This window comes from Lissotriton vulgaris, chromosome 11 (genome assembly GCF_964263255.1).
Source record: "Lissotriton vulgaris chromosome 11, aLisVul1.2, whole genome shotgun sequence".
Taxonomy (NCBI): Eukaryota; Metazoa; Chordata; class Amphibia; order Caudata; family Salamandridae; genus Lissotriton; species Lissotriton vulgaris.
The window spans coordinates 816859381-816931469 of record NC_141699.1 but is presented as its reverse complement, the minus strand read 5'-3'; positions in this window follow the sequence as shown (position 1 = coordinate 816931469).

The following is a 72089-nucleotide window of genomic DNA, read 5'->3' as shown; positions in this document are numbered from 1 at the left end:
TCCTCCAATTTCGACATTACAGTTGTCTCATTATTATCAAAGATGTTATAATACCAATTAATCAGTAACAATGGTTCAGGAAACAAATTGACCAACATTAGCACTTGAAACCATGGAGTGCCAACTATCTTAGAGGTTGCAAGTTTGCGTAGTTTTAACGAAATTGCTGTCATTAGACCACCTTTTGCCCTACCCGCTTGTGAAGGTACCGCAAGGGTGTTAAATGCTTGGAAACCCTCGATGTTCTGAGTGGACCGACTCCATGTTTCCTGGAGGCACAGAATGTCACAGACACCCACAAAGTCTAACCATGCCTCATCCTCCAATCTTGAGGCAAGCCCAGCAATGTTCCAGGAAATTAGGCACATCCTTAGTTCACTTTGGTTCTTTCTGGCAGGTTCAGGTAACACTTCCAAATTTTGCTTTAAGATAATTGGACTTAGTTCGCTTTCCTTAGTATGGCCAGCCTCTGGGGCTTGGGGGTTGGAAGTACGATCGTCACCAATGGAAACATTCTCCCGTAAGTTATCGTTACTACTTTCTCCCTTCTCCCTCTGGCTGGACTCTCCTGTTATCAAAGCATTACCAGGAGAATTTTGTGATGGTCAATCTAACTCTTCCATGCCCACAAGTGGATCAAAGCGGTTTCTTAAGGGGATGTTACTTGGAAACCATCCTAGGTAGTCTTCTCCCTGGAATCTTGGTCTTAGGTCGTTGTACCAAGTTTGCAAAGAATTGTTATTGTTATAAATTGGTCCCCTAAAGAAGCCATCGCCCTGTTGCAAAGGACCCCAGTTGTTTTGGTTTGGCCATATGGCCCTATTTCTCCGGGCCCACCCAGGGTATGTTTCCCTGTTAAATGTCTGCCCAGTGTTCCTGTGAATCGCGGTCGGGGGAACAAAATTCAAATTTGGATAGAAATATTCTAAACCTATACATTGAATATCCCCAACTCTAGCAAATCTTGGTTTACAACAGATAATATCTTTTACCCAAGTATCACTGAAATTAATCAGGATACAGTCCCCCTCTAGGTCCTTCTCACTTGGGCCCACCCAGGGAACTCTACGCACACTAAGAATTTTTGTCTTGGAATCAGGAGGAAGTGGTCTGTTATTATTGAGCCAGTATGTTACTTTGTTTTTTAACTCCTGATTTGCTTCCGTTTTGTTGGGCAAGACTGGGGGTACTCCTGTGAGAATTACCATAAAAGGGACTGAGTCTGGGGGAAAATTTACAGGTGGTAATTTCCTTTTGTGTGCTCTCTCATTGTCTGCTGCAGGCCCCTGTGAAGGTGTTGGTTTGGGCCCATGGGTAGTTCCCTGTTTAGAGGTAGTTACTTCAGGTGTTGGTGCTATACTGGCCATATTTTGACTAGAGGGCCCCACAGAGACTGCCATTGCAGGTTTAGTGCGAGCTAGTGGTACAGGTTTTGTTCGTACTAGAGGAACCGGTGCTGCCTTAGGGTCACCAGATATAAGTGTTTTAGGTGTTGTACTGACATTTTTATTCTCTCCCCCTTTTTTTGGATTACTATTTTTGGCGGTACTGTTTTTGTTATTGTTAGTACCCCCCACCTCAGATGATTTACTCTTATTTGCTAGAGTTTCAAGGGAATTGGTGTTAAGTGAGATGAGATGTTCCAATTGGTCTAATTTTAGATTAACAATTTGAATTTTCTCTAGGAGGGGCAGCAAAAGCATCTGAACCAATTTCTCAATTTCCCCCAAAAGTTGGTCATTATTATTGGTGTTAAATGAGAAGATTTTCTGACCCGCATCAGCTAGGTGGGCGCCCTTTTGTTTAGTAGCAATTGCCAAGACTTTGGGTGGAGCTGGCTTCGCTGACTTGGATCTAGTTCCTTTTCTATGGTTTCCCCCTCTTTTCCGTTTATTCGGATTGTTAGGTTCCCGCTCACAAACTACTACATGATCTTGTGTGGGGATGGGCCCGTTGTTGCTCAAGTTGCTCAAATTGCCGTCTGGGGCGCTATCCCCCATGATACCTGATGGAATGGGTATAGGAGTGAGTGTGAGTGCTTCATCTTGGGAGTCCCCTGGATCTGCTACCGTGATTGTCTGGGAATCAGTGATTACCACTAAATGTGGACTAGCCTCTAGGTTACTATCTGCACTCTGCTCAGGGATAGGTGCCTTATTGGGGGTAATTTTAGAGCCAATGCCTCCCAAGGATGAGCATTTTCCTGTTATTAGATCTAAGGACAAACGCTTTTCGGTAAGGGCAATTTCTTTTTCTAAAATCCCAGTTGCCCGAGTTATAAAATCGTCTAAAGTTCCAGTGGCTTTCCCATTGTTCGTTTTTACGGTAACCTGTCTACCCTTCCCTGAACGCAAGGACATCATGTGGGTTTTTAAAAAACAACTATGTATATAGTTGTATATCTTACAACCAATCAATTTAATAAGAGAGATCTGAGATCACTGATGAAAGAGAGTAGTCCCGACCCGACCTTGATCGTCCTTGGACGGCCTTAGACGGTCCCGCCCTTGTTCCGGGCTTCTCCCGGCGAGCTCCCGCGTGCTCCCGCGCAGCGGTATTCGCACTTTATTTTATGGCTGTGGCGATGATGATGGGAGGATTGTTGGGGGCGGGGCGGAGAGGGAGAGCAGCCCAGGTGGAGCGGGCGCGGTTTCCTGGGACTCCTGGGAAATGGAGTCCCAGCCCTTAGCTCGCAGCCCTCGGCCCCTGTTTAACCCCAGCAGCAGCTTCCAAGCCCAAAGAAGATCGCCCCTCTGTGATGCGGGACCCGCGCAGCGGGTTCTGCGAGGCGTGGAGGTGGGAAGCGCAGATTTTCCTCGCCAAGTCCAAGAAGTCAGTAACAGGTTTCAATGTGATCCCACGAAGTGAAGGGCAAGCCGGTATTTGTCTCACCGATCTATTGGGGGCGGGGCGGGGAGGGAGAGCAGCCCAGGTGGAGCGGGCGCGGTTTCCTGGGGCTCCTGGGAAATGGAGTCCCAGCCCTTAGCTCGCAGCCCTCGGCCCCTGTTTAACCCCAGCAGCAGCTTCCAAGCCCAAAGAAGATCGCCCCTCTGCGATGCGGGACCCGCGCAGCGGGTTCCGCGAGGCGTGGAGGTGGGAAGCGCAGATTTTCCTCGCCAAGTCCAAGAAGGCAGTAACAGGTTTCAATGTGATCCCACGAAGTGAAGGGCAAGCCGGTATTTGTCTCACCGATCTGTTGGGGGCGGGGCGGGGAGGGAGAGCAGCCCAGGTGGAGCGGGCGCGGTTTCCTGGGACTCCCGGGAAATGGAGTCCCAGCCCTTAGCTCGCAGCCCTCGGCCCCTGTTTAACCCCAGCAGCAGCTTCCAAGCCCAAAGAAGATCGCCCCTCTGCGATGCGGGACCCACGCAGCGGGTTCCGCGAGGCGTGGAGGTGGGAAGCGCAGATTTTCCTCGCCAAGTCCAAGAAGGCGGTAACAGGTTTCAATGTGATCCCACGAAGTGAAGGGCAAGCCGGTATTTGTCTCACCGATCTGTTGGGGGCGGGACGGGGAGGGAGAGCAGCCCAGGTGGAGCGGGCGCGGTTTCCTGGGACTCCTGGGAAATAGAGTCCCAGCCCTTAGCTCGCAGCCCTCGGCCCCTGTTTAACCCCAGCAGCAGCTTCCAAGCCCAAAGAAGATCGCCCCTCTGCGATGCGGGACCCGCGCAGCGGGTTCCGCGAGGCGTGGAGGTGGGAAGCGCAGATTTTCCTCGCCAAGTCCAAGAAGGCAGTAACAGGTTTCAATGTGATCCCCAGGACCAGTCAGATAAGTGCTTAGCAGAGGCAAGACGGGACGCCGAGGGAGTACCTGTTGTGTCGCGGGAGGGTTGCATAATGGCATTGAAGTCGCCTCCGATGACCGTCAGACCTTGTGGAAAGTCTCAGCCAGCGGCAAGGGAAAGTGAAGCCCCTTACGAAGCAGTATAGCAAACCCCCAGGAGCCCTGTGCGAAATCGGGGAGCCAGACCCTGTCGAACCCACACAGGGCAAGGAAGGTGCAGTGTGTACCCAGAAGTTGTGTTTTCTGTAGAAAAAGGATATCAGGTGGATGTCGCTGGGCGCTGCGAAGAACAGCAGTACATTTTATGCGGTCTAATAGGCCGTTGACGTTCCACGACAGAATGTGGAGGGGTCTATTTAAGGTGGGTGTCATCCGGATGGACAGTGTGTGGAAAGAACAGCACAAGCACAAGCAGACCCGGGTCCCAGGGGAGGCAACAGCTCGTGGCCGGGGCCTTTAGGTGAAAATCATGCAGTCTGGTAAGTCTCATGTCGTCGTCTATGGCAAGCGTGCATAGATAGCTACCAAGAGAAACAAAGAACGGCAGTCCGTAGGTGGCCAAAAGCAATAAACAATTGGGAGACAATGGTCTTCCCACCTCACATGCCCCCCAACACCCCCCACCCTACATTTCCAAAGATGAAGCATCTGTCGCCCTGGGAAGAAAAACATCTTAAAACAACAACACACAAATGAGTCTGAGTGCTAAGCTAAAGCGGCTAGCAGAACATGGATGTGGCAGAGATGGCCACCCCTCCCTGGAGTCGGATAAAAAAATATTAACAGCTGTAACTACATTTAGAACAAATAAACAATAAGGAGTACACATAAGTCTAGGAGCTGAGATAAGAAACAGTTTGCAGAATGTGGTCCCAATGAACATGGACCGCTCCTGCTGTACGGATATGGTAGCAATCTCAGCTAATGCATAGATCCCAGTCCGCTGAGTCCAGTAGGTCAGACCTCGTCGTCTTCCCCAGAGCCCCGGAGAGCAGGGCTCCTGGACAAGTCTGAATCAGTTATGGCGGGCCGCAGTGTTTCAGAAGGGTCTAGGATCCGGCTAAGGTCAAACAAGGATCCAGTCAAGCTGTGCGTTCCAGATGTCCGAGGCTGAGCAGAGGTGTTGGGTGGTTGGGACATGCCTCCGGCAACAGTGAGGCCCTACTGGGTACGGCACCCCTGCAGCCTTGGAGGGGTTGGTTAAGGCTGCCTGGGCTCACGCCTCTCAGGGGAAGAGTCAGGACAAGTCCGGAGAGGGCGCTCCTCCGTAAGCCAGGTCCAGGCCGCCTGAGGGGTATCAAAGAAAATTGCCTTATCCTGAAAAACAACTCTGAGCCGGGACCCAGGTTCTTATGTAGTCATTAAATTGAGCATGAGTTGAGCAGTGAAAGGCTTCCCAAGGAGAGGTAAAGAGTCAGTTTAAGCATAAACACACAGCTCTCCAGCAATCCCAGTAAAGCAAGCCCATCCTAATACTGAGTTTTATGGAAAAACAAGCATTTATTACACACTGCATTTCAAATAGGGGAGAGGTTGCAGCCTAACAGCTAGGGCGGATGACCTCAAATCTGGGGAACCGGGTTTGAGTCCTGGCAATAACGCTCAATATCCTATGATTCTATGCAAATCACTTTCAGGCACATGCATCAATGTTGGCCTTTGCAATGACTTAATTGGATTTTTAAGGAATCGCAATTAAGGAATAGCAAAAGCCTATGCATGTAGAAAGCACTTAAAAAATAGCAATTTCTAAACATTCCTGAATTGCGTCTCGCAAATTGTGAGTTGCAATTAAGGAATACCTCCCCATTCATTCCTATGGGCCTAGAGGCCCATAGGAATGAATGGGAAGACATTCTCAATTTGCGATTCTCAATTAGAGAATAGCAAATTGAGAATGCTATTTGAAGGCTGCCAGGGTGTCACAAGGACACCCTGTTGCACCCCTGAAATTCATCTGTGCACATATGTTGGGCACACACATGCCCTAAGGGCATGTGTGCTTGCAACATGAAACTTTGAAAAATGCAAAAAAAAATTCATTTTTCAACATTTTTGCACATTACCATGAAGTTCAACTTCATGGTAATTTCCTCCCCCTATTAGCGAAATCGCTGATTTTTGTACTTTAATGCTTTGCATTTAAGGAATCGCAAAATGCGATTCTTTAAATGCAATCGCAATTTGAGAACTCGCAATTAATTGCGAATTCTCAAATTGCGAGGGCCTTGACCATTGATGCATCGCAAAAGCTAATTTTGCAATCGCAAACGGACGATTGTTGCGAATCGCACCATTTGCGATCGCAAAAGGCTTTGATGCATGTGCCTGTAAATCTCCCCATGTCTAACAAAAATGAATGTGTCCTTGTGTAACGCAACTGGTGCTCATGTAAAGTGCTCTAATACATTCGGGTCAAGTTCGCGCTATAGAAAACTTCAGAAATAAAACAAAAACATCTGTGAAATAAAATAATCAACACAATCCCTAACAGAAGTAATTTCAATGCCAAGGTTATTCAGCTAGTTTGTGAGGGACTACACATCAGACAGAACTTCCATACTACAATCCTCCAAACTCAGCAAGTTTGGCTGAGAAGTACAACGGTACTCTCAAACTGAAATTGGCAAAGATTCAGGAGACAACAGGGTTGCAGTGGTCAGATGCTTTACCATTAGCCCTTTTGCCCATAAGAACAATAGCGCACTCTAGGACAGGATTGTCACCTTACAAGGTCCTGTTCAGATGCCCGTCGAATGTCTGGGGCGTTCCTCGACCGGGTATGTTTTTAGAAATTGAGTATCCTTTGCTGACAGATTACCTGTGTGAGTTAACTAAAAGTCTGCGTTCTGTTCACCAACAGATACACAAGTCCCTACCACCTGCACCCGAGGTGCACCTGGACATGATATTCGGCCCGGCGATTTTGTCCTGGTGAAGAACGTCCAGTGGAAAAAGAGTTTGCAGCCCCGCCGGAAGGGACTTTTCCAGGTCCTCCTTGCTACCAGCACAGTCATAAAAGTCACCAGCCGAAAGAACTGGATTCATTTGAATCACTGCCGCAGGATACCCCTGCCCTTGCCCTATGAGCAGTGGGTAAGGGAGGGCATTGGGTATACGGAGAATGAAAAGGGGCCCCAGTTCATCCCGTTCAGTAATGCGATTCTAACATGGACCCAAACGGATGCCAAAAATAACGAGGTGCTAAATGTGGCAGTGCCTCCAGAGATCAGAGCCATTCAGGAGCCCCTTTCCAATGACCCCTCTGTGCCTGAGCCCCTTTTCCTTGACCCATTTGTGCCTGGAGTCATCAGGTACAGCTTGCACCCTCAGGTGAAGGACAGTGCTCCAAAGGAGAAGTCAGATTAGTTAGGGATGGACTGTGCAAGTCAGAGTGTACTTTGCCAATAGTACCAACAGTGTTAGTCTAGGGCAAAGGTCTTCAAACTTTTAGATGCCAAGACCCCCCTGTCAACATTTTGAGGTGTAAGGACCCCCTTCTGACAAAAATGTCTAACCCTGTAGGCAGAACTATTAGAATTATGAGGCAGGTGAGGACCAAATTACACGACAGGCTTGACTAAATTATGTGGGAAGAAAATGTAAGTAATGTTATGTGATGCCCCGTATTTTAGGATAGCATTGCTTCTTTATTTTGACATTTTTTACACACAGTTACACTGAGGAAAGATTTCACCCCATCAGTACCCGTTTATAACCAAAATACAGCAATTAATATCAGAAAGATTTCTAGTCAACCTTTGAGAAGGGTCTTCCACTCCGCAGGAATACGTGCTGCCACATTAGACGCTCACCTGGCCCTGGCCAGGAGAAGCAGGGGTCCCTTAAAAACCTGACGTTTTTGTGCAGAGTTAAACAGTTTACCCATGCAGCTTTCCTCTCACCCCCTCTCTTCCCTCTCCTAACCCCAGATCCCTCTCTCACTTTGCAGGCCATTTTCTTTCACCCCTTTTTACACTTTCTGAACTCTCACAGTTATGGAACTGGCATCCTCCTTTGCTTCGCTCCACCTAGAATCTATTATCCTTTTTTTTGTGTGTCCTCATTTCACCTTAAGCATTTGCAATTTCGCACAGGAAAAATCCTCTTCCAAACTGGGTGCCCTGGGTCCATGCTCTTGCATTCACTTTTAGGCTGACCAGGCCAGCTTCATTTGTGCGAGGCTTGGTGTAATCATTGGACCACGGGTACTTAGACTAGCATCATTTCTGTGCCCCAGGTGATTAACGGTTCCCAGATACTCCCTTCCCCTTGGTCCAGTCTCGCCATACTCAATACTGCTCTCAACCATGTCTCATATTGCGGTGGCTCAGGGTCTTTCCACAGGCTACAGATCTCTCTACGGGCTGCTAATATCAAGCAGAGAAATAAACCAGTTGATTAGTTTGGTAATTGGTTTATAGAATTGTTCTCAATACTAAAAACAACTAGTGACAGATTAAGATTAATCTTAACTTTAAAAACTCCCTCCAAAGACCTCTCCACATTTCTCCAGAAAATTCTTAGGGATCCACAATCAAAAAACAGGTAGATCATCAGCCTCTACTAAGCCACACCTAGGACATTTCGGAACTAAGTTTAAAACAAACCTAGCAATTATTTTTGGGCTGTAGTACAGTCTATTTACCACAAAGAAATGATTTTTCTTTAGAGAAGCTGATTTGACATACTTATATAAATTATGAAGAGAGAGAAAAAACAAATCAACAGAAACATCTTCCAAAGATGATAAACTCCACACCCTGTGGGGAGGAGGAAGATCAGTATCCTCTGCATCAATTAACGCCCTGTACCATATCCCTACCTCCTTTTTGGGGGGGTTTACATTTTGGAGTGTATTCTCGATCTCCCAATTTCCACCAATAAGGTCTTTCTCAGCAGCGAAACAAGAACATAATTGCAAATACTTGAAGCGTGCGAAAGAGTTCCCTATTTTAGCCTTTAACACCTCCCATGAATAAACTCCGTCCTGTGATATTAAATCAGACCAGATGACGATTCCTGCCCTCCTGATAGAAATAGCCAAGATATCATTTAGGCAGGCGGGGAGCCCTGGAGAATCCCAAATAGGGGACAAAATCGGAATAATATCTTATTCCCCACTTCATTTTCAAGTTTTGCCACACTCTGAGAGCTGACCTCATTACGTTTAACTGTTCCTTTTTGAAAAATCTGGGAGCGCCAAATTTATATAAAAACCCAGTACTACCTCCCTCAAAATGAACCATGGCATCCAGAATCATCCCCCAATTAGAACCAGGAGGGCTAGAGAGTAGACAGCGAATATTTTTAAACAAAAAAGCAAAAGAATATAAAGAAACATCTGGGAGAGCAAGGCCACCTTTGATCAGCCTCCGTTTTAGCTTCTTCCAAGATAGCCTGGAGTTCTTGTTAGCCCATATAAAGCTCCCTATCTTGCTTTGAATGTTTCCCAGTAGCTTCCCAGGGAACTCGAGTGGTATAGCCCCAAACAAATATATCAGCTTTGGCAGGATAACCATTTTGACCAGGTTTACTCTCCCATAGATAGTAAGGGGAAGATTCGGCCATTTCAGGAAAAGATGATCAATTTATTTAAGCACTTTCTTCAAATTTGTCGTTGGGATATCCTCTATATTATGGGTTAAAATAATCCCCTAATACCTAAATTCCCCACAATGCCTCCCACCGTAATTCTCAACTCCCCAGCACATAACCTCGGTCTTGGAGGAATTGACTGAGTATCCAGAGAGTGGACCAAACTCTTTCAAAATGTTTTCAACGCTGGGTAACACCTCTACTGGGTTACTGGTATACACCAGCAGGTCATCCGTATAGAGGGCTAGCTTACACTTATACTCGGAGACCTGAAATGGGGTTATCTCTCGTCGAGTCTCAAAGCTTGAGCCAAAGGTTCAATATAGATATCAAACAACAGGGGCAAAATAGGACACCCCTGTCGTGTACCCCTTTGTATACTAAAGTTTGGTGTCAATATTCTGTTAAGAAGGATAGCAGCAGAGGCCCCTTTATAGCATCTTGTTAGTACATTAATAAACGGAAGGCCAAACCCCATTATTTTTAAAGTCTCCCAGAGATACACCCACCTCACACGATCAAACACCTTGGTGGCATCATAAGAAGCTACCGCCAGGGGTTCCAACTGTGCCACCGCCAGGTCGATGCATCCTATTAGATGTAGAGTTTGTTCCTGAATGTATCTTCCCGGCAGGAAACCCTTTTGGTCCTCCCCAAGCTCCCTGCCAGAATGCTAGTTAAGATCTTATAGTCTGCGTTCAGGAGGCAGATTGGTCTATATGAATCAGGTCTGAGGGGGTCTTTACCAGGCTTCGAAATCAAAACAATTATTGCTTCCTTCCATGAGGGGGGAATTCACCCCTCAGGGCTAAAGATAAAATTAAACAGCTCCCTGAGTCTAGGCACAATAACTTCTTCCAAGATTTGATATACCTCCTCCGGGAGCACACCTGTCCCTGCCGCTTTAATATTTTTGATCTTCTTTAAACTGCTTCTTATTTCATCATCAGAGATTGGGCGTTCTAACAAATCCGGGCCCTCTCTCGACAAGCTGGGTAAGACTTTGCTTTTCAACCAATCTTGAATTGAGGTAGTAGAAGGAGCCCTGTCTTCTTTATAAAGAGTGGAAAACCAAGACAGGAGACATCTCTGCATGTCTTCCTGGTGACAGGATATCGTCCCACTCTCATCTACCATTAGCTTAATAATATTGTTCCTAGCTCTGTCACTTTTGATCTTCCGAGTTAGGGTAGCCCCGCCTTTTCCCCAAATTCAAAGTTTTCCATATTGTAGCCCGCCCATTGGGCTTTAAGCTTTTGATCTAACTTATCTCTATAAGTAAAGTGAAGACCCTCCAAGTCCTTAAGGACTTGTGGCAGATTGTCTGAGGGACAGTTAGATCTAACTCTTTCTAATCTAGAAATCTCCTCCTCCACCTTTTTAAGCTCTAATCTTTCTTCCCTATTTTTGGAACTTATCCAACTGTATATTACCCCAAGGGCATGGGCCTTAAACGCATCCCAAACATACTCCAATGAGGTTGAACCCAGATTATCGGTAAAATACTCCTCAGTTGATGATTTAATTGCTCTTATTAACTCTTCGTTAGTCAACATTGCCCTTTTTGATGTCCATCTAGGAGCAATAATTGAATTCCCTTTACAATAAAGGAAGATTATTGGAGCATGATCAGACAAGATAGATGGAAGGATAGAGATATCTACCAAATGCTCCAAACATGATCTATCTGTGAGAATATAGTCTAATCTGGAAGAATGGCCATATTTTTTACTAAAGAAAGTAAAACCCGGTTCACCCTCTTTCTTTACGCTCCATAAATCCACTAATCCGAGCTCATGCATCATATTAATCATTGTCCGATGCATGCGGTGGGCTGTCACAGAGCGACTGAGATTAGACCTATCTTTGGAGGGATTAAGGACATTGAAATCGCCACCCATTATTATTGGCACCGTGACTTCAGCCAATATGGCCTGCACTTTAAGGAGACAGGCCGGGTCGTCAACATTAGGACCCTAATAGGACACTATGGCCAATCCCCCCCCCCGTCACCACCTGCACCACAATCCACCTCCCTGATTGATCAGTAGATGTATCCTTAATGGAGCAATCTGAGTTAGATCTAAATAAATTGGCTTCTAACTTTATTATGGACCGTTTGCTCTGATCAATAGAAACTCTCCACCCATTTATATTTACTGAACATGGATCTTGCTTCAAGATAACCTAAATGAGTTTCTTGTAAAAGAATAACCTGAGCGGAGGATTGCTCCAAATATTTCATTTTTATTCTCTGTCTACTGGGGCAACGGAGACCATTAATGTTCCATGACAGGAGCTTTATTTTATTCAATATCATACTATATCAGGTTTCCCTACCACTTTAAACAGGCTAAAATATATTTCCACAGGCAACTATGGTGAAAAAAAGGACTTTTTAAAAAATGTTCTCCCACTGCAACCCCACCCGTGCTCCCCCCGATACCCTCCCTGACAGTCACCCTCTCTCCCACCCGTGACCCCCTCTGACCCTCTACTCCCATGGGGAACCCTCCCTTTCTTTTGGGTGATGCCCTTAGACAGAGAACCCCTTCCCCCTCAATGTGTGGCATAACCTACTTCCATTAGTTAACTAAATACTCAACTGTACATTATAAACATCTATCCTTTTCAGAACCAAAGAGTGCTACAATATCAAATCTTTAGCTGAATAATCTTACTAATGATATCTTACTAACACTGACTGACACTTCCACCCCACCATGGCTCTTGCCCCCGCTCTCCTCTCTGATTTTCTCATTTAGGGAATCGCCCTCTTCTATCTGACGAATATTGTACATGTGGGTATTCCACATTATGCGAAGCGATGCAGCAAATCTCAGTTGGGTCTTAACCCCCGGTGCGTTCAAAATCGACATTCTCTTTCCTAGTTCCCATTGCTTGGTGACCGTAATATGAGAGACATCTGATTGGATAGAAACAGAAAATGCAGTGGAGAAAGAACTTCATTTTAGGTGACCAGCTTTCAGGGCAAGAGACAGGATCCTCTCATTCATGGTATACGTAAGAAAGTTCACCAGAATTTTCCTGGGGCGTTCTCCTCCTTGAACCCTTCTAAATGGGTCTTGGTGCACCCTCTGAATATCCAAAGACAAGTCCACCCCTACTTCCTCTGAGTCTTTCAGGATGGTATCCTTCAAGAGGGAAACAACAAAGTTCTTTAAATCGGACCCTTCTAAATCTTTCGGCACATTTAGGATTTTCAAGTTATTCTTCCTTGAATGATTTTCTAACCGCTCTATATCATCTTTCAACTCCTGATTTTGTTTAACCATTTTACTCATCGGAGCAGAAGATACAGTCAGGGCTTCCTTTATTTTTGGTAGTTCTGCCTCAAGAGCATCCGTTCTTTGAGAGACTTCTACTTTCTGAGCAAGAGCTTCACAAGAGGCCTGAATAGCTGCCTGATTGGTCTCAGAGGTAGTAAACCTCCTACTGATGTCCTCCTTCAGGCTTAACAGAATATCAGCCAGCTACCCAGGAGACGTGGGCATGTCCGAAGAGCCAGATACAGAATGAGCAGACTGGGTAGAAGGTAAGGGTGACAATGAAAAGAAAATTGATTTGGTATCTCAGGGGTTACGTGCTTCTGCTGTTCAAAGTGGGACTCACCCTCTTTCCCTAAAGTTATTGGGGCATCGGCCTTCCCAATTTGCTGAATCTCTAATGCCAAAAAACTATTTGATAGTTCTATTGATGGATGGACAGATACTATATGGTCCTGCACGGGCGGACCCTCCACATTATCAAGGGGTTTATTGGAGGGTTGGGCGCTTAGCTCACTCGCCGCCGAGTTCGTGGTAGTATCAGAAGCTTTAGTTGTAGATATTAGAGTTGTGGCTCAGTTGGACGCAGAGGCCGTGCTTGAGGCCGTCGCCTTATCTCTATTCTTACCCCTATCCTTATCGTTTGAGCTATTATCTGTGCGATTGCTCTGTCCAGATACTACCGTACTAGTAGAAATAACTTTATAGAAAGACTTCAATGAAGGCGTGATTTTGACTTTGGCGCTTCCGCTAGGTTTTTTCTTACGGCCTTTTCCCTTGCCTGGGGACATTCCCTCCGCAGCAGAGGCTCCTTTAGAAGCACCTACTGCCTGCCTAGTGGTAGCCCTAACTAGCACTATAGGAGGTGAAACAACTTTCGGTTTCGTGATTACAGCTAGGCTGCTGGGGGGGCCTGTTACGTAGCGTGTACCAACAAACCCCAGGTTGACTAGAAGTTATTTCTTTAACAGGACTCTCTTTGCTATCACGGCTTCTGCCTGCACCCTTCTCCATACGATAGAGTAGTTAAGATACAGAGTTTTTTGAGGATTGATATGCGTCTCCCCGGGGTGGTGGAAGGGAATATATGTTATTTAAAATCTCCTTAACCTGCTCCTTCACACATCCTTCATCCCTCTCATCTCCTACCTCTCCTTGCGTTGGTTTGGTATCCTGTGGATTATGCAGATTGCGTGTGACATGTAGGTCTTGTATGTCTTGTAGATCCTATAACCCAGCTGTTTCAAAGGTGACTCATATCAGACGCCTCAGCACTCTCTCCTCATGGGATTCAAGAGCAATAGCCTCTTCCAGACGCCACAGATCTCGGGGTTGTGGGAGCTCTCTGTCACGGCTGTTAGCTTCCGGACACCATGTTCCCAAGAATCTATTATCCTTTAGGAAGATATAAAAACCTTTCTCTATGCTCTGTAGGTTACCCCATTTGGCTGGTTCTCCTTCTCCTTCTGTGTTTCTCATTTGCCTACAGGCAGCAGATGGTTATTAGCCCCAGGAGATCTTTTAATAACAGTAGCGCACTACAAATGTAAATAACAATAACAGCCAGAAGCAGGGGAGTCACTAGATCACAAATTCAGAGGGGACTAACACTCCCAGCCAGGGCTGGTCCTAACACTTGTCGCACACGGTGCAACAGTCTTTTTTGGTGCCCCACCCCCGTTTCCTCCTTCTCCATGAATTCCTTCACTGCCACTCACCAACAATGCACCTCATCTTTCTATAGCACCTTTCTGACAAACATTTCATTTTTTATAGCCCTACTCAGTTTACTCACACTCAGTTCTGTGATCTGCATGGTACATTTTCTTTGTAGCAGGCACATTAACCCTCTGAACATTGTGTGGGTGACAAGAGTGCCAATGTGAGTGCACGGTGAGCGATGCAACAGTGCGAGAGTAGGGTAAGAGGAGTGACTGCAGGATGAGCGAGGTGGCGTATGAATTTATGAATTTAGGTGTGAATGCAAGTTCAGAACAGGACAAATTAATGTATGATTACTGATGGGCTTGTTTGAGTGAGTTGCATATTGAGCAGTGAGGGGGACAGGTGAGTGAAGTGTCAGAGGAGTGCAGGATGAGTAATGTACTCGTGTGATCTCCCCTATATTTTCCTCTTGTGAACACATATGCCTTGACGTCAACAGTGAGGGCAATCCAGTATGATCTCTACATGTCATTACCACCCACCATGATCACAACGAACTTGGGTCGACAAAATAAACAAATATTTCTTGGTGATTTCAATCTTCACTGGAATGATCACAATGACTCGGAGGTTAACAGTCTCAAAAATGTCCTCAACACCTTAGACCTCACCCAAATCTGCAAAAGCCCCACTCACGATAAAGGCTCTATCCTGGACCTCATCATTTCCAGAGGTGATGCCACACAACTAGACTCAATCCAACCCTGTGACTGGTCTGACCACCACATTATCACATTCTTCATCAATGAATATTTGAAACTTTGTCCAGCCCAATCCACCAAACCCAAGACCTGGAAAAGAGACCTGAAGAAACTCAATTCCAACTCCTCACCATCTCCCAGCTACAACCTTCTCCTACCCCCCACCGGAAACAACGATGTTCAGGCGCTCACCGATCATTACCTCAAATCAATGACCACAATAGTCAACGAAGTTGCACCCCTTCAGTTAAAGAGAGTCTCCTCCAAAATCTCTAAACCATGGTACGACTGTCTGCTTAACGATGACAGATGAGCTATGAGACTAGCTGAACGTAAGTGGTGATCTACCCCATCTGCTTTTCACCTCAATACACTAAAGAAAAAGAGAAATGCTTTCTTCAGGAAAATCAAACGATCGAAAGCCAACTTCTTTAGCCTTCAACTTCACCAAGCAAAAAACGACCAAAAAAACTCTTTGAACTAATCAAATCGCAATCCAAGGACGAACCACAGCGATTACTGAACACATCCAGCAACCTATTTTCCTGTGAACAATTCTCTACCTTCTTCAATCTAAAAACAACCAACATCAAGAATGATCTCCTCATTGATCTAAACCTATACTCTAGCCCCCTCAGCAAAACACCCATTAAACTAAAAAACAATGCTTCCTGGTCATCCTTTGATACCTACACGGAAGATTCCATAGGCAAGATCCATGGCACCTTGAAGCCCTTCAATCACCTCTCGGACCCTCTACCTGCAAACGCTGTTAAGGATCTTATCCCATGGCTTCTACTGCTCTGGACCAAAATCATTAACAGCTCTCTCCAACCATGATGCATCCCAGACTCCCTCAAAGCGAGATAAGTATCGCCCAAACTCAAGAAACCCACAGCTGACCCTACTGACCATAATAACTTTCGCTCTATCTCCAATATCCCTACCTTAGCCAAACTGTTAGAAAAATGTGTTCACCTCCAACTGACAAAACACATCAATCACTTTGACCTCCTCAACCGACACCAATCCGGCTTCCGTGCAGGCCACAGCACAGAATCAGCCATGACACACATAATGGATGACGCGCTTCAAATTCTTGACTAAAACGGTACCTGCCTCCTCATCCTTCTCGACCTTTCTTCAGCATTCGACACGGTCAAACACAAGAACTTACTCGATCTGCTGAATGCCTGAATGGGTCTTTCTGGGACAGTACTCAAATGGTTCACCTCCTTCCTACATAAACGGACTCAGAAATTCAAAATGAACGACACTTTTTCCAGCCCTGTCCCAGTAACACTAGGTTTTCCAGTCTTATCCCTACACTGTTCAATCTAGTCATGGAGCACTCACCACACTCCTTCATGCCTCTAATGTGCAATTCCACATGTATGCTGACGACACCCAACTCTACCTCAAACTACAATCCCCGGATGACATCAACCTTCTCAACTCATCGCTTAAGGACACACAGACGTCGCTGGCAGAGAACCATCTCAAACTTAATGCTCTAAAAATGGAGTTCTTACTAATAGCTCCCCCCACCAAAATCCACATCGCTCAGGATTGGCTTAAACACCACAATACATTCAACGTCCAACCTATCATTGTAGACTCAGAAAAATCTTTAGGTATAACCCTCGACTCCAATCTCAATATGCAACGACATATCAGCAATGCAAAAAAGGGAGCTAATTTCCAAATCAACACCTTGAGGAAGCTGAAACCCTTCCTCCCAACCAACGACTTCCGAACTGCGGTCCAAGCGCTAGTTATCCCTTGGATTGATTATGGAAGTAACGCCCTCTGCAGCCCCCCTATCTACAACCGCACCATTAAGAGCCTCTATCAATGCTGCAGCAAGACTCATCACTGGATCAAAAAAACGCTCACACATCTCTCCCAACTTCAAATCTATGAACTGGCTAACCTACGAAGCCAGAATACACCTAAAAATCGCGTGCATTACTCATAAGACCTTTGTAGAAATCAAAAATCCACTTCTCAGGGGTTCCACTGATACTTAGTCCTTTTAAACTCACAAAGAACTTGACACAGAAGCTGGAATATAAAAGTACATTTTTATTAACCTCAAATGAGTGAGACTATGTCACACAGAAGCCTTAGCAACTGAATGAGGCAGTCTGTTAGAATGGTCTTACTTCACGTGTTATATACTCTTTATCCTGCCCCAGGCATGTAAGGGAGTTGTACCAATTAAATTCCTAAACAAAATGGAAATCTGGAGGGTCAGCAGGTGAGTAGCCTTTGGAGTTTTAGCAGGATATTGGCAAAACATTATTAGTACATAGTTCACAAAGGTTAATCTGATTTAGATGGCACTGCAGGGCATGGCATGATTATATGTACAGCATCCCAACCCAAAAGTTAATCATTAAGAATGTCCCATTTCAACCTCCAAAAGCTGGACAAACCTATAATTGAAAGCATAACCCATGTAATGAAGAAACATAAAAAGAAACAGTAATAGATGATGAACAAGATAAGGCAATCTCAGACAAAGATCGATCAGGGAAATTGGATTTGCGAGGTCAGTTTCAGGTGAAGAGGTCAGTTTCTTACAGTTCATTTCAGAGTCAAAAAGAAACCTTAGTTAATATATACATGAACTAAGAAGGCCAGGCCACTTTATTCGCCAGGCTACCTTCACAGGCCTACGTGAGGGCAACACAAAATGGTGGCACAGAACAAAATGGAGTCAGACTCGAGAATTACAGAACCTCAGATCCTCCTTTTGCCATTACGTAGGCAATAACCTAAGACTCATGTTAATCTGAATCTAGGTCTATATCAATATTCATTAGGTCATCAAAGTGTTGCTGTAACATCATCTTATTATTCTCTACTTCTCTCGGGACAGGTGTCCGAACACACATAGTTTCACAAAGACTCACTTCTGGTGGACCATTTTTGGATGCTAGAGGCGGAGCCACTTCCTCTTCCATGGCAATTCAGTCAAATGAGAACTTAATTAACATTTACTTTATACAATTGCACTGGAATCGCGTGTGCAACTGTGCCCAAAGTCTGTTCAAAGCCTCTCTGGCAGGCTTCTATCATCCATCAAATCTGCTTCCATTGTCTTCTTCCGCATTGGGCCTCTCGATTCAGGCCTCTTCATGAAAATAGTTCTGCTTAGTTGGAGTGCCCTCCTGGCAAACACTCACAGCTCCCTCGAAAGTCTCAATGTCTCAAGGCAGTGCACCAGTGTCTCTCCTCTGCGGAAGACACTACAAATAATGTGCTCTTCATTGGTCATGGGCACAGATCATCTCATGCAGACCCAGGTCTACATTCTCAGGCTCCATCACTCATTATTCAGTGTCAGAGGACGCTCAGGCTGCTCTTTCATGGGCACCATAATGTAGTGCCATTTGTCAATCTTGGATCCTCCGGTGCACTGCCCTTCCGTTGGAGCAAAGAAAAAGTGGAATGGCCAAAACTCAGGCCAAGGGGCTCAAGGGACCACACTGTCAGAGGTTACCAGCACATGACAGGTACAAACCTCAAGCATCAGACTAACCCTGCCATCAATAAAAGGGATCCTTCTGTTTCGCTCTTTTGCACTGAACCACCTCTTCCTTCTTTTCTGATGTTCAACGTCTTCTGATGAAGCAAGCACAATACTTTGGAGATACCATTGATGGCGAAACGCGATCGCTGTCCAGACTTGCTACTTTCTGGGTGCTGGCACTGTAGGGCCAAGACGTCTGCCATTCATCTGTACCTGTCACTGATGGGAATTACGCTTAAATCAGTGTTCTGCAGGTCATGACTCGATCCCGCAGAACCTAGTGACGTAGGAAATGTGACACAGTTGTTAGTTTCCTTCAATTCAGTACAAAAACAGTTCATTGTATTTAAGAAGGGGACTGCAAGCAGGTGGCCTGCAATCTTCAAAGGAGTGGCCATTCGCCATGGGACTATTGTGATCTAAAATACACTGTCATTCTCATAGAATACAAAGACAAAGGCAGTAGGCAAAACAGTGCTTCTAGCCTCTTCAATTGGGTTTCCATATGAGAGCATATCCTCTACCATCTAAGGGTAGACAACTATATGGGAATTCTATATGAATGGATGTCCTCATACACAGTGACATCGTCTAATGGGATAAACATTTTTCATCAATGATAAAGTCTAAGTGTTCCTAAATTCGCTATCTAGAACACCTCAAAAGAGAAATCACATAATACAGATTGTCAGGGACATATAGATACCTCCCTTTTAATAATTGTGCATCAGGCGCACTATGCAATACAAAGGCTAATGATCAAAATGTGGAAACAAAAAGACAAGAACTAGAGAGTCCTGGTATTTCCATGATTAGAACACATCTGATCCCTCCAAAAATTAAAGCAGCAGGAACAAAAGGGTAAAAAAAAAACCCAAGTAAAATAGACATTAAAAATTTGTCATGTTCAAAAAATAAACGTAAGATATCTCCTATTGAGGTGGAAAACTTGTCTTACTATAGTATTGAGTCAGTTAACCAGTCCATCACCATCCTGCCAGTCAGACTATAAAAAAAAACATCCAAGTGAGCATGAAGTAAAATTCTTGAAAAACCCATCTGGTCATACAAAAGGGAATTATAAATAATATGGGGGTCCCTGGTACATCACTGCAGTCTGGAAGTGTGAACCTGAACAATACACCAACAATAATAAATGGGCTAACTGGTGAAAGGAATACGGAAAAGGGAAATGGGACTAGGACACAACTAAAATCCCCAATAAGTAGGCACAATGCAACATCAGTCAAGGGGAGAAGCGGCAAAGTAAAAATCTATAGGAAGAACAAGAAATTACTTGGGTGATAGTCAAGTTTGTGACATAATACCAAGAGTATGAGTGATACACAAAAATCAAAATAGTTCTGAAATGTTAGCTCTACCGCTGACCGCTACACCATATACGGTAATCTCAGCTAATGTTCCAGTTCCTTTTTCAAGGAAAAATGAAACGTTTAGGTCACCTTTAGCAAGAGCCACAAAAAAATTATAGTTGTTCCACATCTCAGACCCCATTCCTCCCTCACTAATCAAAAAAATGAAGCTCACCTTAGCACCTATCTGGGGCAAAATCATAAACAGCTCCCTACAAAGCGGAGTGGTCCCCGACTGTCTAAAAACGGGACAAGTCACCCCTTTGCTGAAAAAACCCGGTCTTGACTCTACTGACTTGAACAATTTCAGACCGATATCTAACCTCCCTCTACTCGCCAAAACACTGGAACGATGCGTTCTCCTGCAATTGACTCATCATCTGGATAACATCAATCTCCTAGACCCCCTCCAATCCGGCTTCAGACAAGGCCGCAGCACAGAAACCGCGATGCTGAACATCATAGATGACATTCACGGTTCCCTTGACGCTGACAAATGCTGCCTCCTCATACTCCTTGATTTATCCGCAGCTTTCGACACGGTGGACCATAAGCTCCTCATCAAGACTCTGCAAGTAAGAGCTGGCCTCGGCGAGGTAGTTCTCGATTGGTTTTCCTCCTTTCTACACAACCGCTCGCAAATAATAAAAATGAAGAACTTCACCTCCGAATCCCAGCAAGTCAACAGGGGTGTCCCCCAGGGATCAGTACTTTCTCCTCAGCTCTTCAACATCTATATGGAACCGCTCACCAAACTACTCAGGAATGCCAATATCCACTTCCACCTCTACGCGGATGACACACAGATCTACCTGGAAACCTCTTCACTTAACGACATCCACAGACTAAATGCCGTCTTAAATGATGTTCAAGATTGGCTGACAAAGAATCACCTGAAACTCAATCCCGACAAGACCGAAACTCTTCTCATCTCAAACAAAGAAGACAACCCTCAAATCATCGAGTGGCTGAAGTCGATCGATGCTCTTAAAGGTTCTCTCACACTAGCTGATTCCGTAAAATCTCTGGGCTTCACCTTAGACCCCAAACTAACCTTGACAAACCACATTAAGAACTCGGCAAAAAGCGCATTCTTTAACCTCAGACTTCTGAACAAAATCAAACCTTTCATTCCCAACAAGGACCTCAAACTAGCCACGCAATCTCTAGTTCTATCTAGACTGGACTATGGGAACTCAATCCTAATAGGCATCCCCAAATCACACCTGGCTCCATTAAAAACAACATTGCATGCGGCAGCAAGAATGATCACAGGATGCAAAAAATCCGACCACATCTCCCCTGCACTCAAAGAACTTGAATGGCTCCCGGTGGATATGCGTAGCACCTTCAGAACGGCCTGCCTAACCCACAAGGCCCTCCACACCGGAAAACCAGAATACCTGGCAAACAAACTCACAAAAGCTGGCCAAAGTAGAATCTTGAGAAGCTCTAACTCCCTGCTGCTCATCCTACCAAAAACCAGAAAGAAGAAAACTGCGGACTGCTCCTTTTCAGGAAATACCCCCAAAATATGGAACTCTATCCCCCCGCATATCAGAACCATACCGACCTATGCGGAATTCAAGAGCCAACTCAAATCCTTGCTCCTCATCCGTTCCCTAGGTCCAGGGTAACTAGGATCAACATCCATCCCCAGAACTATGTGATAACTCTGTATCCTATTACCAAGAAGTCCTACTGTACGAACTTCTCCTCTCCCCTAATTGTCATTTGATGATCACCTTTATTTGTTACGTGTCTTTTTGTCCACCTTTTCATTCCTTTTACTGTAAAGCGCTCTGCTACCTTCGGGTCTTGTTAGCGCTATAGAAAACTTCTAAATTAAATAAATAAACATTTGATCACGGGCTGCCTGTCCCTAAGGGAAAGGGCAGTCATAGCTAACTGCAGGTGACACACTTTGATCCTGTATATCTCTTTTTATTTTACTTCAATACCATTATAGCCAAATAGACATGATGCACTGGTGAAGTGTTGCCTGTCTTGTTCACAGCATGAAAATATCATATCTGTGAAATTTAGTAACAGAGCAGGTTCAACCAACTGTTGCTCAAAGATGTACATCGTCATGACATCCCCTCACAACACAGGAAAACTTGTAATAGTATCAGAAGCAACAACATAAAACAAAAACATACATAAAATTAAAAAAACACACATGTCAAGCCATCAGATATACGTGCTGCATACCAAGCACAAAAAGCATAGACAAATTAAAATAGCACATGTAAATAAGCGGTGACACACAACACCATTGCATGCACTTTATGCACTGTGAACCTGCAGCCCAAAACCCAATATTCTGGCCTGCTTAATGTGTCAGGCTTAACATCGAAATTACACTAAAATTACTTTCATTTACTTTCCTCACCCTCCTTTTGACAACTGGTCACCAGTTAGTGGTGATCAGCTGTCAAATACAACTTACTGTGTCGCTTCTGACACACAGGACTAGCAAGAACAATTCATAGAAGGACAAAATGCAAAAACGTGAAAAACAAACGAACATTTTTTCTTCAAAGAAGTTATACAAAAACTCATCTTGTTTCAACATACTGCTAACCCCACCTTACTGACCTCAAGGTCAAAATCTGCCTCTCCTCAGCCCTCTCTCTCTTCACCCTGAAGCTGCCAAAGACAAAAAGCCTTCCTAACTCTTTCTAACTTGCAATAACCAACCCTATTCAAAACCACTTACCATATATATTATTCCCTTTAGGGGCCACAATCCACTCCTATTCCCAGACTCAAAAACATCTACTGTGAATAATTCACAGAACACAACAACACAACATACCAACTTTTAAAACAAATGCTTGTTACCACCCTATGCAATGGTACTCATTTCATCAACCTTAAATGGATGAACGTCACAGTAGGTCCAGCTAGAGTTAAAACCATCAACCCTGATATTAAACTCAAACCTCTGCACCGGGCACATTGGCTCACTGAGCCACTAAAAGCAACCCCAAATGAGAACAACCTGCAGATTTGTATTATACCTAAATGTATGCATGTACTGAAGCCTAAGGCACTTTAAAAGCTACTCTAAATGAAAACAAATGCTGCCTAAATAGTGCCCTCACCCAATTTCGACTTTGCCACCTGGGGGACTTAAAAAAGATATCCTATAATTGTGCTACATATTAATCATCCTCAGAATGTTCTTTACAGATTGTAGAGATTGGACATTAGACATATCTCATGTAATTCCTTAGAAAAATGAGTTTTTACGCCTGCGCCAAGTGAAATTCCACATACAAATGTCCTCATTATGCAGTAAAACACGACTTAAATTAAATTTTAATGCTAGGAGGTCATAGTATGAGTATTAAGCTTTATAAATATTAAAAAACGAATTTAGAAGCACTTATCTTTAATAATAATTTTTCATAATTAATAATTTTTTTTAATAAACCCAATCATTTTTGATAATTCCACATATAAAAGCAAGCTGCATCTCTTGCCTATCATTTTTAGACGCATTCATTTATGAGCCTAAGCACAGAAGCCTAACTTAAAACATGACAGATTTTCGCGCCACTTTTGTTTTAAAAGGACAATTATTATTTAGCAACAGAACCAAGAATATGCTTACAAAAAATGCTTAAAGAGAGGAAAACCGCAATTGAAATGTCTTCCTGTGATACAAAATAATGAACCTTATTTTGTAACCTTTTAAACACTATTCTGAAATGCAAAGTTCCAACCGTGATTAACTAACGGCGAAGTCCCGGCTAAATAAACATTCCTATGTTATTCGTGGCCTTCAAAAAAACAACATCTGCTTCCTTAATGGCAGTAGGTGCCCTTCACTGTGTTGAAACCTGAGCACGGTGGCAGTCTTACTTAAAACAGACATTTCAAGTTTTAAAATGTGTGTGCAATAATATGCGTTTGAATTTAGCAAAAATTCACTTTAGCTGAAGAGTTTGCCTGTTTACATGTAATACAATGTATGTAAGTAAAAAAATGCTATAAGTTTGTTTTTCTACAAAACACACAATTTGTTTTTGAGGCCTTTTATATTCCTAGTGAATGTGAATTTTAATTTTATCTTTTTTTAAGCATTTAACAGTTTGTACATATGCGTTTTTACTTAGTCTATAAATTAAAAAGCAACTTATAGCTATTTTAGCATATCACATGGTAAATTGCTGGATTTTTATTTAATTTCTACTTAATAATAATTAATCTGACATTTTACTTAACAAACTGAAAACATTAAAAAAACACACAAACACACATTGAGCTCATTTCAGACATAAACAGAAAGGGTTCAAACACTCAGGACACACAATACAGTGCTTTAGCCATTTGTTTCATAAATCGCTATTTACTTACAGAAGTTACACTAATGGGAAAAACCACATAGACATTCAAACACACATTTAACCCACAGATCAACACATAGGACTGAAACAAAGGACAGCCCACAGACTGTACTTAAACCAAACCATTTGTAAATACTAGTTGTAAGTCACATTTGCAAGAAACGCTTCTCAATAGTGTTCCAAAAGACTGCAAAAACAGTTCAACAGACTGCTGTATGTCCAAGAAGCCAAGATACACTCAATTCACTACTTTTGACTGGCAGAACACCAAAAAATCACTCTGCATATCTCCATTCATAAAATTGCACAGAACAAAGGTTCCTTGTTTGTATTTTGTCATATTTTAATTCCCTGGGGATACAGAATCACCAAGGAAGAAATATGGTTTTAAACCTAAACCTATTTAGGTATTCCCTCTAGGGGAGCCGGCTAATTTACTTCACATCACACTATGGTACCTCCAAGAAAAAGCAACACATTCTTCAATGTGAGCTTTGAAAACAGGCATGCCAAAAATACTGCAGAATATGCAATATTATAATCAAAGTAGTGCTTAAGGTACTATTCGTACGTTGCACCGCTCAATAAAACCAAATAGAGAAAAATCTCCTCATTACCTGCCTACACAAATTGCAATTCGCATACACAAACCTATACAAATCCAAAGTTGGCCAACACAAATTCCAAAATTCCAAAGTTATACCAAACAAATGGTTGTCCATATTCTAACTGCCAAGTTCTAAATGACCTAACGGTCTTTTTTTTAAAATACTCACGCCAAAAAGGTTCTCAGTCCGGAGTGACATCATGTGGAGGATTAAAATCAGGAAGATCAGAAATATACTGGGCTGCGGAGACAAAGAATCCCCAGAATCTCTGTGCACAGAGTATCTCCTTAGTAGAATCCAGCCTTGTCCTCCTCAGTATATTTCCGTCTTCTGACAAGATCACTCCCTCAGATAGCCACTTCTCTGATGTGGCCCGCGTTGGCCGCGCCATTTGTAGAAATCAAAAATCCACTTCTCAGGGGTTCCACTGATACTTAGTCCTTTTAAACTCACAAAGACCTTGACACAGAAGCTGGAATATAAAAGTACATTTTTATTAACCTCAAATGAGTGAGACTACGTCACACAGAAGCCTTAGCAACTGAATGAGGCAGTCTGTTAGAATGGTCTTACTTCACGTGTTATATATCAATAACTGCTATTGGGTTAATAATTGTATTGGGGATATCCGGGTTTGTGGAAGAGAAGTATCCTGTGCATTCCTTGGTCCTTGGTTGGTACAACACCAGTTTCCTCTGAACACATGTTGTTACTTTGGTCCCTCACAAAGGAGAGCACCGAAAGTCTTATAAAGATAATGTATTTATACAAATGTTGCATCATGCTCATGAGATGTTGAATACAACTAATTGTTGGGATTGTGGATTACTTCCCTCAGTGCCTCATAAAAGTGATAACCTGTTGTCCATGCCACTATCATACATCATTAGTTGCGAGGGGTGGTTTGCATTGCTCAGCATGGGGTGCCCCCATCCCAAATTCTATACTCTGGATAGGACACTCCTTCCTGATTCGCGCACTGTGGTACAGAATGTACATTTCCAGTGCAGGGCTCCTCCCTGCGGTCCGACAGGCAAAGAGGCTTTCGGTAAATTGTTTTTAAGGTCCTGTATGAACGCATACAAAAGTGTAAAGAACGGGACATGGTCTTAAATAGAAATGGCTGATTTCATGGCTTTAACACTTCAGAGTATTTCCAGTCTTTCTAGGCTTGTAATGTTACTGAGGACCAGCCAAAACCAATATCAGTGGTCAACACAACAGCTAGTTTCTGTGTCCAGGGGCAGCGAGGATAAAAGTGGGGGAGAGCCGATGTAATTCCAACTATAGGTTAAGAACAACCGATAGTCCACCCTAAATATCACCCCCATATGTCTATTTTGTCTCTAGATCCAAAGCTTATGTCTGGCTCCAGGGGGGATGGTCAGCAGATGTTATATCTCTTTTCTCCTTCCCCCTGTATAAATAGCTCTGTCCAATTACCATAAAGATCATCGGCTGCAGCGTAGGAGTGTATACTTGCCCCGAGTCAGAAGGGTTATTGACACAGAAGATATAGATCAGACAGATACAGCTTTGCAACAGTTTGAAGATGCCATGAAGTGCATCATACCCTTTTAGGGCCCTATGTCTAATAGCCTTAACAATCGTAGGTTAAGGAGGGTTGCTGAAGGGGTTATTAACACAACAACTGGTATACTGACAAATATTACTGCTGAGCTTCAGGCTACGTGGTTAGTTACACTACAAAATAGGATGGTGTTAGACGTCATATTTGCAGACAGGGGTGGGCCCTGTTGCATTATTGGCAGTAGCTGTAGCGTGCACATACCAGATCACTCCCCCAGTGTGTATGCTGCTTTACAGAAATTGAATAGACTCTCATTTGATATACATCAAGAGAATGGTACTTGGACTCTCAGGATGGTTCTGGAGTATGTTCATATCTTGGGGTTGGAATATCCTTATCTTTCTAGCTGTGATTTCTGAGATTCTCTTCACATGTTGTCTTTGCATACATTGTCTCCCGACCAGCTGCACTTACTATGTAAGCGCTCTCTCACTCCTAAACAGTAAAAGACAGCTCCACTAGTACTGCCATCATGTTGCAAAAGGATATTGCCGACATGATGCAGATTGATGAGGGCATTTTTGGCTCTACATCATCCCTTGCAATGTCGATTTCTGATACTGAATATATGAATAATTCTGAGTGTTGATGTCTTTTGTTTCTCTGCATATTACATTTTTTTCGTTCCCAATTCTGAAATTGTTTAGCAAATGCTAACAGGAGGGTCTGTTAGTTTAAAACTGGTTTAGCTCAGCTGTATTGTTTATACAGTGCACGTCTTAAGTTAGCATTTGCGGCACCATTTTATATTTAGCCGCCATTTCAAGATATGATTGAATCTAACTTCTGCATCAATGCCCCAGCTGAAAGCAGCTGCAATGGTTTTTGTTTCTCCAAGGTTGAGCTTTATTATGTTAATGAATACACTGTTCTTGTTAGTGCATACCTTTCCCACTAGATAGGCCTGCTCCCACCCTTAGAGCGGCGGGCACAGGCAGAGTGACCTTGGCGCTGGGCTAGCATGTACCTGGTCTCAGGATCGAGACTCATCCTGCTGTATTCCCTTTGTTTGTTAGCTACCAACTGGAAATTTCCAGTCAGGGCGTGTCTTTATTGGTTCAGAATTGTACATAATGTATTGCCATTCTTGCTGAAGTCAGTCCCTCTGCAGCAATCTAAGGAGGCTGGTCAGACCGGACTCCGCTCAAGTGCACCCTAAATAAAATATTCTTAGTTTGTATTCTCTACTGTCTGACCAACTCTTCATTTGTATGGGAGGCTGAGAGGTGGTCGTGAGTGACCCGGGTGAACCTAATTGGGTCACTTCCTACACGCCTTAGGTCCCAAGTCTTAATAATCCTCTAATCAAGGTGTCCTACCAATGCAGTAACAGCAATGTAACACTCCCCTGTCCTGGCATTTGGTGGGTACCTTCGGCAATGAGTAACCTTCTCTGTTGGTGGAGGACCCCCTTCAATTGACTCCTGCTGAAGGGGGACCTCCACCACAAGGAGTTAACAGTTTAGTGGGAGCCTCCCAATCTCGCAAAATCCTCAACTGGCAGGTCTGGCAGCCGACGGCAGGTAAGCAGCTCCCGGGTTCTTTGAGCTGGGTGGTGCACACTCTGGGTCATGTATGGTGTCAAAGTTCAGTAGCCCCCCTATCTTGGCAGATAGGGGAGGATGTCCCCCATGAGTTTACTTGGTTCCTTGAGCAATGGCCACGGCAAAGCTCTTGGGTGCCTTGCTGGTCATCCAATGGCAATGGTCCCCATACAATGCTAATGGGCACTGGCCTCAACTATGCCCCTGGGCGACAGCCCACAACACACAGGCAAACTACCCTTGGTGCACTGTGGTTGTCCTGTAGCTTAGTTAGTCCCTATGGACCCTCCGCCTCACACTTCGCTCACCAGGATCCTTATCTGCGAATCCCAGCTGGGCCCCTCTACTGCCAGGCTCCCACCTACTCACCGGGCTCAATTGTCTTTGCAGGCTGGATGGCATTCTTGGCTCAGTGCTAGTGTTCTTGGTGTCCTGATCAGTGTCACACTATACAGCTGGAAGACCAGCAGGCCTCAATCCCTAATCCTGGTTGCAGTACCTCAAGACATGACGATCTTGTCACAGTGCTGAACAAATGGGTTTTCATCTTCCACTTTTATACCGTCTCTCCAGATATAAATCTGATTTAGTACCTGACCCATTGAAATTCGTGTTGTATAGTGCCTGCTTCTTGGTTTTGTTCTCGGCCCAGTGGCTTGTCTGCCCAAACAGGAGTGGCAGCAGAGCTGATGGACCTACAACATTGGTCATGGATGCAGCAAAGGGTTACAACAGGGGGGTCAGCCACCAGTGACATATGCATCTAAAGGGTTCAAAGAATTAAACCTCTCATCTTTTATGATTATGTGTTCCTTAAATATTGTGCTCTTGCCACCCTACCCAGCACCCTTTCTGAATCATAATCTGCCCTTGATGTGCACAAGTGATGCTCTGCTCCCCTTCCATTGTAGTACTTCCAGGAGCCCCAGGAAAGTCAGCCATAAACATCACCTGCCTGTGTCTGATTCCAAATCTCCATTGTAGGATTTCTTAGGCACTGGAAAATAATTAGTAACTGAACAGTTGACATTGGAAAAAGCTATGGAGATTACAAAACTGTTTGAGTGCATCCCAGAACATTTCAAACCATTTGAAAGAAATGAAATGGAATAATGTAATGTGGAAGAAGTTAGACCTAATAATGTAATCTTCAGTTCTAGTGGAGACGTGGCATACAGGGGGTTTCCTAGGTGTAAAAGTAAAGAAAAAACTTAGAAAGGATAGTGTGTCTTTCAAGAGTGGTTATACTGGGCATTTAGCATCTGACAAATGTTGTCCAGCAAGCAGACAAATCTGTTGGAAGTGCAATCAAAAAAGACATTATGCATGTATATGTAAAAGAACAACCATCGAAGGGCAGTGAAGCAGAGGAAGATGACCAACAAGATGAAGAATTTGTTCTCCTGATTTGTGGGATGGGGTGGAATAGGGTGCCCCATTTTGTGAAATCGCCATAAATATAAACCTATTTGGGTAATAGCAAATTCAGGGGCAGGGTATACTTGATAAGAGAAGTAATGGTACAAGTGTATCAAGATGACAAGTTAAATATATCAAACAAATGGTCTACTGCAGGAAGCAAATCAAAATCTGAGAATGTTATGAAGCAAAAATTAGCTTAAGAGGAGGGATTCACAATCTAAAATTATTGTAGTCACCGGCTGATGGGTGCTTAATATGATGGTGTGAACAACAAAGTACTGAGCTGTTCCTAATAAGGTGAGTGTCAGGGTCAAACAGTTATTTTGAAGCCGTAGGGTCTCAGTGGAGTCCTACAGTTGGGCATCCATTTGGTTGGATATAATGGCCTCACACACCCTTGCAGGTGTCATGCTTCATCATAGGCAATGCTCCTCGTTGGGTCCACGGTGCAATACCCAATGGGCAACACCTCAAAGAGGGGCTCTTTGGCGGAGATCTTCAATCCAACTGCCGAATGGGTGAAGTGCGGGTGTGGGGCCAGGAAGGTGTAGATGCTTAATATGATGGCCTCAGCTACAAAATGTAGGCATAACTCTGGATCCCAGCCATCCTGACCGGGTATTGAGCATTGAAGTGGACAAGAGAGGAGAATTGTACCATAAGTGGTAAAAACCCAGAAGTGTTCAGGGATGAGCTTGGACTGTTAAAGGGACACATGCTGAAGGTTCACACAATTGGGCCACAGGCTTTGGCATTAAAAGCAGAGTTAGAAGGCCTCTGTAAAGAAGGTGCATTTGTTGGTCTGAAGAAGGAAGTTTGTTAAGTACTTTTTCTCAAACCATTGGCTATGTGTTGCTAATCAACACTCGTGGCAGGTGGCAGTGATTATGCAGGTGATAGATGGAAAAAATGTAATAGTATCCTATACGTCCAAGGCATTGAAAAATGCTGAATTCAAGTACTCAGTGGTGGAAACAGAAGCCCATTGCTGGATGGTGGGGTGTCAATCATTTCAGCTAACATGCCTGAGGACAGATTTTGTCTGGTGATTCATAGGCCACTGATAGGTCTATTTTCCACAAAAGGAGCGGGCAAGGTAATAACTCCACATTGCCATATGGTTATTCTGGCTGCAAGTATTCACTTTCGTAGTTGAGTATGTTCTTGGATTCAAGGATGTGGCATGTGGTTGTTTGTCACATCTACCAGAGGAAGATGATGATGATGAGCTTGTGGTCACAGAGTTGTGGGAAGTAAAACAAAGATGTATTTCTTGTGTGGAATGGATGAAGGAAGGAGAAGATGATGACACTCGGAAGTAGATTTCTTTATTCAATGTCTTTTCTTTTTTTAGAAAAAAATGTATTCTTTTATTTTGATGTTGGCTACATCAAAATAAAAGACCAATTTTAGGTCTCGTGGAGTACTGCGCACATGCGCATTCGAGCTCGCGAGATTTTATGTTCTTGAGTGGCTTTGATTAGCGAGCTTTAAACCCCGCCCCTCTTACCTATTGACCGGCGTCACCGTTTAGGCTAAACGGTGGCCGGCCATTGGGAAAGAGTACTTTGTGACGTACTCTTTTCTCTTTGTAGTCCGTCCCATTCGGACTGCCTACCCCAACTTACTGCTGGCGTAAAAGGTTTCTTATCTTCTTTATGGGTCCAAACAGATGGCCCCATAAAGATGATAATAAACTTTTTATGCCAGCAGGAAGTCAGTCCGACTTTCCATTCATTCTCCAGAGACCGGCGGGTAAGTATTACTGCTCCGCGGGCCGGGTGTGCAGTTACAGGTAAGGAGTAGGCGGGAGGGCATTTCGGTGGGCTTTAATAGGGATATTGTTTAATTTTCACACACAGTTTCATTTTGTAAACATACAGCAAGAATGTGTGTTTGTAGACAGGATCATGTGATCTCACTCTCACGCCAGAAGCTTGACAAGTTAGGGAAATCTACTGTGTTAGATTCGAACAATCGGGAGTAATTCAAGGAGGATTAGGTAATCCAGTGGAACATGCAAACTATAGTATGTGAATGAAAGGGGGCATTGCGGTGGCCTATTTGTTTATTATGTAGTAATTGAGGAATTATGTATAGTGTTACATAAGCGCCTTGCATTTCTGTGGAGCAATTAGATGACGGCAGAAATTTCAAGAGATGGTTCTGAGTACTCGGAATCAAACCGATTGTGAGACTAATCCTTTAACTTATATTCTTTCTTCTGATGGTTTTCTCTTTGAGGTAGGCTTTTAGTCACAGAAAAACGTGATCATTTACTTTTTCGTGATTTGTCTATGCATGAAAGCTACTGCGCCTTTATCTCTTAAATAAAACAGTCCATGAGCAGCATTTAAAGCCGGCTTGTCAATCACCCCTTAAAACATCCTTCAAAGTCATTCTCGTAGCCTCTGTTCGCCATTTAGCAGCTTCCACAAACACTCACTATTCTCTACTACTTACTCTCTTCTACACTCTCTACTACGCACTATACTACACACTCACTACTCTCTACTATACACTCTCTACTATACACTCTCTACTATCCACTCTCTACTATACATTCTCTACTACACACACTCTACTACACATTCTCTACTACACACTCTCTACTACACACTCTCTACTACACACTCTCTACTACACACTCAATACTCTCTACTACACACTCTCTTTTACACTCTACTACACATTCTCTACTAATCTCTACTATTCTCTACTACTCACTCTTTATTACACACTCTCTACTACAATCTCTACTACACTCTCTACTACACTCTCTACCACACTTTCTACTACACCCTCTACTACACACTCTATCACTCACTCTACCACTCACTCTTCTACTCACTCTCTACTACTCTCAACTACTCTCTACTACACACTCTACTACACACTCTACAATGCACTCTACTACTCACTCTACTACACACTCTACGACACACTCTTCTACATACTCTTCTACACTCTCTACTAAATACTCTACTACACACTCACTACTACCCACTCACTACTACCCACTCACGACTCTCTGCTATTCTCTACTACTCACTCTCTACTACACACTCAATATTCTCTACTTTCCTCTACTGCTCACTCTCTCTCTACTACACTCTCTACTACACACTATCTACTACACACTATACTACACATTCACTACTCTCTACTGTACACTCTCTACTATACACTGTCTACTACACACTCTACTACACACTCTCTACTACACACTCTACTACTCTACTACTCACTGTACTATACACTCACAACTACCCACTCACTATTCTCTACTATTCTCTACTACTCACTCTCTACTACACACTCCCTATTCTCTACTATTCTCTACTGCTCACTCTCTACTACACTCTCTACGACACACTCTCTAATACACACTCACTACTCTCTACTACACTCTCTCTACTACACACACTCTACTACACACACCACTACACACTCTCTACTACACACTCTACTGCACACACTCTACTATACACTCTACTACACACTCCACTACACTCTCTACTATACTCTACTACACTCTCTACTACACTCTCTACTACACACACTCCACTACACACACTCTACTACTCACTCTACTACATACTCTACTACACACTCTACTACTCACTTTACTATTTACTCTACTACACACTCATTACTCTCTACTATTCTCTACCACTCACTCTCTAACACACACTCTCTACTACACACTCACTATTCTCTACTATTCTCTACTACTCACTCTCTACTACACTCTCTAATACAACCTATACTACACACTCACTACTCTCTACTACACACTCTCTACTACACACTACTAGACTACTACTCTCTACTACACACTACTACACACGCTCTACTACACACTCTACTACACACTCTCTACTACTCACTCTCTACTACTAAATCTCTACTACACACTTTGTACTACACACTCTACTACTCTAATACTCACTCTCTACTACACACTCTCTACTGCACACTCTCTACTACTACCTCTACTACTCACTCTCTACTACTCACTCTCTACTACCTACTCTCTAATACACATTCTGTACTACACTCTCACTACTCTCTACTACACACTCTACTACGCATGCTTTACTACTCTACTACTCACTCTACTGCTCTCCACTACACACTCACTATTACACACTTACTACTCTTTACTATTCTCTTTACTACTCACTCTCTACTACTAACTCTCTACTACACACTCTCTACTACACACTCTCTGCTACACATTCTGTACTACACTCTCTGCTACTCACACTACTACTCTCTCTACTACTCACTCTCTGCTACACACTCTCTACTACTCACTCTCTATCTACTACTCACTCTCTACTACACCTCTTTACTACTCTCTCTCTCTACTACTCACTCTATACTACTCTCTAGTACTCTCTACTCACTCTTTACTACTCACTCTCTACTACTACTCACTACTGCTCTCTGCTACTCATGCTTTTCTCCTCTCTACTCACTCTCTACTACTCTCTACAACTCTCTAATCACGCTCTACTACTCACTCTAATCACTCTCTACTACTCACTCTCTACTACTCACTTTCTACTATTCACTCTACTACTCACTCTACTACCTACGACTCACTCTACTACTCTCTCTACTATCTACTACTCACTCTCTACTACTCTACTACTCTCTACTACACTCCAGTACTCGCTAGTACTCACTGACTACTACTCTCTAGTCCACAGCTTTCCAAACTATGTGTCGCGACACATTACTGTGTCGCGACCCATATGTAGGTGTGTCGCATCAGCAGTCGAGCTGCAGGGGTTATTAGAAGGGGCGAAGCAACAACAAAGCCCCATTAACATGCACAAGGTCTTTAACGACCTGTGAAGTGGTCGGGTGCGGCTATGAGCGGTCCCCGGCTGCCACACACTCCGGGGGAGGGGAGGAGGGGGTCCTGCTGACAGAGCGGGAAGTTTGTGAAAAAGGCAGGAGGCTCCTGATTTAAGGGACTCGTGCGCTGGCCTCGCATCGCTGCCTGCTGCTCGAACCGGCTTGCCAGCGCTATGCCTGTAATTATGGCTTCTTCCCGAGGCAAATTGAATTCTTGCCGAGCCTGGGAGGGTGGCAGTCACAGAGTCAGTGACTGACCCTCTTGTTCAGCGTCCGCTAGTATGCACTATGTTCGTGTCCTGATTAGAATGGGCAGCCTGAATTTAGGGTGGCACACCGAAATGATTGCCGCCCGTGGGGGTCAGTGGCTCGTGACCTGAAGAGCCTGGCTACTGCCTTGCAGGCGATCGGCTGCGATGTGGAGGCAGAAGGTAAAAGGCAGCACATGCAGCAGTAACCGCCAGTTTAGCCCCATTGCCACTTTTACCTGCTTTCAGTTCCCCAGTTTCCCCGTGTGGGTTAAGAGATGGATAAAGTGGTTCTGGGAGGGCGGAAGGTTCACAGTCCTAACAGCACCGCACCTTAGCCTGCAAAATATATTTTACCAAACAACTTCACGCCTCCCCCTCCCCTTGGCCTCCGCACAACACTGCATCTGAAGGTAATGGCCCTTAAGCTGGTTGGTCACTGTAACGTGCGCTGATTTTGAGGTCAAGGATAGTTGGTTCCAGAAGCTCAGGTGGTGCCCGGAAAACTGGTGGCCCCAGGGTGGACACAGGCTTACCCATTAGATCGGACGCCGGCAGACACAGACTAGAGCAGGACGTTTACCAGCATGGGGGAGAGAAATCATATGGCTCTCTCCACTTACTACACCCGATCCCCAGCCTCTCCCCAGATTACACCGGTCAGATTAATTTGCTGACAAGAACATCAATATTTTACTCGTCTCAGCACATGTGCAGCCTGTGTGTGTGGAGGGGGGGAGGTGTTCCAGGTGTTTTTGATTTCCCCTCATAGCCAAGCACCTAGCACTGTTTCTTTTACACAGAGCTGATGATGAGAATTGGGTTCCAGAGTCTGCAGCTGTGGTGCACCTCTTCGCAATCTGTTTTTCTTAAACTGGCAATTTGGCATCCATTTATCACAACGAGGACCTCCTGCAAAGTTAATGCACTTGCATTTCTGGTGTTTTGCAGCAGTTTTAAGATGTTCTTAAAGACTTTCTCAGTCCTCAAATTGATGTAAGTTCTGACATATATATGTTTCCTTTGTCTTCATTACTTGATTTTGCTTGCGAGAAAGTGTCACTCATGGTTGCTGAATGTCACTCATAAGTACAATGACATTTTGAACATGTCACACATAAGCAATCTGAAACCTTGGCAGCTATGTAGAAGCTTTCACATTTACATCATTCTGCACGCTGCAGCTTGTAACCTGAAAACAAAAACCATTCAGTTCAATGGAGAATGCCCGTGTGAGCCATGGGCATGGAGGAGTGCGGGGGAGGGAGTGGGGAGGGGCGCTGCGCACCTGGGCACCACCAATACAGGAAAATATTAAAACGATTTAAGAATGAAAGCAACATATTTTCCTCTTTGTCACACACCCTTATGGAACCCACAGAATATGTTGGTCGGGAGAGAGGGAGGTCGTGAGACAGAGAGGGAGGGAGTGAGACAGAGAGGGAGTGAGACAGAGAGAGAGTGTGAGACAGAGGGAGATGAAGGGAGAGAGAGAGAGTGAGACGGAGGGAGACAGTCAGAGGGAAAGGGAGTGAGACAGAGAGGGAGTGACACAGAGAGGGAGGGAGACAGAGGGAGGGAGTGAGACAGAGGGAGACAGACAGGGAGTGAGACAGAGAGGGAGGGAGTGAGACAGAGAGGGAGGGAGTGAGACAGAGAGGGAGGAAGACAGAGAGAGAGAGTGTAATACAGTGGGAGACAGACAGGGAGGGACACAGAGAGAGTGAGACAGAGGGAGACGGAGGGAGAGAGAGAGTGAGACGGAGGGAGACAGAGGGAGACAGTCAGAGGGAATGGGAGTGAGACAGAGAGGGAGGGAGACAGAGAGGGAGGGAGTGAGACAGAGAGGGAGGGAGTGAGACAGAGAGGGAGGAAGACAGAGAGAGAGTGTGAGACAGAGGGAGACAGACAGGGAGGGAGACAGAGAGAGTGAGACAGAGGGAGAGAGAGAGAGTGAGACAGAGGGAGACAGTCAGAGGGAAAGGGAGTGAGACAGAGAGGGAGTGAGACAAAGAGGGAGGGAGACAGAGGGAGGGAGTGAGACAGAGGGAGACAGACAGGGAGGGAGACAGAGGGAGGGAGTGAGACAGAGGGAGACAGACAGGAAGGGAGACAAAGTGAAACAGAGAGAGTGAGACAGAGGGAGAGAGAGAGGGAGACGGAGGGAGAGAGAGAGTGAGACGGAGGGAGACAGAGGGAGACAGTCAGAGGGAGAGGGAGTGAGGCAGAGAGGGAGTGAGACAGAGAGGGAGGGAGACAGAGAAGGAGTGAGACAGAGAGGGATTGAGACAGAGAGGGAGGGAGACAGAGGGGGAGGGAGACAGAGAGAGAGAGAGACAGAGGGAGAAAGACAGGGAGGGAGACAGAGTGAAACAGAGAGAGTGAGACAGAGGAAGACGGAGGGAGAGAGAGAGAGTGAGACCGAGGGAGACAGAGGGAGACAGTCAGAGGGAGAGGGAGTGAGACAGAGGGAGTGAGACAGAGAGGGAGTGAGACAAAGAGGGAGTGAGACAGAGAGAGAGGGAGGGAGGGAGACAGTCGGAGGGAGAGGGAGGGAGACAGAGGGAGGAAGACAGAGAGGGAGGCAGAAAGAGAAGGAGTGAGACAGAGAGGGATTGAGACAGAGAGGGATTGAGACAGAGAGGGAGGGAGGGAGGGAGGGAGGGAGACAGTCAGAGGGAGACAGATGGAGGGAGACAGGTGAAGGGAAAGGCCTCCTCCGCCACTGATTACCTCACTAGTACCCTTTGACAGTGCCCCTCAAGTCTCTGTGTGTGGCGTGTGTGGCATGTGTGTTGGGTGTGTGGGGTGTGTGTGTGTGTGGGATGGGTGTGTGGGGGGTGTGTGTGTGGGATGTGTGTGTGGGATGTGTGTGGGATGTGTGTGTGGGGGTGTGTGGGGGTGTGTGTGGGGTGTGTGTTGGGTGTATGGGGCTGTGTGTGGGGGGGTTGTGTGTGTGTGTGGGGTGTGTGTGTGTGGGGTGGTGTGTCTGGGGTTGTGTGTGGGGTGGGGTGTGTGTGTGTGTGTGTGTGTCTGTGTGTGGGGGGGGGGGATTTGGGGCCCAAACCCACCATAGGTGGGTTAGGCTCGCTCGCTGCGCTTCCTCGCGTTACCGTGTCCCTGAAAATGTTTTCACAAAAGGGTGTGTCACCAACATGAAAAGTTTGGAAAGCTGTGCTCTAGTCTCTACTCAATCTCTACTACTCATTCTCTACTACTCACTCTACTACTCAATCTACTATCTACTACTCACTCTACTATCTACTACTCACTCTCTACTACCCTCTACTACTCTCTAGTACTCTTTACTACTCTCTACTACTCACTCTCTACTACTCTCTACTACTCGCTATCTGTTTCTCTCTCCTACTCACTCTATACTACTCACTCTCTACTACTGCCTACTACTCTCTACTACTCTACTCTCTATTACTCTCTACTCTCTATTAGTCTACTACTCACTCTCTACTATCTACTACTCACTACTAATCTCTACTACTCTCTACTGCTCACTCTCTACTACTCACTCCACTAATCACACTAATACTCTACTACTCACTCTCTACTACTCACTCTACTCACACTCTACTACTCACTCTATACTGCTCTCTACTACTCACTCTCTAATCACTCTCTACTAATCACTCTCAACTACTCAATCTGCAAAAACAGTGTGACCTTACTCCAACCCTTTACTCTTTGCCTAAAGGCACTAGTGAAAAAACATTCAAAATGCAATAGGTCTCATCTTTATTACACTTAAAGCAATTCTGTTTGTAATGAGGTGGCTTTTCACCTTTACTTTTATTAGTGTTTTTCAAACTTTGATGAACATAACATGCATATATGTGCGTATATATATATATATATATATGTATGTGTATTTTTATATATATATATATATATATATATATATATATATATATATATATATATATATATATATATATACACATATATATATACATACATATATAAACATCTGCATCTGCATATCTATATGAATACCAATATTAATGCATGCATACATATACATATATGCATACATATGCATGTTATGTACATACAAGTTTAAAAACACTAATAAAAGCAAACATAAAAAGCCACCTAATTACAAACAGAATTGCTTAAACTTTACTAAAGACGAGGCCTTTTGCATTTTCATTGCTTGTTTATATAGAAGAGATTTTGTATAGGAAATCTACTTTTAAAGAAAAAATCAAGATGCAGTTTGCATTATGTTTTTTGAGTGTTACTTAACTGTATAACTGTGTTTAATGGACTTATGCATTATCGGTGATAAGTAGTGGGTGCTGAGTCATTTGTCCTGAAAGAATTTACGGAGTTTTCTCCTGTGCGGAAGATTAAGGTGACAGGTCTTCCAGATTCGTGCACCACACTGTACAACTAAACCCATTAAAGTGAGAGGTGCGTTTTCTCATTGCCTCGGTGTATTTTTGTAAATCATTGCTGGGTCTTGAGCACTGTACTGCAAATGTGCTTTCTTCCTTAATTAGAAATGTTGAGGAAGGGGAATGTGTAGCATCTTATTTACATTTGTGCTGAGTCTGATTTGGTAGTTTGATGCTGGTTCTTTTCACGGTAGTATGTCTTCTGCTTTAAGGAACACATAATTTTAATAAGTATAATCACACAGTGGTCATTTCACGGGGATTGAGGAACAGGTCTTTAACTTATAGGACGATTGTTATTTAACGTGCCCCGGCCATCTCGAATCGGGCACTTGGTCACCAATCACTTGTTGAAATTGCTGAAAGCTGATACAAGTGCCAGATTACCGAATAGGCAAAGTAGGCACTAGCCATTGGGCCCCAGTCCTTTCAGGGACCCGCGGCAACGGATCAAAATAATATTAACTTGATCTTGAAAGACAATTACCATCAAGCTTACTTAAATATTGTTTCCTAAAGATACAAAATTATGAATCTACTCAAAGAAACGAAACCTTTACAAGGCTTTATAGAAAATATACTGTTTCACGGTAATGTAACCATTAGCAAATTAAAGTAGGCAAACCAGACACATTAGAATCACATAACAATTTGTCTCTACAAAGCTCAACTTCCGGCAGATGTCAGTTTGTAAAATAAAATCCGGTGCATTGGTTTTTTTTTAGGAGGTAATGTGCAAGGAGGGCTCCGAAATGTATACTGCATAGAGGCCTCCAGTCCACAGGGTTATTCTGGCACTGTCCGCTACTGCATGTTAAGGTGAGGAGTCGGTGTGTCTGAGTGAACATACATCAGACTGATACAGCAGTGTCCCAGACATGTTCGCATCCTCTGGCTTTCACGTTCCGTGCGAGAGACGATGCGCTGCATCCGTTCTTTCTTTGTCGCTACCAAACAGCTTAAGCGACCTGTCTTGTCCCATCCGCTTCTGTGTTGGTGGCTCCTGGTTACGAGGATGTCTTTCCCTTTCAGTCTCTTGGTTAACTTTCTATTAACACGCTTGTCTGCTTGCGTGCGGGCATTCTGTAAATGTTTCTGCCTGCGCCCATCTGTCTGTCTGTTTCTGTCTATTCCCGTGTAAGTGTTTCTGTCTGAGTGAACGTCTGCTGGCTTATTTCACTATATATGCTTCTGTCTGCATGTTTATCTGTCATGTCTGCATATTGCCAGTGTATCTATGCATGAAATTGCAAATGACAAAAACGCTGCCAGGCTATCTGCGGAGCAGCAAGCAGTGCGCTTTCAGCAGCTTCGCATGTGGTGCTGCTGATAGGAGGAGGGGCAGGGGCGGGGGGCCGGCTCCTCTGCTACCCTGTCTTTAGCATTTCCTGCACACTGCTTTTTGTCTCCTACCAGCCTTCATTTATCTATGGCTGCCAGTCCATGTACACCCCACATGGGGGAAGAAGGGAGCAAAACAGAAACTAGAGGAGCAGCCAGGGACTAAGGGGCACATTTACAAGGGCTTTATCTTCGCTCTTTTGGTTTAAAAAGCCAAAAAAGCGGAGATAAAAATATTGCCCTACTTACAAGAGAGTGCTAACATGCATAATCGCATGGTAGCACCCTTTTTCCCAACGCCTCCCATTGCATCTCCAGATGCAAAGTGGGCGTCACTGGGCGTTCCCCGGATGGACTACCTTGTCCATATCGCTGATTTTCACATTGCGATATTTACAATGCAATTTGGGCATCACTGGTCGTTTCCCAGGTGGACTACCTTGCACATATCGCTGATGTTCACATTGCGATATTTACAAGGCAGCCTACAGGATTTTAGCACACATTAGATTTTGGCGAAAACTGCGGTTTTAGCCAAAAACTAACGTCTGCTAAAATCCAGACTTACCTATGCTTTACATAGGGGTGGATTATGCTGATAAGACCACAGGGTCGTATCAGCAAGGTTATCGCCGTTTTCCAGGGAACATCGCTGGAAAACCGACGATGTTCCCTGCAAAACGGCGATAACCTTGCTATCGCTTGAATTTGTATCGCCCTAGAGAAACGCGTTGCTAATTAACGCGCTACCAGGGCGATACATTCCAGAGATAGCCTGCGATAAAAAATATATCACCAAGCACGGCCAGCGATAATGATCGCTGGCCGTTGATAATATACCCCTGTATCTGCTTGTGTAGGTAAATTCCACTCTGTGGCAGAAAGAAAGGCCCGACACCTCAGCCCAGGGGCGTAATGCAGGCCACTGCAGCACAGGGTGGCCCCCAAACCTTCAGGGGACCCCATTCAGCCCAAGGCCAATGAGTATATGTGAGATATGGGAGACTCACAGTCCCCTCTTCACATTCTGCAGAGAGGCCTCATCGTTTCCTTTACGTCACTTTCTTGGCAATATCTGTACATCCCAACGCTGCATCATTATTTGTCCTGCAGGCTTTGGAAGGGGAGTTCGGGCTCCTTTTGGTCCCAGTAAGTCTGATGGTACATTGAGATCTTTATTTTTCTGCTGAGTCTGTAAGCGCTTGTCCAAACTACAACCAAAAAGATGTGCTTAATTTGTAAAGAATAACTGCCAGGACCCAAAGTTTTGCTCAGAAGTTCACAACTGGTTCTATTGAAGTTCCGGTTGTCGAACACTAGGGCTGCCTAGTCTGGATCCAAGCTCATGTTTCTTTGATCCCTCCCTTGACATTCCCTGCCTTTTTAGCTCACTCTTCCAGGTCCTTTTTCATCTCAGTGTTCCCCCTTTGTCACTGCCTTTCCGTCTTTCTCTTCCTCCTTCTTTCTCTCTTTTGAGATTAGCTCTCATGCTCTGGGTCAAACTCCGTTGATGAAAAATAAGTTCCGGTCTATAAAAAAATGAAGGCCCATAGGCACCACCTGCAACCACGGATCAAATTAAGCACTGTGGGAGGCACCCCTAAAAAGCAAGAGGTTTGGGAGATAAATACCCTTTCACAGTGAAATACTACCTTTCTGTACAATGTCAATACATATCCATTATTGACTCCTATTTTTATCAAGAAAAACACATATTCAGAATTCTAAATTTAATATTCTTCATTCTGTACAAAATATTCTTATATGTATCTGGATGTAAACATGTTTTAAAATTTACACGTATATATCAATTAATTAACTTAATTTTTTAAGCTTATGTGTAAACCGTACAACATGCAACACAAGGACAGATTCTATAAAAACACATGGATGAAAGTATGTACAAAGAACATATCTAAAAAATACAAATGCAAATGTTTTTTCTATCACTACTAGTTTTGAATTAAATGTGTGAATACTCATTTCCATTTGATGTGCAGGCCGAACTTTACAAAGCTATAAGTAGTTGTGCTGTACGATTTTGCACAAGTTGAAATTGTTTTATGGACGTTTTGGGTAACTTGATTAGACACTCTCACAGTAGTCCAGCCATGTAAGATGCAACAAGGCCCACCCAACTGTCCTAGAATTGTAGAACAGCTTCCATGTATGGACTACAGAGGCTTACCCAGCTAGGGGGAGCCGTGCCTATGTTAGTTACTTGGGGTCGCGGCGCAGGTCGCCGTGGCCATTGGGAAGGGTCAAGTGTGGGATTGGTTGGCCCCAGGGGACATCGACTTCTACCTGACCATATGAGTAGACACAGCTGAAGTGCTGCAGGTGCGTGCATCTCATCAGAGGCCCGAACGAGTGAGGGTTTGTCCGAAGATGACTCCCAGCGTTCCAAATTAGGTAGCAGGAGTTGGAGTGATGGGCAGGAAGGTTGTACAGAGTCACCGGCAGTTGAGATGGTACTTAGGTTTGGCTCACTGTACCTAAGAGTAACACTAAAGTGATCAGAGGCGCATCTAGAATCAAATTTCGGGGGGGGGGGGCTAAGAAAACATTTCGGGTGGGGCTGATTCCTCAAGCAAAAGGCAGAGTGGAGCTGCAGGGGCTCTTAGAAGGGGTGACAACCATCAAAACCTCATTAACAAGCAAAAGGTCTTTAAAAGACCTGTGAAGTACTCGGGTGCGGCTGTGTGTGCACCCGGGAAGCTGTCTCATCCCGGGCTGCCACAAACGATGGGGGGGGGGGGCTGAAGCCCTTTGAGTCCAATGCGGGTTGCGCGCCTGAAAGTGATCGTGATTTGGCTTCTTCCATGTCCTAGTTTATGACTCCTTCATCATGGAGTCTACTCCAGAGAGACATTGCTCGGCAGTCTATGGCACCCTCTGCACTAATCAGTATCACTGGTGTGAATCTCAACTTTTCATTTAGGTGGCTGATAAAATGAGCCCCCTTTTGTAGGGTAATAATGTTAATTCTTTTCAGTTTAAGTTTCAGTTGCCTTTGACTCAGCTTACCGATAAGCAGACCGTCACTCTTTCATCTGTCGAAACAGAGAAGGACCTTTCTTGAGCATGAATTTGGCAGGCAGAGATATTTAGGCAGCACCCAGGAAACTCTGGAGCCAGTGAATGATCAGCTGTCATCAATATATAAACCTGTACATAGAGATGTTTTAAGATGAGCAAAGTGGGCGCTAGCCCAGGGCCTTAGCCTTTCAGGGCCCCCTGATGGAGCCAGCTCTTTCTGCAGAGTTTTTCCCTGATGACCTTGAATAATTCTTGAACAAATTTTTTAAAACAGCTTTTTTCCTTTAATGTATGTTTAATGTGGGTAATGTTTGGGAGTCTATTACAGACATTTTGCAGAGAAATATTTGTTTTATGCAACATCCCTAAAATAAAGTTTCTTTTAGATCGTACAGGACCTCGTGTGAGAAATGGGACGGGTTCACAGAGAATATATACAGTAATATTAGTGAGCTGCTGCTGTGTTACAATATTGAAACGCGGTCACAATCTCTGAATATCAGGTATAAACACATTTGGAATTTGGACCAGTGTGTCTTTGCGCTGTCAGTAACCTGGCCAAAGAGGGCATACAAGAGAGGAAACTGAACAGAAATACAAAGCTGTTCGGAACATGGACCCCCAAAATGCGTTTGGCCAAGGCCCCAAAACACCTTAAAATGTCCCTGTCTGTAAGGCTATTATTCTGACCAAAGGGTGCATGTAAGTGTAAAAACTGTAAAATGTGTGTGTCTTGTAAAGCGCACTGCTAGCCAGAGGCATCCTTGGGCTATAGACCGCTGGGGAACCCGTCTTGCCTTTCCCTGTGAGATGCTCCCTCCTGGGTATCTCCAAGGTGAAACCAGGCATCCCCGGCGTTTGTGGGGGGCCGTTGTGGAGATGAGGCAAGCTAATGTCCAGAGTTGCCGAGTGTGATCCCTGGTTAGAGTAGGCACCGACACGAGAATTATCGAGTCCGCTGACCCTGGTTCACGACCCTGCCGCGTCGGGGATTGAACCCTGGTCCCGGGCCGTCCTCTGCTTCCGGGTCTGCCGCCTCTAACCAGTGAGCCACACCACTCCACTCCACAAAGTAAAGGGGAAGAACGAATCTTGGAGGGGGTGGGGGCAAGAATTGCATGCAGCTTTGCATGAAGGAGGCAAGCCAATCCGAAGTGATGCCCATTCAGTCTCGAGGCGCTGTAGTAAGATGTCTTTGTCTGCTGTTTCATATGCCCCAATGAGCTCAGAAACCTTAGTAGAGACGCAATATGGAGCACCCAGGGGAGGGTCGGCTGATTTATTGCTGTGGAAGTAGTCGAGTAAGGAGGACAGAATAATGATGACGAGAGCAATAAATAGGGAGGACGAACAGATGAATCAAAGCACTGTCTCCACTGCTGCTCCCAGGGATGGAGTGGAGAATGTTATCAACCTAGGCACAGTGAGATCTTGGTACACCTTATGCTCACGAACACACAGGAGCCTATCTGGCACCCCATGCTGACACTGCCATGTTCAGTTTCCTTTAATTAGCACTCAAGTGTTTAGATGTAGACACAAACGATGCAGCTCTGCTGCTTTATGGTAGCTTATGCTAGTGGGAGTTCTATTCCAATTCCCATTTGTCAAATGAGGTGTGGAAGTAATTAGACACGGTCTGCGGGGATTAAAGAGCAGTGATTAACATTGAAGTATCGAGAGAACACGTTACAAGTGAAGTTAGGAGCAAAGATATGCACATGATCTCCACAACTATGCAAAAACTGAATGTATTTTGTACACAATTTGTACATGTGCTAGATCCGACATATAGTGATCAACCCAGAAAGTGGCATATATTACACATCAATGGAAGTATATAAATGCAGACCTTCTGTCAGGTGACCCCTCCGTCCTATGCTTCATAATCTCTGAACATATTGCAGGTACAGAACAACAACAGCTTTGGAAATTGGCATGACATTCTAGAGAATATTGTGTTACTGCTTTGCTTGGTGACACGTTCCATCATTTTTGAGGGTGACTGAAAGTGCTGTCACCTGTTACTTCAAAGGATGGTTTATGATAAGACGTGGGACTAAAGTCAGAGATACTTGACTCCATTCTGCAAAAGGTGTGCTCATAACAGAGAGGCAAGCAGTTGGGCAAGTATGTTTTTGTTAATCTAGTCATTTGGTAGATTGGATTGCCACTTGCTTAAACAAAAAAAAGAGATCAGAACATTTCAAAGAAGTTTGTTGTTCCTGTGGCGGCCTTGTAAAAGAGGAGCATTGTGTCAGAGGCCATCATAATCATCGTTGGGGAAGGGTTCCCCTTACCATCTCGGACCTTGCCCGAACTGCAGGGGGCCAGCTGCTGCCATTATCGAGCACTGGAGATTCGCAGTCCCACAACCCCCTTCGCTGCATCACCTGCTCACAATCTGCTGAATTTAAGCAGCTCCACAGTCCTGCTGCGCGGGAAGCAGTTTGTTGTTGCTGTGGCCGCCGTGTAAAAGAGGAGCATCGTGTTAGAGGCCAGCATAGCCAACTTTGGGGAAGGGTTCCCTTTACTATCACAGACCTTACCTGAATTACTGGGGGCAAGCAGCTGCCATTATCAGCTGCTGGGGACACCCAGTCCTATTATCTTCTCGTCCTCCCTTACTTCCCCTCATTACACACATGATGTTGTTTTCTGCAGCTGGGGAATGAGTGCCTTAGGGGTAGCAACTTGGGACCTACACTCCGGGGCATCTAAGTCTGACTAGGCCTGACACGTGGCCCTAGAAATAACTGAGAAAGACTCTGGGAATAACTGGGTGGCTCTCTGTGCGCGCGTCTGAATGCGTACGTGCGTGCGAGGCCTCTCTTTATTATAGGGAGTCACATGACTCAACCCTGCACGCTCCTGGCGTCAGGGGCATGCCATCTCCAGGAACATAACATTCCTCCTAAAACAAGGAAAAACAACAACAACAACAGCAACAACAAAGTCATCGAACAGTCTATTATAATGTCCTTCATTGACACCTTCGGCTTCCAAATATTATTGCGACCGGGTAAAACATGGTCATAGGCATTGCAATTATATAAACGTTTCTTGAAACAGTCTTATGTGAAATAGTCGCGTAGCCGACAGGAGGGTGTGAGGTTATTTCTCAGCCTGTGTTGCGACCCTCTCTGACTCAGAATGTCTGTTCCGGTGCCTGGGGCCGCTCCTGGCGCCTCCCTGTCGGCCCCATCTGGATCTGGCATGTCCTCGAGGGCCTCAGCACCCTCACCCGCCTCTTCACTCTCTGCTCTCGAATTGCTACTCTGTGTGACCTCGCGGCTGGGTGTTAGTTCCTGGTGTGGTGGATTATTTGCAGTTTCAGTTCCATTGGCAATCAGTGGGGGACAGGATGCTGTGGGCTCTGGATGAAAATGTTTGAAGTGTGATACGTTTCTGGTTACTGTCTCCCGTCCTCGAACCACTGTGATGCGGAGGCCTTTTGCACCAATCACTCGCCACGGTCCTTTCTCATAGTTCAGCCTGAACTTGCCACTAGTTACCCTGTTGCGAAGAAGCACCACGTCTCCTCTGTTGAAACGTGTCATCACCACCCTTCTCTTCTGGCTGATTTTAGCAAAAGTGGCCTTTCTTTTCTTTGCAATACTCTCTTCATTCACCTCCTCTGGTGACCACTGTGGATGGTGAGGGATGGAGTCTGTCACTACTCGCCCTATAAGGAGATGGGCTGTGGCTATCCCCGTGGTTGAGTGTGGGGTTTGCCGGTAGCTTCGGAGAAATGTGAAGATGGCCATCTCCACTGACTGACCTTTGTCATGGGCGATGCGAATGACTTTATTCAGGGTTCTCATAAATCGCTCTGCCTCCCCGTTGGCTTGAGGCCAGCGGGGGGTGATGCATCTGTGGCGAGTGCCGAGAGATGATAGATAGGTGGCCAGGTCTTGTCCTTGAAACGGGGGTCCATTGTCTGTGCGGAGCTCACGCATAGCCCCGTGAGTGGCAACAATTTTCTCCATCTTTGGGATGACGCACTCAGCATTCGTGCTTGCTATTATCTCCACTTCAGGGTATTTAGAATGGTCATCGATCATTACCAACGTGTGTCTTCCGTCCCGGAGACTGCCGAAATCCATACTGACCCTCTCCCATGGTCGTTGGGGCCGGGGCTCCACTATGATCGGGGCTTCCAGAGGAGCATCTCCTGTAACTTGACAGGCAGCACATGACCTCACTACTTTCTCTACCATGTCGTCCATTAGGGGAAACCATACTTTTGTCCGTAGCCGTGCTTTGGTTTTGACCATTCCCTGGTGGCCTACATGTGCTAGTTGTATCACCTGATCAGTTAGGGCTGTGGGTATTACCAGGCGATGCCCTCTCAGCAGACACCCTGCGTCGTCCTCATTGAGTTCTTCCCGGACGTGATGCAGGCTCTCCATGATTTTTTGAGCCTCTGGTGTGAGCACCTTCCAACTCTCCTTGGCTCTGTGCCAGTTCGCCGTTCGGAGAATCTCCTTGGCCCTCTGTAGACAGGCATCCTGTACCGTGGCGTTCGCAACGTCTTCTATGGAGAGGGGACGCGGGCATGACCGCGCAACCACCCATTTGACATATGCCTCTGTTTCTTCAGCCTCATCCATTTCCTCTGGGGTGGCTGGCCTGGGATGACGTGAGAGATAGTCCACCGGGTTCTTTGCTCCGGGCTGGTATTCGATGTTATAGTTATATTCCTGCAGTTGAAGCAGCCATTTTTCAATGCGAGGGGGCGGCTTTGATGAGGTTCCTGAGAACAGGGCCACTAGCGGTTTATGGTCAGTGATCACTGTGAACGGTTTGCTGTAGACATACAGATGGAAGTGCCGGCACCCCCAATGGATTGCAATAGCTTCCTTCTCAATTTGGGAGTACCGCTGCTCTGTGTCTGTGAGAGATCTACTTGCAAAGGCAACTAGTGTCCAATCCATTTCATCCCTCTGTTTTTGCATCAGGACAGCTCCCAGTCCTGCCGGTCCAGCATCTACCGCTATGAGGGTGACATTTCGAGGGTCAAAGAACGCCAGCGTGGTGTTGCTGGAAAGGGAGGCCTTGATTTCTTGGAAGGCTTTCTCCTGCTCCGGTCCCCAGGTCCACGGGGTGGAGTCCTTGGTGAGGTCGCGCAGAGGAAGGGTCAGATTGGCCAGATCTTTGATAAATCTACCGCAATAATTCACCATGCCAAGGAAACTCCGGACCTCGGTGACTGTCGTGGGGGGTGGTGCGTCTTTGATGTCCTTTACTTTATCAGGGTCTGGGTTGACACCGTCCGCCGAGAAGACATATCCAAAAAACCCTATCTTGGTTCGTAGGAATTCACACTTTTCTCGATGGAGCGTAAGTCCTGCATTTCTGAGCCTGCGAAACACTTGAGATAGTCGGTGATTATGTTCTGTGATGGTGCGGGCATGTATCATTATGTCGTCGCTGACATTTATCACCCCAGGTATGCCGGCAATCAGTTCCTGGATGACATTTTGGAACACCTCCGCCACACTGGAGACCCCGAAACTGAGCCGGGTGTACCTCCGAAGACCAATGTGGGTGGAAAAAGTGGTTATGTTTCGCAACTCCTTGTCTAGCACCAGCTGGTGATATCCCGATCGTAGGTCTAGCTTTGAGAACCAGCAGGCCCCAGCCATTTCTCCGATGAGGTCATCAATGGTGGGGGTGATGTGACGCTCCCGTTTTATGGCTGCATTGGGGAGGCGCATGTCCACGCAGATCCTGACCGCCCCTGGCTGTTTCGGTGTTCGGGTGACTACGATGGGCGACACCCAGGGGGTGGGGCCTGAGACCTTTTCAATGATGCCAGCCGCTTCCAGTTTGCGGAGCTCTTCTTCTACCAACGGCCGAAGGTGGAATGCAATGCGACGGTGTCGCAGAGCTACCGGCTGTACTGTGGGGTCAACGTGTAGGTGTATCTCACGGCCCTTGAAACGTCCAATGCCCTCGAAAAGGTCCGGGAAGTCCATGAGGAGTTGTTGTACTGATTCCTCGTGGACTCCGAAGGCGAACGTTACCAAGCCTAGGTCTTCGACTGCTCTGCAGCTTAGTAGCATGCCTTGTCCTTCTTCAGACACAAAGATGTTCGCTCTGATGGTCTTGTCCCCATGGCGGACTGCCGCTCGGAACTTCCCCCGGATCCTGAGGGGGATGTCCTGTCCATATGCAAAGACAGTGATGGGAGAGGGGCTCAGGGCCGGAGGCGTGGCCATGTTTCTGTATAGTGAGGCACTCATGAGATTTATGGACGCTCCCGTGTCCACTACCGCCATTATGTCCTGGTCCGCCACCTGGATTGAACATTGAGGCAGTGTTCTGGTGCGACGAGCGGCGGTGCAGATCATGTGTACTTTGTGCACCGATCGTTCCTCCTCCTCGTCATCATCCATGTCACTGTGGCTCGGATCTCCTTCCGTGATAGTCTGTATTGCTTGGCGTGGTTTACAGAATCTTTTCGATCAGCATACTTTCTCGAAGTGGTTCATCTTGCCACATCCTGAACAGCGTTTTCCCCGTGCTGGACATTCAGGTGCCGGGTGACGCGGGCCTCCACAGTATCCGCATGAGTGTCCGGATGCCCCACTCTGTGCGGGTGTTGTCTTTTTGTGCCACCTGGATGGTGTTTGGACTTGCAGCTTATTGACAGGTTCCACTTTAACCGTGGCTTGTAGTGCGGCTTCCATATGCGCTGCCCTGGCTTTGGAAAGTTCCTTCGTGCGGCCGAGAGTGAGGATATCGGCCAGCGGCTTGCCAGATTCTTCCAGTATTCTTTCTCTCAGTTTGGCAGAGGCACAGCCCTGTATGATTTGCCCTCGGATTTCTTCCGTTATGTCTTGGAACCCACATGTTAGTGCCAGCTTTTTGAGTCTGGTGTGGTAGGTGTCCAGCGACTCCTCCGGCAGTTGCCGCGCTTGTCGGAATACAAAGCGTTCATAATCCTGATTCGCCATGGGTTCGAAGTGGGCATTTAGGGCATTTATCAATGTGTGATGAGTTTTGGGGGTCGCCTCTGTGAGTGTCCGAGCGATGGAGTGGATGTCTTTGCCACCTAGGTGGAACACCATGGCTCGCTTTTGTTCCTTGTGGACTTTCGTGGCCTCGAAGAAAACTAGGAGTCTGTCCACCCACTCCTTCCATTTCGGGGCGAGAGTCGAGGGCGCACCCTCCACCACAAATGGTTCAATGGGCGGAATGGTAGCCATCGCCCAGGGAGCGCTTGATCAGGCCTTCGACGGGCCGGGGCGGCACCGGAGCCGGTGCGCGAAGGGGCCGGACGTGGGCCTCTACTGTGTACAGGGTTGTCGGCACCCGAGAGTAGGCCGGTCCGTGGCCGCGGAGGACACCGCAGAGAGCCCGGGAAGGCGCGTGCGACCGGCGCACTTACCACGGGCGAGCGAGGCCGGCAGTGGGACCGGCAGGCGCCGCGTCCGACAGAGGTGGGAGATGACGCCGGGCGCCTCCCCGATCGTCGGGCCAGGCGGACCGAAGCGCGCTTCACGCACGTGCCGAGGGGCCCGGTGCGGCGCTGGGTGGAAAGCCACCGAGGAGATAGTCCGGCACTCGGGCAATCGTGCCACTGCGTGCTGCAGGCTGACGCTGGGCAGCACGGCTCACCTGCGATCCCCCAGGGGTGGAAGTCTTCCATCCAGGCGCACCGTGTGGGGGCATGTGACACCGCGAGGCACGAGCACCACGAGCCAAAGGACGGGCTCGCAGCCGCCTCACGAGATAGTGGGCACACACACACCCCGGGCGAGGATCCGGCAACCACCCTCGTCGCCAATTGTTGTGTTCTGCAGCTGGGGAATGAGTGCCTTAGGGGTAGCAACTTGGGGCCTACACTCCGGGGCATCTAAGTCTGACTAGGCCTGACACGTGGTCCTAGAAATAACTGAGACAGACTCAGGGAATAACTGGGTGGCTCTCTGTGCGCGCGTCTGAATGCGTACGTGCGTGCGAGGCCTCTCTTTATTATAGGGAGTCACATGACTCAACGCTGCACGCTCCTGGCGTCAGGGGCATGCCATCTCCAGGAACATAACACATGAGGCATACCTGCCTCACCAGACACCCATACCACGTGATGAAAATTCATATAAAAAGTCCCTGTAATGTTGCCAGTGAATCGGGCTGGCCGATGTAACACCCTTGCTAGGGTTAATGTGGCAGTTTCCCCCAGAGCGTGAGTGTAATGGGCTGGTCCTGCGTCCGCGCGAACCAGCAAGCAAGTTAATTAATAAATAGCCCAAGGCTCTGGACGTGGTTAGTACGTTGCTGGCCACCACTTAATCCACACGTGTGTCTGTGCCAATCATTACTGAGGGCCTAGCACGACACCACACAGGCGACAATGTGGTCTCGCCACCCCGCCGCACCTACTGCCACCTCTGTGCCTCCTGCTGGCACACGCATCAGCGCGACCCGCTGTGCCCCCCGGAGGCCTACCTTCTTTTCCTCGGCGCTTCCAGTGCAGCGCTGCAGCCCCCATGTCACATGCGGCTGTGTTGACTATCCCTCCTGCTCCAGCGAAGCCCCAGGAGAGAGATGCCGACCTTCCGCCCCCGGCTCGTGGCCGCACCTGCCTCTTGCTGCTGCCTACCCTCTCGCGCATGCGCGCGTGCCCGGCTTGAGCCTGCTCCGTCTTACGGCCCCCGGAAAGGCTGCAACTCAAGAGGTGAGGGCACAAGTCGCACTGAAGCGTGCGCGACGGTGCCCTACATTAGTGGACACTCTTTTCCTCTGCCCCTGCTATTGGGCTGGAACAAACTCCTGCACTGTGCCAATAATCATTATCCTGGGTCGCCCCTGGGAGGACTTCCACGCCTCCGTGCTGCCTAGCACTTCCAGTCAAAGCACGGAACAACAAGAAGCATTCCAGAAGACAAAAGCTGCACTCCCCGCAAACACAACCCTAGCCTACTTCGACCCACGGCGTGAGTCACAACTAGTGGTAGACACTAGTCCAACTGGCCTGGGAGCTGTTTTGGCCCAACAACAAACATGTGGCGAGTGGGCCCTTGTGGCCTACGCGAGCAGGATGTTCACATCAACGGAGCAGCGCTACTCACAGATCAAAAAGGAGGCAATCGCAATCCTGTGGGGATGCCGCCATTTCCACATCTACCTGTACGGGCATCCTTTCATGGTGATCACGGACCATAAACCCTTGGTCCCACTGTTCCACGGCTCCTCCTCACATCCTCCTCCCCGCATTGAGAAGTGGATACTTCAGATTCAGGAGCTCCAGTTCACCGTGGGGTATCGGCCAGGCACTCGCAACCCCGCCGACTTCCTGTCGCGCCATGCTCGTCCGGTCACCGTGGCAGAAGCAGCTGAAGCTGCGGTAATTGAGGAATATGTCCGGATGATTGCGGACAGATCAAGACCGCTCCAGATCTCCCTAGAGGAAGTAGTGAAAGCCACCAAGGACGGTGACTGCATCCAAATCGCTATTCAAGCCCTCACGTCAGGAAACTGGAAGCCTCTCCAAAGTCCAACCTCATTCCACACACCGGAGGCACAAGCCACGCTGAGGGCTCTCTATCTAGTTCGCCACGAGCTGTCCATCTCCACAGAAGGTTGCCTTTTGAGAGGCCCCCGCCTGGTGCTACCTGAATGTCCCCCTCAACAAGCAGCTCGCCTAGCACACGCGCCCATCAAGGCATTGTGAAATCGAAGAACCGCCTCCGGAGCAAGCTCTGGTTCCCGGGTCTAGACCGGGTATTAGAATCGTTAATCCAATGGTGCCCCGTGTTTCTATCAACCAGCTCACCTAACCGCCCAGCGCCAGTGATCACTGAAGAAGCCCCGACGTCTCCATGGGAACGAGCCAGTGCTGACTTCGGCAGCCTCCCCGGCGGAAGGTACATGTTTGTTGTAGTGGATGACTTCTCAAGATACCCGGAAGTAGAGATCCTGGCCTCCACCGCAGCCTCGGAAGTCATACCAAAGCTAGAGAAAGTGATAGCCACCCATGGCCTCATCGGCGAGCTGCATACAGACAACGGCCCGCCCTTCAACGGTATTGAACCGAGTGAATATCTGGCGGCCCACCAAATCAAGCATCGCCGGTCGACCCCGCGGTGGCCCCAGGCAAATGGGGAAGTGGAACGGCTAATGAGAACACTAAACAAGACCATCCAGATCGCTCTGGCAGATGGCCAGAATCTTGGGCTGGCACTCTATCAATTCCTTTGAGAATACCGCCTCACCCCCCACTGCACCACGGGCGTCCCACCAAGCTGCCTCTGTTTGGGCAGGGTTGTGACAGACACCATCCCACACCACCCTGCGTGGGCGACGACTCCGACCCCCCCAAGACAATCCATGGAGCGGAGAACCAAGACAAACCTGGACGCATCCCGAAGGAGGCGAGCCGTGGACTGTCCGATTGGTGTTGGCGACCGGGTGCGAGTGAAAGACCGCCACCCCGGAGGAAAGTTCCGCCTACCGTTTGAATTAGACCCCTGGACTGTGACAGGAATCAAAGGCACCATAGTCACCGCCTCACGAGTAACAGAGAGAGTCACCAGAAATGTGTCCTTCTTCAAAAAGGTTCCGGTAGACGACTGGGAAGAATTCTGTGAGAGAAGAGAACAGGACCACGACACAGCCCACAGCTCGGTAGCGGCGGCCGAAGATCACACTCCTCAACAGGCCTCCAGTGGAAAAAGTCCAGTGGAAAAAGTGACCGAGCAGTCATGGATCCGGAAAGCACTCCATCGCAAGGGGCACAAGGCGGACAAGACACCTCCAAAGTAGAATGCTCCGAAGATATTTTCCCGACCCCGTCAGCCAGAAGCAACCAGAGCAAGTATCACCTGAGACCTCATCCCCAGCCATCACAGAGGTATCGAGACTTTGTTGCCCGCTGCCAGCCACGTGAGTGTTGGCGAACCAGTGCACCAGTGAAGACCAAGTAAGACTGTTACAAGTGTTATTCATCTGTCAAAGACTGTGAAGTATCATATGATAAGTGTTCATCTGGGTTTTTGTTTATAATGTTTTGCATTTCTTGGTAAAGGGGGAATGTAATGTTGCCCACGAATCGGGCTGGCCGATGTAACACCCTTGCTAGGGTTAATGTGGCAGTTTCCCCCCAGAGCATGAGTGTAATGGGCTGGTCCTGCGTCAGCGCGGACCAGCACGCAAGTTAATTAATAAATAGCCCAGGGCTCTGGGCGTGGTTAGTACGTTGCTGGCCACCACTGAATCCACACGTTAGTCTGTGCCAGTCATAAATGAGGAATGATGGAAGTGGTGGCATGCACACCGTTGTAGTCCCTATTTAATCCATAAAGTCCTTGTCCATCCTTGCCGATTTGCATGCGAAACTGGGATTTGCCTTGCCCTCAAAGCACATTCATTTAGAAAAGCCATGTGGGGAGCGCTTCAACAACGCTCCACTCCCAGACGCACAGCATGTTTGTGGATATCAAATCCAACCAATTTGTCGTCCTTTTTTCACCATTATGTTGCCATTCTTTCTCTTTTTTTCGAAAATTATCCACGTGTTAGACAAATTGTGTTTAGGAAACTTCTCGTATTCACATGTGCCCATCCAGGCCTCCTTGGAAAATACGATCCCATACAAACAATAGTTCAAAGCAGCGAACACTAGCAATACATCGGATAATTTAATCAATGAAATGGGAACTGTTTTATTTTTACACGCTAAATGTCATACGCGTTTGTCAAGAGGATTTTAATTGTAATGAAGAAACTATATATATATTAATGCAATGTTCTGTTATTATTGACTTTCAGTTACCCCCGACGAAGGGCTATAAAAAGCCCGAAATGCATTGGGTTGAAATAAAGATTCGCTGCTTTGAAATATTGTTTGTATGGGATCGTATTTTCCAAGGAGGCCTGGATGGGCACATGTGAATACGTGAAGTTTCTTAAATACAATTTGTCTAACATGTGGATAATTTTCGAAAGAATGGCAACATAATGGTGAAAAAAGGACGAACATAACTAAGGTGTAAAAGGATGACAAATTGGTTGGTTTTGATATCCACAAACATGCTGTGCGTCTGGGAGTGGAGCGTTGTTGAAGCGCTCCCCACATGGCTAATCATTAATGAGGGCCTAGCACGACACCACAGCCCCCTCTCCCTTCCAAACTCCTGTTTTTTCCTTGTCTCACCTGACATGAGGTGCGCATGCCATGTGCCGGACGTTTCCGGTGCTGCGGTCGTTTCTGAGATTTTTTGATGGGTATTCATTGTTGGATTGGGCATGGCGGGCCACCCTGGTCTTCAGAGTGGCCTTTCCTCGCTGCATCTGGGGTCGCAGTGCGCTCTTGGCAGCTGAGCAGGCTGAGTCCGAATGACGGATTCACCGGCTCGGTGTGGCTGAACTTCCGGGTCGAAGGCCGGATTGGGAAGCAGCAGCATACGGGACAGCATGGCTCCTTTGCTGTCTGCTTCTGGATTCTGTGCACAGTAAGGGCCTCGAAAAATACAATTGTATATCGTTTTTGATGTTATTCGTGTAGATTTGAGATTGGATGATTGTTTTGCCATTGATTATTGGAGGCTGGAGTTCCCAGTTTGTAAATGCTATCCTGGTTGGTCTTTTTGTGTGTGGGGGTGTACCTATATCTAGGTGTCTCAGCTCATTCCTGCTCCTTGGAGCAGGTCCAGGGGTCCGGCGGATTCTTCTGCCCAACTTTCAGCTTTTGAAATTTAGGCTATGATTGAGGCTGATGTGGCTAATGCTCTGGAGCCCAGGGTTCCAACCAAAAGAAGAGCTCCTATTCTGCAGTGGGTCCAGTGTATTCGCCCTCTGACGACTCCTTGGCTTCTGAAGCTAGCCGTCACTCTACCTCTACTGGGAAATTTGTGCATAGAAAGGAAGTTCCAGATATTCTGAAAAATATCCATGAGAACTTGGGATGTGTGCCTTTGTCACCATCTGTGGGAGCAGAATGTATTTTTCACCAGTATGTTAAGCCCCCTATTTTTGCTTTGCCATTTTCATGGTTGAATCAAGGGTTTGATAGCTGGTGAATGGCATGACCCGGAACGCTCTTCAGTTCCATACTTTCTACAAAAGCTGTACTCTCTGGAGGCGGACTCTTTTCCCCACTCTGTCAAAGTAGACGCCATGTTGGCCACTCTGATTGGTTGTACGGCAATTAATCAGGAGGATTGTTCTCCTACAGGTGCTCGGGACAAGATAGTTGATGGGGCTCTGAAGAAGGCTTTCTCTGTGGAGAATTTGACTATAAAGGCAGGTATCTATTCAGCTTATGCTGCTCAGTCCTTGGTGTCAGACTTTGAGAAACTGGCCACGGCGATTCAGGAGGAGACTGATTGCTCTGACTTACTGGTTCACATGGAACAACAGGGAAAATTATTGGAGAACATCTCTTTGGATGTCCTAAAATCTTCTGCCATGGCATCTGGTTCCATGATATTGGCATGGAGGAATCTGTGAATGCGAGACTGGAAGGCAGATTTCTCTGAAAAATCTTCTTACCTTAGTCCATATTTTAGTTCAGTTTCCTTCACAGGGGTCAGGAGTTGACGTTCCCATGAACATCTTCTAGCAAGTCAGGAGGTGCGCCGAGTTTCAAAGGTCAGTGCTTCATGGACTTGAGCTTTTCTGCGCAGTCGCAGTTCCTCCAAAGTTGGAGTTCAGAAATATATGTCAGGCCTATAAGTTTGATACATATGAGAAATAGAAAAGAAACAATTTTAGAACAAAGAATAACTGAATGTACTGCATACCACTTATCTCTACTCTATTCCCATTACTTTATTTTAATTATTGCGTTAAAAATTAGGCAGAACGAACAGCATAGCAAAAGCAGCAGTGCAAGCTTCATGCATGCTGTAACACAGAGCAGCCATCTTAGTTTTAATGTGCAGAAGCAAAAGATTCCCTCCAAAGCAAAGAGTATGTCATGTCACGTGAGTGTTACAGACGCATGCGCAGTAAGAAATCCCACATAGCAGCTGCCATTTTATTGCAAGCGGATTAACACTAGTAAAAGCACATATGCAAGCTTCTTCTAGATACCCAATGTTTTGTGAAATGCAATATTAATAAGACAAACATATTGGTTAGTGCATTAATGTTATGTCGAAAGGACTGAATTCAAGCAAGTTGCGTTACGTGCAAATCCTTGCTCCATCAGCATCTGGTTCCATGATATTGGCATGGAGGAATCTGTGGATGCGAGACTGGAAGGCAGATTTCTCTGAAAAATCTTCTCTCCTTACAATTTTGTTTGAGGGTAAAATGCTGTTTGGGCCCCAGCTGGACAGCATGAATACCAAAACTTTCTAAGATCGAAAGCATGCTCTTTCCAACAAGGGAAAGACTTTATTGTCTTCCTACTCTTGTCGCTTTTGGAATCCTCCTTCTTCCACTTCTCCCTTTCATTCGTCCTGTCAGCCCCCCAAGACCTTTTTGGACCATCGGCGTAAGTTCCAGCCCAAGACGGCCTCTTCCTTGGCAGGCACCAAGGGTCTACTTTATTGATTCAAGTGGAAGTCCAAACAATGATTGCGGGGCGGCTTCAATACCTGTGGGCAGGAGACTGTTGTATTTTCAGGAGGCTTGGAGTTGGGATGTGAGGAATCATTGAGCTTTGAACATTGTCAGTCATGGCTATCATATAGACTTTGTCGCTCTGCCTTCCAGCTGGGGCACCATCCGTACTCCTTTTGCCAGGGATACGGGGAAGATGCGGGTTCTTCTGGATGGGGTTCAGACTCTTCTGGAAAAGAAGTCAATCATTCCATTCCACCTGGAGGAGCAGGGAATGGGTTGCTATTCCATTCTTTCTCTGGTTCAAAAGGTGTCTGGGGGGTTCAGGTCAGTTCTGGACTTAAAGAAAGTTAATGGGTGGGTCAAGACCATTCACTTCAAGATGGCGACTTTACAGTCCATAATTCCATTGGTAGGGTACCTGCCTTTATGGCATCCATAGACCTCCAGGACACGTATCTCCATGTTCCAATGGCTTGGGAGCATCAGACGTTTCTGTGTTTTACAATAGGGGACTGCCACTTCCAGTTCGCCTTGTTGCCATTCGGGCTGAAGTCCGCTCCCCGGGTCTTCTTTGGCTCACCATCAGGGGATTTTTCTCCATCCCTACCTAGACGACTGGCTGGTTCACACACCCTCCCTCATGTTGGCTCTCAGTTACACAGGGGTAGTTCTGGACATATTGCAGGAGCACGGTTCTCTTATTAATTGGGAAAATTCCGACCTTTATTCATACCAGGACCATCTCTTTATTGGAGCAAGATTTCGTACAGATGTGGGGGTGGTCATGTTGCCTGAGATTTGGGTGGCCAATATCCGGTCTCACATTCTAGATCTCTTGTCCAGGCAGGTACAGGTGGTCGCTCGTTGGCTCCAAGTTCAGGGGGATCTGGCAGCTACGGTCTTGATTGCCCCAGCTTGGCTGTGGATCTCTTGGTTTCCTCTTCTCGTGGAGATGAGGTCAGAATTGGAGTGGTTACTGACCCCTGACTCCCTCGCCCTTGATGTACCCTGTGTTGCAGCAGGATGTTCTGTCCCAGATGCGCTTGGCGGCCTGGAGATTGAATGGTTTGGGCTGCTGCACAAGAAGGGTTCCAGGGCCTCCGGTTTAATTATAGACCAATAAGCCTCATTGACTTTACACAGAAGGTCTCCTGCAGGCAGATTCTAGACAGACTTGATCTTTGGATAGAACACAATGCCCTATCTAATTTTCAGTATATATAGAGGTGGTCCCTGACCAAACACGAAAATTTCTTAGAAAAGATCACAGTGTTTTGAATCAAATTAATCCCACTGAAAAATCAGAGTGCAAAGTGTTTTTATTTTCACCGCACTGTTGCAATCAATCAATGATCCAAAAATAATGAAAATTATTATATCCAGTATATACAAAATTAGATGCGCCCACACCGGAAAAGGGGAGGGGTGTGAGGAAAGGGGTACACATTTCATGATAGTTAAAACATCACTAGTCAAAAAATCTCATGTGCACAAGTCACCATCATAAAAAGTCATAGATCCCATTATTTTCATGCGGTGAAAATAAAAACACTTTGCACTCTGATTTTTCAGTGGGATTAATTTGATTCAAAACACTGTGATCTTTTCTAAGAAATTTTCTTGTTTGGTCAGGGACCACCTCTATATATACCGACGTATTACCCAGGTCCCACTGATCATATGGGTCTAACCCTATTACCTACAACAACCTATCTAATTTTCAAGCCTGTTCAGAATAGATGTGAGCATTATAAACCAAGTCTTTTGATTTTTCACCATCTACAGGAAGATGGTCATCCTGCAGTATTCACATCTTTACTTAGTGTTTGTGGACTTGAAGCCTGCATTTAACCTGACTGCCCGCCAAAAATGATGGGAGGTTCTGACGACAAACCGGGTCCCTCATGATCTGTTGAGTACCCTTGTGAGTCTGCACCAGGATAGTTATGCCCAGGTGCGGTGTGGACCCCAGGTGGAGTTGACTGAACGTATCGGGTCCACAAAGGCATTGAGTAGGGATGTGTACTTGCCCCTACTTTGTTCTCCTTATACCTTAACCCCTTTGATGCTGATGACGAGCTCAGCTCGTCATCAGCTACGGCGCTCGTATGCTGATGACGAGCTGAGCTTGTCATGTTCCTTGGGATTTTCGAAAACCCAGCACACAGCGGGAAAACCGCTAGCAGTCAAGGTATTACTGGTGTTATGGCTTTTTTGGTATTTGTGCCAATGATACACCGAGGGTTGCGGGCATAAAAAAATCCTCTGCTCTTATTTGCAGATGATACTTTACTGATTTCTAAAACACCAGTTAGCCTACAGGCCATGGTTGATCAGTTTGCTGCTTTTTGTTCTGACCGTGGGCTGATAATTAATCATGCAAAAACTAAATTTGTCTTGATTAATCCCCACATGCCGTTAATGAGCTGCATCACTCTTGATGGAAACAATCTTGAAAGGGCTATTTCCTTTGACTATTTTGGAAGAAGGCTAACCCAGACTATGCAATGGCTCCCCCAAGTCAAGAAAAGCATTTTGAACTCATGTCATCACGTATCTGGCATCTTAAGGTTGTTTCGTCCTTCAAAGACTTATTTCCCCAGCTCTAAAGGTGTATAGGGCCAAGGATGAAGGCAGTGCCCTGTATGGGGCTGAAACTATGGAACAGCTGGTTTGGCATCACTAGGAGTAGCAGAGAATCATTTTCTAAGGTCCTTGTTGTCCCTCCCTTTAAGGTGGGACATGGATATCCACTCCATTTCTTCTAGGGCATAAAAACGTCCTCTTTTGTTTTGTCACAGACTCAAGTACACCCCAACACTTACTACATACTATATACCTCATTCGTGGACATAGTAGAAGCAGATAACAAAGCCATCTAATCAGGTAAGGGGTTGATCCAAACCCCACTCTATATATATTGGAAGCAATATATCTGTCCAAAACTAAGCCACAGCTGTCTGTCGTGGAGACCAACCAAAAGTGAATGTTTCTTACAGCTGAAAGACTTTTGGTGCAACAATTGAAGCACAACTAAACCTGAGTGTGTCTTCTCGAAAATTGCCAACAAAGAGCAATACATTTGTTTTCAACACGGAAACCTAACAAAGTCCTGTAGTGAAACTATTTTAAATTAGTTCACTTTTTAGAAAATGTCTTTTAACTAAAAGCACACTCTTTCTAACTTCACCTTTACAGCCGTATCTCTGAGCTCGGTCAACTCAAAACTGAGTGTAAGATGAAATGTCTCATCTTTTATATTTTTATGCATTCTCATCTTATTCCAGGATTGTGAAGAAATATTTGTAGTTTTAAAGGATAATATTTTGTAATATTATCTTTTCATTGATGTATTTATATGTGCTTTATGGGTATTTTTAATATGATTGAAAAAAGATGATGATGAGTGTAGGATCTAGAACAGTTCTCTTTTTAGTGCTTTCTTGAAGATGCTGTGGTCAGGGCAGGTTCGGAGAGAGAAAGGCAAATTATTCCAGAAGGTGGCAACCAAATAAGAGATGGCTCTGTCACCATATCAAGATCGTCAAATACGTGGTATCACAAGAAGCTCTTTATTACTGGAATGCACTTTCCTATTGGGAAGATAGCGCTTGATTTCTGTCAGAGGTACTGGTAGCCATTTCTCTGAAGAGCTTTATACGTTAAGCAGCAAATTTAAAAACAATTATTTTCTTTGCTTGCAGCCAGTGTAAAGATTGTAGAAGAGGAGCCGAGGGCATTCTGGGAAGCTGGTTACAGATCAGCAGTGTAACTGCCGTGTTTTTCACAACTTGTAGTTTGGCTATTAGAGATTCATTGAAAGAAGTCAGTAGCACATTTCTGTTATCCAACCCTCTTACCACAAGTACCTATACCAAGGTCTTTCTGGTTGTCAGAGGAAGAAATGACAGGGTTTTCTTTAGTAGGGGTAATGTGGAAAAGCAAGTGCCTGTGGTAGATAGAACCTACTGCCTCATATTTCATTCCTGGTCAACCTTAACTCTGAGGTTTTTTGCTACCTTTCTTTATATGTATGTATAAGTTATTTCTAAACTGCAAACCCCGCCAAAAGGCAGTGGGATGCTGTACAAGGTCAAAGACAAGCAGAAAGTCACTGAGTGATAGAAGGCAGATGACTTGTGGATGGTTAGTGAAGTATGATAAAGTGTTCTTTAAAGAGATTCGTCTTCAACATTTTCTCAAATTTGAACAGTATTGGGGTGGCCTGGTGGATACAGGGAAATTATTCCAGATCAGGGGTGCATAGATGGAAAGTGGCTGCTTCCTTGTTTTTTCTTTTTTACACCACTTCTTAGTCTGAATCAAATCGTGTCCTGGCTGTGAGTTTTCTAAGAACCACCAGAGATGGTGAGCTTGTCGGTAAGATAAGTGGGTTTGCTGGTTGTGATGGCTTTGTAAATGATGTAGCTGGTGGTGAAGAGAGTCACAAGGGGTTTTGCATTACACCCAGTCCGGCTTTCGGGCAAACATGATTACGGAATCAGTACTTCTGGAGGTGTCAGAGGCCATCAAGGAAGTCCAGGACAATGGAGGGAAAGCGCTGTTGGTGTTGTTAGATCTTTCAGCGGCGTTTGACACCGTTCCCCATGACCGCCTCATGGCCGCCTCCTGGCAAGACTCTCGGAGATCGGCGTCCGGGGAACAGTGTTCAAATAGTTTGAGTCGTTTCTTTCCAACCGACAACAGACAGTCTGGGCCCCTCCGTACTCTGCTGCGGTGCCGCCTTTGGAGGTGGGGGTCCCGCAAGGGTCGATTTTAAGCCCCACTCTTTTTAACATCTATATGGCCCCTCTGGCGGCACTAGCGGAGTCATTTGGCGCCCAGATTGTCTCTTACGCCAATGACACCCAGCTCCTCTTCACCTGCGGCGGGAACTCGGTTTTTGATGGGGAGAGCATCAAGAGCTGCCTGGTTCCAACTTAACCAGCTAAAGTGCAACTCAGACAAGTCTGAGGTCCTCTGCTTTGGCTGCCCTCCGGATCCCGGTTGGAAGGCATGGTGGCCAGCTGGGATGTATCCACCATCTGCTGATACCATGGCGGCTAAGAACCTCGGAGTAAGCATGGGCGAATTTTGCGAATCTCGCGTTCGCGAATTTTGCGGATTTGCGAACTCGCAATCCGCAAAATCCGCGAATTCTCGCGAATTTGCGGATTTTTTTTTGTGTTTGCGCGGGTTTCTGCCAGTTTGCGAGGGTTTTGTACAATTTCGCAAATTGCGAACTTACCTGTCGGGTCGCAAGTTTCGCAAACTTGTTGTTTCTACGTGTCCAGCCTGTTTGGGACACTCTTCTTCATCACTGCCACTCTCTGTCACCACTGCCACTCTCTGACTACTCATGCCACCCTCTGGCCCACCCATGCCACCCTCTGTTTCATCACAGCACCCTCTGGTTGTCCAGGCAGTGTACATTATTGTGGCAACGCAAGCACACCTTCCCTGCCTCAAGTGACCTGAATTAATTTGGGGCTGATTAATGTGTCACAGAATATTTTTTTAGCTGGCACCTGCTTCCTTAGTGCTTCCTGATTAGTGATCTTTTGCACTTGCTAAGTGCTTTCATTGTTGCAAAATTAGTTACAACACCTGCCCTGCCCCAACTGACAATAATGAATTAGGGGCTGATTAATGGATTTGAACTTCCAGCCTGGCTCCTGCTTGTCTCCCTTAGCTGTAATTCAGGACCTTTGTGGCATATGTGTAACTATTCTGAGGTTCAGAGCAGGGTCACATAATAGTTGCAACTGGCAACTGAACTCTGGAGGGGCCCCTCAGGAAGCACTACAGGAAATGGCTACTAATGATGAGCCTGAACTTTTGAACCTGGTAAGTAGTTTCAGTTTTGCTAAGATCGTATTTCTGCAATTTTGCGCTTATTCGCGGGGCGCGAAGTTGTACTGGGAAGCCGCGAACTCACGCGAACAGTGCGAGCAGTGCGAGCAAAATCCGCTGCTCGCGGATTTGCGGATTTTGCGGGAGATTCGCGAATCTCGCGGATTGCGAATTTACCGAAAATCCGCAAAATCCGCGAGCGAAACGGATTTTCCGCCCATGCTTACCTCGGAGTCAAGATGGACAACTGTCTCTCCCTTAAACAACAGATTCTGGGTCTGGCTGGACAGTGTTTTGGGATTCTTAAAATGCTTAGGAAATTCCTTCCCCTCCTATCTATTGCCCATAGGAGAACCACGGTGCAGGCTATGGTTGGGTCAAGGTTGGACTATGCCAACGTGCTCTACCTTGGCCTGCCAGAGTACCTTTTGTCGCGCCTGCAGGTAGTGCAGAAAGCGGCTGCACGGGCATTCTTTGGCCTTGGCCGTGGCTCCCATGCCGCTGGACTTTTGAAGTCTCTTCATTGGCTGCCAATTCAGAAAGGCATCTTGTTCAAGGCTCTCTCCACCGCGTTTAAGGCACTCCATGGTACCGGTGCAATCTATCTGAGGAAGAGAATTGTTTTTCACCATCCGGCCAGAGCCTTACGTTCGGCATCATTGTCTCTGGCCACGGTCCCGAAAATTAGGCGTGCCCGGATCGGGGGTCGCTCTTTAAAATATCTTGGGCCTCGGGCATGGAATGCCCTGCCGCTGTTCTTAAGAAAGAGTGATAATTTAGTGTCTTTTAGGAAAGAGCTCAAAACGTGGCTGTTCTGTCAATAATTCTCCCTCACAGCCAGGGTTGTGTTGTTTAGGTCTGATAGCACCGGGACACTCTGCCTGAGTAGCTGAGCGCTCAATAAAACTACAGATAACATAACATAACAGAACATAACAAGATGGTGAGGCTGGTAAGGGAAACCATTGGTGTTTCATAAGAAAGAGAGGAGATGTGATAATATTTCTTCAGGCCATGCATGGGAGGTGCTGCGAAACACAGGATGCCCTTAAAGGATGAAATTGTGAAGTCTGGGAGGCCATGAAGCAGTGCATTTTCACCATCCAAGAGTACGAGGACTTGAACAACAGATCTGAGGTAGCCTTCTGGAAGATACTGTTTCATTTTCTCCAGAAAAGAGAGCAGCTGGTACCATGCTATCTTCGGTTTTTTGCTGATGTGTTCCTTGAGAGTGAGGTTGATGGGAATCCAAGTGATTTCTCTTTTGGTGAAAGTTGGGGTTGTATGCTATTATGTTTCATGTCATTGAAAGAGTTTTGTTCTTTTTAAAGTTTGTTCTTGGCATATAAACAGGAACTCTGTCTTTCTTTGGCTGAGCTTCAGCTAGGCTCTGGACATCCAGGTCTAGATGATGTGCAGTAAGTGCTGAGGCATTAGATGTGTGAAACAGAGGAGACCATCAAGTAGAGCAGCAAGTGGGAATTGAGTCAGGAGGTCTCAGGGGAGGCAGCAGGGTTCCAACTGTGTCAATGGGAGCCATTTACCTTTAGTGTACAGGGATCTTTGACTATAGAGACCAAAACCGAGCAATACACGCACCTCGTTTACACTTGAGGTTCAAGTTAACGAAGCATAACAATGTCAAGACCCAGAGAGGTAGCATGGGCTAAGAGATAAAGTACACATAATAAATCTATTTCCAGTCAGTGCTTGCCTTATTAAAAGTAGTGCTTTTATCTTCACGTTCAACTCAATGCTGCACACGGGTACCTTCCCAAATGATTAACGAAGTATAACTGAATTCTGCAAAGTGGACACAGTGATAGTCCAGATTGGAGCGTATGGTGTATGTTTTCTAATTCTGGTGACCCATCCACCTTTACTCTTTCAGCACAGAGAACTGCAGTTTGTTCTAAAGGATTCTTCACCTTGTGGTCCCAGCTACCAAAGTGTGTGTCTCAAGAGCGCTATTTGAGGTAGCTGATTCAAGAAGGAAGATCTTCCAGCCAATGCTGCTATTTCAGCATGCAAGCTCGGTCACATGGCACACTTGAGGGTTACAGTCACAAGGCGATCAAGGTGGAAAAGAGTGGTTTTTCGCCGCAGGAAGACACAATTCCTGGTGGAGCCACCTCATTTGCGGGCACCACACTGATCGCCTTTCTTAGAGATCTCTGTGCCCCAAAAATACCAATGAGGGCAGAAGTGATGCATTACATGCATCAAAAAAGTGTTGCTCTTTGGTAAGGTGAGTCCAAACTAACTACTATTCCAATAACACCATAATGCTTCGTCCTGCAATGGAATGTGTTAAACTTGAGCAACGCACGGCAAGCTTCCGCTACAAGGTGGGCATTTGTCAAACCTTTGGTATTTGTCTGGTTTAGTGCAAAAGTGTGCTCATGTGCCTTCCTGAAAATTGTATGAAATATAATTTTCTTCTGACTACCTTGGCATGAAAAGTACAGATAGCATAATATACACACACAAAACTATTATTAAACTGCTACCAATGAATAAGAGCCAATGATTATGGTCAACTGCACATAATCCACAATGCATGCTGGAAGTTGGTTGCTTTATGCTTGAACATATTGATTTGCCCTTACAGACTAGCATAGTAGCAAAGGTCTGCTATCGAGAACACACTCACACCAGCAGCATTCAACAAAAAAGCAATCAGAAGCGAACCTTTGGAGGTAGAAGACTCCTAAGCATAGCACAAATATTTTCCCCGAGTCAAGAAATCTATAACTAAGAGTGTTAACACACATTAATTTCTCCCATACTTTCTAAATAAATTGTATTCAGTACATAAATCACGAAATACTGACAGAAATTCTCGAGTTTTTCCAGTCTAATAAACATGTGCATGTGCCTCGAGATAAGCTAATCAGTTCCCAGGCCTGACAAGCGAGATCTGAAAACTGTAAAGACACCCACATAATTTATTTTTTTGTCCACTCATGTTCTTCTCTCCCTATATCTTTTTTAAAGACTCCGGTCTCGCGCCTGGTACTGGAATTAACTTTCAGAGCGAATGGAGAGGTCTGTCCCTCAGCAGCTATAGACTGGTAGAGGTAAACGTTTTATAGACATTGAAAATAATATAGACATTAAGCAAATTAAACTTTAATTTGAATCGTGAATGGTGCCAGCCACTTGACATGCTGGACAGCTTTTTCAATATAGCTTGAATATTTCAGCACTTTTATTGAGAGGGCTTCAGTCTTGCAGTCTTTCACAGCAGTAGATTGCTATCGGGAAAGCTAAAGTCCAGCCTGCATCTGAAAGGAATTTCCATTTTAGCAACCTGTCTGCCTCAGCGAGTGGGACTAAGTAGGGTCCTGCCATCACACTGTCATGGTATGCAGCTGCAGTCACAGCATGATCCCCAAATGGGGCACAGCATATTTATGAAGTGGTGTGATAGCAGAGTCCAGCATCCTCCAGGTCACCCGCACATTGTCCTGATTCAGACCAGGCCCTCGCTCGCGGCCTCTGCCTATAGGGTATGTGGACAAAATAGCGAGATGTAAATATCCGGAGACAAATTTCAGAAAAAAATATTGTGATACAAATATATTGTGGTGCTGAAATATTGTTGTCAAGAACAAAAAAAATTCAGCTAAGTAATACCATTGTTAAGAATGTTGTTGCTCTAAATACATTCAATAACATATTAATTAATTTTATGTTATTGTTTGTATAATTGTTAATACTATTTTTAAATCTAGTTTGTAATTTTAAGTGATATATAATTTTTTATGTAATTGCTAATAGTAATTTATATTGTTGAAATGGGTTGCTAGGTTTGTTGACGTATAGGTTCTGAACTTACTTAAGTGATAATTAGTTTATTATTAATAATGTAATTGATTATTAATTATGTAAAACGTGCAATAATTATATATATTTTTATTTTAGGTAAGGGCTGCTGGGTTTGAAGGGGTATAGGGCGGAAGTTAATTAAGTAATTCTTAATGAACAATTATTAATTCATTATTAACTAATTAATTGGGAATTAATTATGTGTAATAATTATATTTTATAGTTATATTTTGGTGCTGGATATTTAGGGAGGAGGGTGGGAAGTTAATCAAATAATTGATCAAGAATTCATTAATAATGTATTTCTAATTGGTAATTGATTAGTAATCATGTAATTATATTGTTTGGTTATATTTTAGGTGCTGGCTGCTGGGTTTGTTGGGGTGTAGGGTGGGAAGTTAATAAAGTAATACCATTTTTTTTATTATTTTGTTATTAATTATTAAGTGATTATGAATTGTGTCAGAACTTTAGATAATAGCTATATTTTAGGTGTGGGCTGTTGGGATTATAGGGACATACATTGGGAAGTTAAGAAATAAATAATTAACAATGATTTATTTATTATTAATTATTTAATAGATAATTATGTGCATTATGTGATACTGACTTGTTTTAGTTATATTTTAGTTGCGGGTGGTTAGGTATGTAGGGGTAGAAGGTGGGATGTTACATAATAAGGAATTAACAAATAATTATACATTGTTAATCAGTTAATTGATTATCAATTATGTAAACTGTGTTATACTTATTTAATTTAGTTATAATTTAAGTGTGGCTATCTAGATTTGTAGGGGCATTGTGTGGAAAGTTATTTTGTTAATACACATTTTGTTTATTGATCATTAATTATTAAATTGTTTAATAATCATGTACATTGTTTAATTGTTTTTTGGTCAATAAGTAATGTTTACATTAAGAGTTTATATCTGTTCTAAATTAATAGAGGTATGTTTGAAGTGAAGTACTCTCCCTGCTGTTACGTAGACTGGAGTGGGAATAGTAAATGTAACCCTTCCAAAGTCCATACTGTTGCACAGGCTGGATTGTATATAGTGAATTTAAGCACTCCAAATTCCAATGTTTTCACTACTGTTGCACAAATTGGATATGGAATAGTAAATCTTACCCGCCTAAATCCAATACTTTCCCTACTGTTGACCTGTTTGGAGTGGAAACAGTAAATGTAACCTATCGAAAAGCCTACACTTTCACTACGATTGTATAAACTGGAGTTAGAATAGTATATTTATTATTCCCAGATTCCAATACTTTCCCAAATATCATTTATATATGTATATTATTTATTTATTTTTCAACTGTATATATTGTATGTGTGTGTGTGTATGTATATATATATATATATATATATATATATTCATATTCATTGACTTGGGGCACGGGTGCAGAGAGAGACATGACAATACTGTGGCAGCACCTGCAATATTAGAAATGAAGCACCTTGGAGTGTGCATATTTACACCAATGACTACAGTGCTGGGCATATTGGATGAACATTAACAACATGCACTGCAGTTCATTCCACATATTTACATTGTGCTCCGTGTGCATTCTGGGCACAGATGGAACTAAAGACCTCTAAACTACAGAGGGAGACATGCAACAGCTGTGGTCACTTTAAAATTGCCAGTCTATGATTAAGACTCACTGGGAATCGAAACGCGTCAGAGAAACTGCCGCCCCTTAATTAATGTTTATTAAAGCACCTGTGTTTCCCGACTTGTTTGTGGTTTAGCGTATATATATATATATATATATATATATATATATATATATATATATATATATATATATATATATATATATATAGTTAATTAACTATTCTCTGTCTGTAAAATCTGTCTCCATGAATTTGTTACTATTGCTTTTTAGACCATTAATGTTTTTATAACCTTGCTATTTTTTAATACTGTACTAATCTCTTTTTAATTATTCAACAAACACTGTGAGAAACTTTTTAATCGAGTGTATTTTATGGATTCAATAGTGCACTGTCTTTGCGATTGACTGTAAATTTAATTCTATTTTAACATTTTGTGTATGTCTTGCTTTTAAGAGTAATTACTCGAATAAAGCACTATTTGAATTTGAATTTGAATTTGTATATATATATATATATATATATATATATATATATATATTCACTGAAAAAACCATAGGTTTCACACCAGTTATAGTTAGGAATTAGCATTTAAAAAACCTATTAAAATCAATGAAAAAGCTATAGGTTTCACACCAGTTATAGTTAGCTGGAAATTTTACTGACATAAAACCATAGAAATTCCAACGTTATAGTTAGTTGGACTCACTAAACAAGCGCGCCTGCAATGCACTGCTGATGACGTCACATATGACATCACTCATGACATTGTCAGTGACATCACTCATGACATCACTTATGACCCATCCTTGTGACAGAGTGACAGACCTCCTTTTAGTGTAATGTAACCCTTGAAATAGATATTCAAAAATATAAACTAACATTTTCAAAAAAAGAACTGTCATTGTGATGGCGGGTGTGCACGGGGATTATGTGCATCGGTGTGCACATAATCCCCATCTTGGGGCTCCATTAGGATGGCGGGCGGATTGCCCCCGCCAGGCTGGTGGTAGCCACCGCCAGCCTGGCGGGGGAAATCCGCCCGCCATCCTTCCCTGTATTCCCCCCCGCCATATTAGAATGGCGGGGGGGACCACGGCGGAGCAAAACACAGCCCGCCACTTTTCCGCCCCGGTCGCCTTGCGGCCGGGGCGGAAAACGAGTAACATGCAGGAGGTGTCTGTCGAACACCGCCCGCAATATTACAATGGGCATTTTTCAATGCCGCCACGGAAAGGCATGCGGTGTTCAGGGGCCCCCAGAGTGAAGGCCAAAGGGGGGTGGCAGACGGGGGGTACCTATGGTACCCCCCTTCATTTACATGATCAAAGCGGTAGGCACCGCGCGGTACCTGCCGCTTTGATTATGTAAATGCTGCAAAGCATTTTTAGTATTGTGGCGGGCAGAGCACAGAGCTCCGCCCGCCACAATACTAAAAATACAGGATGTGCCCGCCACAGTGGCGGGCACATCCTAATGGTGCGTGTTGGGACCCCCGCCCTTAGGGCGGGCGGTCCCGATTTCCGATAGGATGGCGGGCGGGCAAAGCCCGCCCGCCATCCTAATGGGGCCCTAAGTGTTTAAATAAGGGGAAAATTACAATAGTGGCCATTTTTGTATCAGGTGCATTTCTATGAAGGTTCCGCCATCTACTATGTACTAGCCCTCCTCTCTTGATATTGAACACTGTGATTCATAGTTATTGAGAATAATGACCTACATACTTTTCATAGGGGTTGGCCATGGGGTTTGATTATGCTTTTAGTTGCACGGAGCAATCATCCATGACTCCAGGTACTAAGTGGATACAGAGATTTGTGCACAAATGTTCTAATCAGTCACATCTTAAGGATTTGTGGGGCCCGGGCAAAGTATATTGTGGGCCACCTGTTAGGAAGAGCTTTGAATTTATTTCATCCAACCCCTGTGATGCCAAACTATATTCAATTATATGTTAACTGTTCAGAAATGAGGGCTTGGACTAACAGCTGAAAGCTTAACCTGCATGGTGTCCATCATCCAAATAATACCAAATGAAAGTCTGAACAAGCTTTGACTAAGCCATTTCTTTTTGCGTTTGGAACTAGATTTTTTTAGTAAAACTGCTATATTTTAAATGGAATTCAACGTCTAACCAGCTTGTTAATTTCATTGCAGGAACACCATGCTAAGGGTGACATGCTTGAAGTTTAGTGCACTAGTGCATAACAGTAAAATAATTGCTATGCATATCGCACGTTTGAAATTAAAGATTAATTGCTGAATAATTGTGATCACAAATATTTCCAATTTCACTACAGGCATTCTTGCTGCAGCAGTGAAAAGCAAAGCTCTGCTCTGAGGATTTTTACCATTTCATTAGTTAAAATCTAATTACATTTTCCCTATTTCACTTCTTCTGGATTGTCCCTTTTCCTCTCTTGATATGGGTGCCCTTGACAGTCACCTGTGGTGCTGCTGAGTAAGAGAAATTGGATGGAGAGGATTAGAGGAGATGGGCAGAGATATAAAGATGTGAACTAGAGGGAGAGGGAGAGAAGGAAAAGAAAGAGATGATGTAGAAAGATACGGAGGAAGGGACAGAAGTACAGTTAATAGAGAAAGGTGAGGTACCAGGCAGAAATATAAAGGGTTGTAGAAAGAAGACTTGTAGATACAGATAGAGATGTAGCAAATAGGTAACGTGTTAGAATGCGGTAGAGACAGAAATAGGGAGTAGGAAATGTAGAGAGAAGAGAAGTGCAGTACTCGAAGGGTTGAGGTAGAGAGAAAGGTAATGCAGAAAAATGTGAATTGGAGAAAGTTAAAGGCACCAAAGGTAGACATTGAAAC